The following is a 72,089-nucleotide window of genomic DNA, read 5'->3' on the forward strand; positions in this document are numbered from 1 at the left end:
CAGTCAGCATGGACAAGTTGACTCTATAACTCTAAATTTAAACTGTTGGCAAGTTGTCACTGCAGCCCTCTGATGATTAGGATTGACTCTATGACCAGTGGTGCTTTTGTGTCAATGTCATTTAGATCTTTTCCTGAGACCTTCTATGCCCTGCTGATGAACGGTGCATTGTAATGTATAATCGCCAGAAATCCTAGCACTGTGCAGGAGCTCTCTGACATTCCTCTTGTTTCCCTGTTTTGGGTGCACCATTTTAGGAATGGCATGATAAGTTGCAAGACAAGTCATATGCACAATTATGGTGAGGTACAACAAACAAAAGCTCGTAACAGCATCTCAGGAATATAGATTAAGACAACAAACAGAACATAAATTACATGCAGCAGTAAAGAAATTACTGCAAAACAAGATACCAGTGCACAATAAAAACACAATTAGAGATAAGTCCATGGTAGTGCAAGAGATGTTCTGTAGTGCTCCATTGCTAAAGTACAATTAGGGCTGTGCAGGTTGATTGAAGAGCCTGTAGGAATGTAGCTGTTCCAAGTGGGAGTACTATGGAGGTAGCTTTTGCCACAAATATCGGTGCTTTATGCTAACAGACTTGCTCTCTGTCTCCGTTCCGACTCCTGATGTTGTAGTATGTGTTATGGCCATGAAGCCATTGAATAAACTCAAAGTCAAAGTAAATTTTATTATCAAAGTACATATATCACCATTTACAACTGTGAGATTCATTTTCCTATGAGCATACACAGCAAATCTATGGAACAATCTATAGAATTTATCACAACAATGTCAATGTATATTTTAAGAAAACAATCTTGCCTGAAACTTGCTGGAGGTCCCAGTTGAGTAGTGGTTATTATATCATAGTTCCATGGTCAGGGACATTGAAAAAGTGTACACTGAACTGCAAAGCATCAGGTGAATATATAATGTGATCTAAGGTTGCATAACAACAACAATGTTGGAAATAATGTTGGCAGATAAGAAAAAACTAATCAGGGAAAATTGTAATTAAATGATTGCAACATGCTTATCAGTCTGTGCAGGATTGAGACATGACTTGTTGGTAATTAAGAGAGAGAGAGATCACATTTTAAATAATATACACACAAACCTTGAAATGGGATAGATTAATTTTCAACTTGAGCATAGGCATAAATGTAACCAGTAAGAAAGAAGCTAGATGAACCCTAGAGTGGTAAGGTAATACTTACTCAATGTAAAACTTTTATAAGGACCCAGTCTCCCACATTGCTGTTGATCCAAGCCAAGTGTACAACATGCTGCTGAGAAGATACTTAAAGTAAATTTCTGTTTTTGATTTGGTTTGGTATGGATTTGAACTGAGAAGTGAATGAACGGTGTTAGTCTCAACCAGTTCTACTGCCTACGGGTGTCGTGCTCAGCCATTTCAATCGTGGCGGGCTGCATTATTTTGGGAGTCTCCAGTTATTGTGGGGCTGATGCAGTGGGTGGCATCTTTCTCGGTGCAGGTGCATTAGGTAGGTACAATTAATTTCACTCTGGTTCTATTGTTCTTTCAAAAGCTTGGCACCAATGTTAATACTCTCTCCTACTGTTAGACCTTATGTTAAATAAACTTTGGTTTATGTTTAAATGGAGGAGATGTGCCGTGGCAATGTTCAATCTTCTCACGCTATTGACAGGATAGAGTAGCAGTCAGCACTGCACTCTACAGTGCCAGTGATCACCGGTTGGGGTTCACTTCCCACTGCAGACTGTAAGGAGTTTGCATGTTCTCCTTGTGATTGTGTGGGTTTCCTCCCACTTTCCAAAGCCGAATGGGTTAGGGTTAGGGTTTGTAAGTTGTGGGCATGTTTTGTTGGCACCAGAACGGTGGCAACACTTGCAGGCTGTCCCTAGCACATTCTCAGACTGTGCCAGTCATTGACACAAAACAACATATTACACAGCAAACACGGGGAAATCTGCAGGTGCTGGAAATTCAAACAACAACACACACAAGATGCTGGTGGAACATAGCAGGCCAGGCAGCATCTATAGGGAGAAGCGCTGTCGACGTTTCGGGCCGAGACCCTTCATCAGGACTAACCGAAAGGAAAGATAGTAAGAGATTTGAAAGTAGTGGGGGGAGGGGGAAATGCAAAATGATAGGAGAAGACCGGAGGGGGTGGGATGAAGCTAAGAGCTGGAAAGGTGATTGGCAAAAGTGATACAGAGCTGGAAAAGGGAAAGGATCATTGGATAGGAGACCTCAGGAGAAAGAAAGTGGGGGGGGGGGGGTGGAAGCACCAGAGGGAGATGGAGAACAGGCAAACAACTAAATATGTCAGGGATGAGGTAAGAAGGGGGAGGAGGGGCATTAACGGAAGTTAGAGAAGTCAATGTTCATACCATCAGGTTGGAGGCTACCCAGCCGGTACATAAGGTGTTGTTCCTCCAACCTGAGTTTGGATTCATTTTGACAGTAGAGGAGGCCATGGATAGACATATCAGAATGGGAATGGGACGTGGAATTAAAATGTGTGGCCACTGGGAGATCCTGCTTTCTCTGGCGGACCGAGCATAGGTGTTCAGCGAAACGGTCTCCCAGTCTGCGCCGGGTCTCACCAATATATAAAAGGCCACACCGGGAGCACCGGACGCAGTATACCACACCAGCCGACACACAGGTGAAGTGTCGCCTCACCTGGAAGGACTGTCTGGGGCCCTGAATGGTGGTGAGGGAGGAAGTGTAAGGGCAGGTGTAGCACTTGTTCCGTTTACAAGGATAAGTGCCAGGAGGGAGATCGGTGGGAAGGGATGGGGGTGGGGGGGAATGAGTGGACAAGGGAGTCGCGTAGGGAGCGATCCCTGTGAAAAGCAGAAAGGGGGGGAGGGAAAAATGTGTTTGGAAAAATATTACACTCTATGTTTCGATGTTTTGATGTTCATGTGACAAATAAAGCTAATCTTATAAACTAATCTTATCCTACCTTATAAATCATTTTGTGCTTGTCATTTTAACATATAAATAACTCCCAGCATCTAGACTTGACATGTTCTCGCTCATTTCTTGGTGAAGTTCAGCTCATCAGGAGACTGTTTCAGACACCATCTGCTGTGATTCACCTTACTGTTATTGTTATTGCGTGCACATAATTACATCAGCAATGAACAAAGCATATTTTAGGATAGAATCGTAAAATGATACATAATTTACAAGAGAGAAGGAATCATTTAGCCCAGCATCTCTGCAATGAAGCACAATGACCTGATCCAGCCTTTGGAGACCTGCCAGGCACAGCTTGTCAGGATACACCCAAGCACAGTTTTAATATGATGAGGGTTTCTGCCTCTACTTCCAGTCTACCACTCTACAAATGAAAATGTTTTTTCTCATCTTCCTCTGATCCCTCCAGCAATTCCTTTGCATGTAGAGATGCAAAACAAAAAAAAATCTGCAAGTCACTACCACCCTACGAGTGAAAATGTTTTGCCTGATCTTCCTCCAATCTTCCTCACAGTTACTGTGAATGCAGAGACACAAGAGAGAGCTGACGTTGTAATCTGAAGCAATCTGCAGGTCAAGCAGCATTGGCAGCAGGTGGGGGGTGGGGGGATAGTAATTGTCAATGTTTTGAATTGATACAGGATTTTAATCTAAAATCTTAGCAATTCCTTTGCCCCTACCCCACCACCCAGAGATGCTGCTCAGCCAGCTGAGTCATCCCAGCAGATTGCTTTTTGCTTCACATTCATGCTGCCTGGTTTTTGATGGCATTCCTGTTTTACTTAGTTTCAGCTCTCATACTTTATACACGTATATATATCAGTTTTAGTTTCACTTCCTTATTCCAAAGCAAATAGTTGGAAACTATCCGAACCTCCCTTATAGCTACAATATTTTTAGACTTGGCAAAAACAGGATCCAATGGTTATGATTTACATCCTGTGGAAATAAACCATTTTAGCAAGTATTTCAAAAGGTGTCTTCATTTCATTTTTATTTCTATAAACCACTTGCTGCCTCTGATTTTAATTATAATATAAACAGGGTACCATTTCAAGAGCCAGGTCTGCGTGGCCCAATTGCAAACCTAGCACTCAATGGCTGCTGGTTTACCCCTGACCTGATTCCAATTCTTGGTTCAACTCCAGCCAACTGCAGCTTCACACTTTCTCCCAGCCCAAACTCAGCACACCATCCTCAGGTTCACAGTCAGGGAACTTGGCTCATCTGTGCTTCAGTGTCATGTTCAGCTTGATTCTAGACCCAGACTCATGACTGGCTTTTCTCACAACACTGAGTTCATTACTAGCCCAGACCCATCCTCAGCCCTGGTCTCATCTCCAGCACAGAAGTGGTGTTGGTCTCAGTTCAGCTTTAGGCTCAACTCTGCCTTGATTCCAGCTCAATCCTCACTTGCTCGATGCATACTGTAAACATTGTTCGATCATCTACAAACATCCACACTTCTGAGTGGAAGGGAGATCATTAAATAAGTAGCTTCATTAATGGTTAGGCCTAGGATGTCAGTTTGAGGAATTCTTGCATTAATGCACTCGCTAGAAATGGGATGATTGATCTTAAACAACCACAACTATCTTAAGCTTCTCTTCTTCTTAACTGCCTATCACCTCTCTCTGTTGCCCCTCCTCCTTCCCTTTCTCCAATGGTCTACTCTCTTCTCCTATCAGGTTCCTTCTTTTACAGCCTTTTATCTTTTCCACCTATCACCTCCCAGTTTCTCTCTTCATTCCTCGTCCCGTATCCACCTACCATCTCCCTCACCTAGCTTCACATCATCTTCCAGCTTGCACCCCTCTCCCCCCCCTCCACCCTTTCTCACTCTGGCTTCTTCCCCCTTCCTTTCCAATCCTGGTGAAGGGTCTTGCCCAAAAAGTCGATCTTTTATTCCCCTCCATTGATGCTGCCTAACTTGCTGAGTGCTCTGGATTTCCTGTATCTGTAGAATCTTTGTGTTTACAACCAATTTCTTTGTGCAAGGTATGGCTCCAACCATTGGAGTTCTTTCTCCTTGATGCACTCTTTGATTCAATGCTCAGTCAACTGTTGCTTAGATATGAAGTGCAATGATTCTAACCTCATGTCCTTTCAGAATCACTGGGAAACACCTTAAATACTGCTAAGACATTTCTTACAGGATAGCATCGTATGCATAAATTTGCAGTTAGCTTTAACTGTCTTTTAGAGAAAGGTTTTACAATACTTTTTGTGCCTTCACAATTTGCACACAAAATTTGCAAACTAAAATGACACACCAATTTCTGGCATTAACTTTGCATTTTGAAGTAAAGTCAATTTGAACAGAGTTCTCGTTCAGCTACAACAACAGTAAAGTAGAATGGACGAATGAAATAGAATTATGTCTGAGCTTTTTGGCATTTTTTGTTATATAATGGGAAAATGTGGAGCTTCTGCTCAGTGATGGTCTTTAGTGAAAAACACTCATAAGTATTCGCCTGAGGAATTGTCACATTCACAAGGTTAAAGTTGTGGCAGTAAAGCAACTGAATATTAATTGTCATGTTAGGATTTATTTCAATATTTTCAGTGTTTATCTTTTTTTAAACCATAAACAATCTTGCCTGGAGTTCCCTGGAGCTCTTTGCAGTCTGAGAGTTAAGTCATAGCTATGTGGTCAGGCGTAATGAAAATTATTTGTGGTGTAATCTTGTCTTAAATGCTTCAAATGATTATACGCTTTGATCACAGGAGAAACAGTGATGGAAAAAATGTTGAAAAATGACAGGCAATTAATTAGGGAAAATGTTAATGAAATATTTGCAATTTCTCTTTATCAAGTGGCATCTGTCGTGACTTGTTGAAGGTTTATGTTATAATTCCTTTAGTACTTGCAACAATAAAATGGAATGAAATAGAATATAGTCTGGAATAAATCAAACAGGAATTTCAGTCTGAAGATTGCTAACTTCAAATGGTAACTCTGTTTCTGCTCTCACATTTTATAGGACCATAAGTCCATTAGACATAGGAACACATTAGGTGATTTGGCCCATTGAGTCTGCTGAGAGTCCTTTTCCACTTGGCCTACCAAGCATTTCAGTATTTTCTATTTATATTTAATTTGCTTTATAGTTTCAATTACTGAGACCACCATTAAAAAATGAGTTATTTCAATTCTTGACTTTAAATTTCCTATGGCCTGGTGGGATTTGATTGGAGTCTTAGACTATGAAGCCTGTGCTGTCTTTACGACAGTTATTTAGTTTATAATATTTTTGCTTAGTAATTCATTCGATAGTATTTTCTAGTTAGAATTAGAAGTGTTTAAAGTATATTCATTGCATGTAAAATATATCGGCATGCGATGACGTCACATCCGGTTTCGCCGCGTCTTGTGGGAAAGTACCGGTTTGAAATTAGCGCGAGGGTGGGGGCTCACCACGAGGCACACCTGTGCAGAAGTTGTTTTGCAGGCATTAGAAATCACAGTGAGAGCAACGCTGTAAGTTAATAGATAATCGATATATTGAACTAAGATGTTAATGCCGATCCTGTTAGAAGTAACGACGGTCGATAATGTTTATGCTTTCGTTAGTTAAAGAGTTGCGGATAGTTTGCATGGAAGTGTATTTAAAGTAGTCAATGGAGCAGGTAAACTCTCCCTGTATACTGCACCTTAGTGTAATGTAGTTATAGTCACCTTTGCAAGTATTTACAATTGAAATGTGATATTAAGGAAGGAACAAATACTGTATCAATCTTGTATTGTTTTATCAACAGTTTTCACCATATGTTAATGTGAAGAGTGAACAGTAAATGGTTAATCTTATTGCGATCTGGTTCTTATTGACTGTGGTTTATCTCGACGTTTAATTCGGCGTTTCGTTACACGCAAAGGAGAACGTTACAAAGCCAGTGACCTAACGGAATGCCACCAAATCATGAATTCACTCTCACATATACAGTATGTCTAATTACCTTCAGAGACTTCCTATGTTACTGGACTTCTCAATCCTTTATAACTTCAAGCAATTTGCTCCTTCCTAGATGTTGATTATGAATCATTCATGAAAGGAAAGATTGATGTGTGCAACGTATACCAATTCCCTGAATCAGAGGACTTACATTTTCTATCCAATCAGCTAAAATATGGAAACAATGCGGCTTTTGTTTGCATAAATAAATGTTTATTCAATTTCAAAGCTCCTCTGTGAATTGGGTTATCCTATTTACTCTGAAGCTATAAGCTGTGTAGCCTAGTTTGCTTTTCATTCTTCAGAATAACTTGCATAAAATTGTGATTCATTCATTAGTAATTTCACAGGTTCACATATAAAGTGATTTCACTTTGTTAAATGCTCCTCTGGGAGTGTTGCCTCAAAGATTGCCTCTAAGGTATTTTCTTTAATAATCACTTATACTTTAAATCATCTACATATGAACAGAATTCAAAACCAATTAATAGTTTACAGAATAAGTAGATGGGTAACTTTCCTCTGGCAAGAAGGTCAGTAACCTGGCCAAAGATTTAAAATAATTAAGAACTAGAACGAAATGAGGAAATCTTTTGCACAGAGAGCTGATAAAGACAGATATCTGAATGTGTGAATGATTCCAAATATGCAGGAAGTCTTAGAAGCTAATTGGAAATGTATTTAGAGTGAATTTATAGTTTGTTAATGTAGTGGTTTGCGTGGCAGAGTGGAGGTACATCTCTACCAAAGGAGGTGGGAGGGGCTCGTTTCCTCCACTAGCCTGCAGGTTACTCTTGGACAGGGTTTAGAACTTGCTTAGCTTCCCACCCCCACCTTTCCACCAATTAGGGTCTCGTGAAGCCATGGGAGCAGGTTGTGGATGGTCGTAATAGCAACTGGTGTATATCATGTTACGAATGAGGAGCAACTCTGATGGGCAGAAGGGTGCAAAGTTGCCCCCCCCCCCTTTGGAGAATCGCAAAATTGCTACTATTTCGGGTCTGATGCCCAGGAAATGAGAGAGAGACAATGCAGAGATACACAAAAGTGGAATGTCTCCTCCTAACAAAAGCAGAACGGAACCACTGATTACTGCTATTGTCTCTTGGAGAAGGATTGTGTATTGAGTACTGTTCTATTCATTGAAACCCCTCAGGGGGCAACCAGAGTGGTCTGGTTGATGGGTTGCATCATCCCAACCTGATTGACACCTGAGACCCCGTGAGTGGGGATAAAAGTAAGGTCTTGTGAACACACCTCAGACGCACCAGGAGAGACGCTACGAGACTGCTGGGAGCTTGTGTGTGTCCACCCTTGCCTGGGTGACGAGTCCGCCATGGAGAAACGGTCTAGCTAAAGGACGGAGGGGTCATACATGAATGGCCACAACAACAACGCATCGATGGATCAAAATCATAAAGTAAAGTCGGCAAGTCAATAGCTCTCTCTCTCTCTCTCTCTCTCTCTCTCTCTCTCTCTCTCTCTCTCCACAGCGACCAACAACTACCGCAGCCTGCATGAACAGAACTGAACTTTATATTTCCATCAGACAACTCATTATCCCTTAGACAATGATAGAGCTATTTCTTATTGATTATTATTATATTATATATATTATACCCACACTTTTAGGTTTAGTATTGATGGCGTGTATTATCAGTATATTTGCATTGACATTATTTTTGTGTATTTTTACTAATAAATACTGTTCAAAGTAGTATCATCAGACTTCAACGGATACTCCTATCTTTGCTGGTAAGATACCCAGTTACGGGGTTCGTAACAATCACAAGACCTGGTTATGTGACCACTGATGCCAGGCAGACAATCTCCGAAGAGTATTGATAATAGCTGGGGTCACCCATCTTGTACTGACACTACCCAGCAGTAGGCAATGGGAAACCATTTCCAAAGAAAAAATTGACAAGAACAATCATGGTTATGGAGACCATGATAGCCTATGTCATAAAACACATAATAATGATGAATGATCCCTGAACTGATAGTCTAAGACACCATTCAAAAGCCTATGGAATTTAAACTCAATTATTTAAATAAATCTAGCTTTAAAAAGTTGCCTCAGCAATGTGGTGAACACTTAACTAACTGATTCATTAATATAGGTATGTATAAATGTCAGCAAAGACAACATCCTTGGAACTAATAAATAAAATATAAATTGTCAGTTAAGGGAGAAGATGTTGTCACTTAAATTGGACTGTCTTTTGAAGATCTGTTAGTTTGAATGATTCCTTTCTAGGTTGTAAAGTTCTATCATAAGGATTACCATTTATTTATTTAGGGATTCTGCATGGCAACAGGGCCATGGAGGAGGCTGAGGACAACCGTGCAATGGGGAACTAGGAAGGTCTGAAGTGACACGTAACTGAAAGCTCAAGATGGCTGTTGCAGACAGAGTGTAGGTGCTCTGCACAATGGTTGCTATTGTCTGCTTGGTCCCAGAATTCCTGCTTTACAAGCGTGGGCTCTGTATCAGGCCTTATGCTAGAAATGCATTTGAAGATTCCTTCAGGAGGTATAAAGAAAAGATGAAAGGTATTTATCATCTTTCTTCGGTCTAAGACCCATCAAAGGCAGGCACGGATTTAGGATGACAACCTATAAAGTGCCTCCAATTACTACTCCCTGCATCTAACTTCTGTGATATTAATTTTATGACTATCATTAGATAGGTCAGGCTTTCAAATTACAACTCCCTTGAATTTGGCCGATCAAGGGTGCTGTTTTGAATGACAAGAGGACTGGAGCAACTAATTAGTGGAGGCTGGAGCTACATTTACTGATTAGTATAGATAAGCTCAAACACTAAATAATACATTATGGCCCTGGATTTGTAATTAGAATGGATGACTGAGTGTGGGAGCAGTGTGATGACTGATTAACATCATTAAGTCAGGGGCTCCATAAGTTAGAGTGGGTGGAAAGGCCTGAATTGTTGATTGGTTCAGTGGACTAGCCCTTTGGATAAAAAGTGGCTTGCATTATTTGTAAGGTACGGAATGACAAGTCTGCCATAAACAACTTAGACATTTTTTTGAATGTAATACGCATATGCCACTGCATTAGCCACACTTAACATGATTACAGTTCCAGAGGATCTGTATTTGCACCAAATTTACTATCTGTAAGAATATTGAAGTGATCAGTTAACAAGCTCTCCGATTTGTCCTAGTCGGTCAGTTTCCATTTGTTTCTTGGAGGAGGAAGTATTCTAATTAATTACTTAAAAAGGGAAAAGAAGATTATTTTACAGTTGATAGCACTTTTAACAACCGCGGGGGATCCAAAAGCATTTTACAGCTGTCCAGCCACTTTTTGAAGCAAAGTCACTGTCCTAAAGAAGGAAACGATGCAGCCAGTGTTGCCACGGCAAATCTCTATAAACAGTTATACCACAATGAGCAGATAAATTTTTAACTAGCAAGGTCTCTTGTGTTACCCACACCACACCCCCCACCCCCACCTACTTTTCTTAGGACATGCAGCTGCAGAAACTTTACTGCGTCTTGAAAAAGCAGGAGCGATTCCATTACCCACCTCATCCTTTGAAAAGAATGGTGAAAACGGCCAAAATACCATAAATTCAGCAGTGACGCTGTTTTTTTTAAACCTGTTTAAGCAGACACCTGGCGTGAACACCTATGGGTTATAGCTGACTGATGTAGCAAATAAGGGAACCACAGAGTTGGCAGGAGATGACTGATAGGGTGGCCAGGTGGGTAGTGTTGAGAGGTAGTATGCTTCTTCCATTCTGTGTAATCTGATGCATGGATTCAAGTTCAAGTTCAAGTTTTTTTGTCATTCAACCGTACGTGTGTATACAGCTAAATAAAAAGCATTGTTCCTCTGGGGCCAAGGTGCAAGAAAATGGTACATATAGTCACCATAGCACATATACTTACAATATAGCACATACAGTCACTAAGTAATATTAGACAAGTCCCTGAATGGCGTGGCTTGATAATTGATAGGTTGATATAAAGTGCTGGATGCACGTTTACGTGGGACAGTATAATGTCACAGCACTGTTATAATAAAACAAGCAGTCATATAAAGGTGTAGAACAGCAGAAAGAAAAGATGTAAAGAGACCAGTGCAGGATGAGAGTGTGTCCGTGAGTTTGGGGAGTATCAGGGGTGGGGAGGGGCACGGCAGGGTGTAAATGTGTGCTGGGTGGCAGCAGGGTGATAAGAAGTTTAACAGTCCAGGGGAAGATCAATTATTCAAAGTTTACCCTGAATGCTCCTTAACTACACTGAGAAGTGAGAGACCATCTATTTCTTGAGATCAGTGGAGAAGCTATATATTTTTTCAAGGAGCAAAGAGCTGTTTCTTGAATCTGTTCCTCTGTTCACTTGGCAATCTCTTCCCAGGTCTGATCTTGGTTGTCTCTCCCTCTCCCAGCGTAGAGTGCCCTCTTCCTTCAAAACATCCACCATTGTTCCAGTACCTAAAAAGACCAAGGTGGGCTATTCTATTACATCAAATAAATTCGTCAACTCCGCTCCTCTACTTGTATAGTTTAGTTTTAGTTGTGTTTAGTTTAGTATTTTGATTTTTTTCAATTTGGGTTTTTTTCCATCTTTTTTATTTTTTTGTGTATCTTATTTATATCAAGGGTTTGGGAGGTTAATTATATTGGTGTTATCTATAGTTTTTACTCATGTGTTAATTACCAACAATGTAATCCCTCTCCCTTTGTACTATTATGACCGTTATGTATCTGTTTTTGAAAAATTTAATAAAAAGATTGAGAGAGAAAGAAAGAAAGAAAAGACCAAGGTAACATGCCTGAACAACTGGCATCCTGTCGCACTCACCTCAATCACAAGCAAATGCTTTGAGAGGCTGGTCAAGGACTACATCTGCAGCTAGCTATCACCCACACTGGACCCCCTACAGTTCACATACTGACACAACCGATTGACAGACGATGCAATAGCCACAGCTCTACACACCGTCCTTACACATCTGGAGAAGGATGCTTATGTGAGAATGCTGTTCTTGGACTACAGTTCAGCATTCAACACCATAATTCCCTCCAGGCTTGACAAGAAGCCCAGAGGCCTTGGCCTTCACTCTGCCTTGTGCAGTTCATCCTGAACTTACTGTCAAAAGGCCGGCAGGAGTTAAGAGTGGGCTCCCTCACCTCTGCCCCTCTGACCCACAACACAGCTGCCCCTCAGGGCTGTGTCTTAAGCCTCCTCCTTTACTCTCTGTATACCCATGACTGTGTTGCCACCCACAGCTCCAATCTGCTAATTGCTGACAATATCACATTGATTGACATTATCTCAAATAACAATGAAACAGCTTACAGAGAAGAAATCATCTCTCTGACACAGTGGTGTCAAGAAAACAACCTCTCCCTCAATGTTGTATAAACAAAGGAGCTAGTTGTGGACTACAGAAGGAATGGAGACAGGCTAGCCCCTATTGACATCAATGGATCTGGGGTTGAGAGGATAAACAACTTTAAGTTCCTCAGCAAACACATCACCAAGGATCTCACATGGTCTGTACGTACCAGCTGTGTGGTGACAAAAGCACAAGTGCATCTCTTTCACCTCAGATGGTTGAAGTTTGGTATGGGTCCCCAAATCTGAAGGACTTCCTATAGGGGCACAATTGAGAGCATCCTGACTGGCTGCATCTCTGCCTGGTATGGGTACTGTACTTCCCTCAGTCACAAGACTCTGCAGAGAGTGGTGCGGACACCCCAGCACATCTGCAGATGTGAACTTCCCACTATTCAGGGCATCTACAAAGACAGGTGTGTAAAAAGGGCCCAAAGGATCATTGGGGACCTGAGTCACCCCGACGACAAACTGTTCCAGCTGCTACCATCTGGAAAACAGTACCGCAGCATAAAAGCCAGGACCAACAGGCTCCAGGACAGCTTCTTCCACCGGGCCATCTGATTGATTAATTCACGCTGATACAATTGTATTTCTATGCTATATTGACTCCCTTGTTGTACATACAATTTATTACAAATTACTATAAATTGCACATTGCACATTTAGATGGAAACGTAACATAAAAATTATTACTCCTCATGTATGTGGAGGGTGTAAGTAATAAAGTCAATTCAATTCAATTCATGTGAATGACCTGGTCTGCACAATAGCATTGACTGTATGTAACTAAGGTCTCAATACTGAAGCTGCTGTCATTGGTTGTTGTTCTTTGAAAACCTCGAAGAATGTATCTGAGACAGCATTCATGGTATCTTTCCACTTCCTTGAGGTGATTAGTGTAGATGGGCCAGGTCTGAGGAGGACAGGAAGCATTGTTCCCCTGAAGACCATGAGTTTTGGGCTGGCTATAATGTTTTAATCAAATATCTTTTATTCACAATAGCGACAAAGGCTGTGATAATGCATTGAGGGCAGTGTTGAATTTTACAGCCACATTTTGACGAAGACAGGCATTGAATTTGTTCTACAATTCCAGTAAGCTGCATGATTCAAATGGAGGGGAAAAAAGCACCTACTCCATGGCAAATAAAATTGCAGGAACGGTGTGGGCAAAAAGGTTGAGGGAACAAGAAAGGGAAAAAGAATCCTAATACATGTTCCTGCAGTTAACTAAAATTCTATTCATCAATATTGTTGCAAGTTAAGTAAAATTCAAAAATCCCCATGATACAGAGAACAAGTACAAGCAATGGGCAATGTTTCAGGAACACTGTGTGTTACATTGACAATGCTTGATCAAGCTAATTACAAGATCACACTTTTTAAATTAGCTAACTCAATCTGGCAATGTCTTCATTCTCCAGGTTTGACCATTTCCATATTTCCCTTTATCCGGACATGGATGGAATACAATCGTGTTCTACCGTTTCTTGGTAAGACTTGTAAAGCAGCTACAGCATCAAATTCTCATGTCTTCATTCATTGTCATTCCTAATTCTACTAACAGTATATGCACTGTGAAGGGAAATCTTGTTCGTTTTTGCCTAAGATTGTATTATTGATGCTACAGTATTTTGTGTGATGTATTAGGGTTCATGTCAAAGCAACACCCACAAAATGCTCATGTTTGTCACTCATGTCATCATTAATGCTCCAAAACATTCCATATAGTAATATTAGAATTGTGAAATAAACACTAGAGATCCTGCAGAGGATGGAAATCCAAGCAACACACACAAGATGGGGGCTGAACTCAGCAGATCAGGCGGCATCTATGGAAATGAATGAGTAGTTGACATTTTGGCCCAAGACCTTTCATCAGCATTCGAAAGGGAGGGGGAAGAAGCCAGAATAAGAAGGTGGTGGGAGGGGCAGGAGAGTTAGCTAGTAGGTGGATGGGGAGAGGGGATGAAGTAAGAGGCTAGGAGGTGATAAATGGAAAAGGCAAAGGGCTGGAGAAAAGGAATCTGATAGGAGAGGAGAGTGGATCATGGGAGAAAGGGAAGGAGGAGGGGAACCAGGGGAGGTGATAGACAAGTGAGGTGAAGAAGTAAGAGGCCAGAGTGGGGGAAAAATCTTGGAAATCAGAGAAACCAATGTTTGTGCCATTAGTTTGGTGGCTACCAAGACAGAATATAAGATGTTGCTCCTCCAACCTGGGAAAGGCCTCATCATGGCAGAAGAGGAGGCCATGAATTGCCCTGTCAGAATGGGAAAATGATAAGAATCGAAATGGTTAGCCACTGGGAAACTTTGCTTTTTGTGAAAGGAGTTAAGGAGCTCAACAAAGAGGTCCCCAAATTCATGTCTGGTCTCATCAATGTAGCGGACACATTTGAAGCACCAGATACAGTAGACAACCCCAACAGATACACATGTGAAGAGTTGCCTCACCTGGAAGGACTTTTGGGCCCTGAATGGAGGTCAGGGAGGAGGGGAATGGGCAGGTGTGTCACTTCTTTCACATGCAGGGAGAGGTGCCAGGAGGGAGATTAGCAGGGGGGGGATGTCTAGATGAAGGAATCTTAGAGGGATCAATCCTTGTGGAAGGTGGACAATGAAGGTGGGGGAGATAAAGATGTGTTTGGTGGTTAGGGTCTTGTTGAAGATGGCAGAAGTTGCAGAGAATGATGTTCTTGTTTTGGATGTTCATGGGGTGGTAGATGAGGACAAGAGAAAATCTATCCCTGTTAAGGCAGCAGGAAGGTGGGGTGAGCACAAATGTTCTGGAAATGGAGGAGATGCAGACGAGGGTAGTATCAATGATGGAGAAGGGAAATACCATTCTTTGAAGAAGGAGGACATCTCTGATGTCCTGGAAATGAAAGCCTCATCCTGGGAACAGATGCAGCGGAGACAAAACAACTGAGAAAAGAGAATGGCATTTTTACAGAAGAGTAGGTGGGAAGAGGTATGGTCAAGTAGCCAGGGGAATTGATGGATTTATAAAAGATATTGATAGACAGTTAGTCTCCAGTGATGGAGACAGGGAGATTGAGAAAGGGGTGTCAGAAATGGACCAAGTGAATTTACGAGCAGGGTGGAAGTTGAAGGCAATGTTGATGAAATTGACAAGCTCAGCATGGGTGCATGAAACAGCACCAAAGCAGTTGTCAATGTCACGCAGAAAAAGTTGCGGAGTATTACCAGAGAAAGCTTGGAATATGGACTGTTCCATATTCCCAACGAAAAGTCAGGCATAGCTAGGGCCCATGCAGGTGCCCATGGCTACACTGTGAGTTTGGAGAAAATGGGAAGAGCCAAAAGAAAAATAGTTAAATAAAACAAGTTTTATTTAATGATATGTTTGATTGTAAAGAATTAACTAAAAGTAAATGGCTGTGCCACCTTCGATATGAGATATCAGCTTGCACAAAATTGTAAATCTCTAAACAATACAAGAACTTTCATTATTAAATGAACTGCAGGAAATTGCTTTTTGTTGATGTTCATATCAAGAGTTTGGTTTATCTTTGAACTCTGCCTGCCTTGGATGAGATTTACAAGATGGAAGTAAGATCGGTTACCTTTGAAGGGAGTGTGGTTGTTGCACAGTACTCGGTGTTGCTGCCTCTCACCTCCAGGGTCTTGGATTCAATCCAGAGCTCAGGGGTTTGTTTGACTGAAGGTTGCATGTTCTCCCCATGAGTCCCCTTTTGGGCTTCTGCCAGGTTTCCTTCTACATCCCAAAACGATTGTAAGTAATTAGCAACTGTAAGTTATTCCTGAGTGCCAGTGAGAGGCAAAAGAATCAAACGAGAGTTTATGGACAGATGCAGGTCACGAGTGATTGATACTGAATAAAGTTGAGGTCAATGGGATTTAAAGGTAAGGACTGAGTTGCACCAGAATGTGGAAGCTATGATTATTGGAAACCAATCACAAATCTTCATGAATTTCTCAGGGGAGAGTTGCCCTTGTGAGCTGTTCTTTCAATGTCCTTCCCCCTGTGTAAATTGGAGGGATTGGGCTGAGGATATCCTTAAAAATTTCCATCACAATTAGCTCCAGTTCCTGTAGAAGCTTGATTTACATGTGGGGCGTGACATTAGCGGCATCTAGGTATCAGAAAAAGGCTATCTCCCCTTGATGTTTAAGAATATTTGTGGTCAGTTTTACATCATTAGCAAAATCATGAACAGAAATGCAACTGAAATAATCATATTATCGCAATGGCCAAATGTACATCAGCGGTGTTTTGCGTAAGTAACACATTCTTCAAAGCATTCCCATCAACAGGTCTTTTTAACAATATGTTTGGTTTGTGTATCAGGCAAGGGGTGATAAAGTGGTTACTTGTCAGCACAGACTCTGTAGGCCATTGGAACTATTTCTCTGCTGCAACCCTCTATAACTCTGTGCACCACTCTCTGTCCCAGAAACGAAATTAACAGGAGGCTTCTTGGACTAGAAAGTGTGCCTTATGAGGATATGATGAGTGAGCTAGGTCTTTTCTCTTTGTAGAATGAACTTGTGCAATCATTTTGTTCCAGATGTTGACCTACTAGTCAAAGTCAAAGTCCAGTTCATTGTCACATACGGAAATGCATGTAGGCAGAAGTGCAATGAAAAACTTACTTGCAGCAGTATCACCGATGCAGAGCATCATATAAGCAACATTCAAAAGAAAAGCATAAACTGTACATAACTTTTTACAGGAAAACATAATTGGAATAAAAGAAATTTGTTTTAGTGCGAAGTGGTCATAGTGTTTCTATGTTAAACTGTAGTGTATAGGATTTTGGTAGCTGGTTGAAGGGAGGTAGCTGTTCTTGAACCTGTTGGTATGGGTCTTTAGGTTTCTGTATCTCCTGCCTGATTGAAACTGCGAAAAGCTGGCATAGCCCACATGGTGGGGTTCTGTGATGTAGATAGAACATTGTCCAGACCCCGTGCCCATGATGTTGTGCTGACCTTTCAACCTCCTCCGAGATCAATCTAATACTTCTCTCCAATAGAGCTGTCCATTTCCTTTATTGTACATTTGCCTAAAAGCCTCTTAAATGTGTCTGATGCCTCTACCACCACACCTGGCAAGCATTCCACACACCCTCCACTCTTTGTGTAAACAGACTGCCTCTGATATCCCCCCCCCCCCCCCAAATGCTTTCCTGCAGCCATTTTATTATTCTGCCTTCCTGTATTAGTTATTTCTGTTTGGATAAAAAGGCATCAGCTGTTCACTCTGTCTGTGTCTCTTTTCAACCCATACAGCTCTATTGTCACCTCTCATCCTCCTCACTCTTTCCTCATAAGACATGCTCTCTAATCCAAGCAGCTTCCAGGCAAATTTTCTCTTTACCTTCTCTAGAGCTTCCACAACCTTCCTGCAATGAGATGACCAGATTTTTATAGATCTGCAAAATTACCTTGTGGCTCTTTAACTCAATCCCTCAACACACCATTCACCTTCTTAACCACTCTTTCAACTTTCATGGCACCTTCGAAGGATCTATGCATGTGGATCCCCACCTCTAAGAGGCCTGCCATGAACCCTGCATCAAGTTCAGCCTTCCAAAGTGTATTATTTCACACTTCTCTAGATTGAAGGCCATCTGCCACTTCTCACCCCAGCTCTGTGTCCTGTCAATGTCCCATTGTAACCAACAACAAACTTCTATACTATCCACAACACTACAAACCTTGGTGTCATCTGCAATCTTAGTAACCCACCCTACCACTTCCTCATCCAAATCAGGTATAAATTCACAAAGAGCAAGGGTCCCAGAACAGATCCTTGTGGAACACCTCTGGTCACCATCCTCCAGGCAGAATATGCTCCATCCAACTCAAATCTGAATCTATGCAGCCTAGTTTTCCTGGATCTCATGCCTCCTTAATTTCTTAATGAGCCTAACAAGGGTAAGCACCTTACTAAAACCCAGATAGACTACATTCTCTGCTCTACCTTCATCAGTTGATTCTATTACTTCCCTGAATAATTCAATCAGGCTTGTGAGGCACAACCTGCCCCTTTAAGATGTTGCCTTCCTGAGGAATGTTTCCTTTAGATGCCACCACTAATGGAGAAGGAAATGTCCATGAAATGTTGAGCATTACTCTCTGCAGCTTCTTATGTTCCTGCATATTCAATTTGCCATTTCAGACTATGATGCCACCAATTAGAATACTTTCAATGGTACATCTGTCGAAGTTCATTAGTGTTCTGTGGTGAACTACATATACCTGTCTGGACACGCCCCTTCCCCCCCCCCCCCCCCCGCTGACTGCTCCTGTGGCTCCTCCCACAGACTCCGGTATAAAGGCGATTGGAGCCACAGACCCTTCCTCAGTCTCCAGGATGTTGTATGATGGTCACTTGCTGCTTGTGCTTTCTTCCCGCCAATAAAAACCTACCTTAACCCACGTGTCAGAGTTATTGATGGTGCATCATGTTCAATATTAAACTGTATCTCCTTAAACACCCCAGAAAGCCAAGGCACACTTTTCATGTGGCTGCATCTATGTGCTGTGTCATCTGATATGTTAAAACACAGGAATTTTCAGCCACTGACACCCCTGTGTAGACTGGGACATGTTCACCCTCCTTCCCCTTCCTGAAGTCAACAATCAGCCCTTTCGCTTTGCTGATACTGAGTGAGCAATTATTTTTGCTTAACCAGGAGACCTATCTTGACCCAGTAAACTGACTCAATGCCACCTGTGATTCATCCAACAATGATAGTGTTGTTGGTGAATTTGAATTAGTGTAGTGTTTTCTTGGATTGATGAGGTACTTACTTGATTTAGTCAGTGTTCTTAGGAACTTATGGAAATCATACTTAAGCTATTGTAGAAGAACGCAGGATTTGTTTAGTTGAATCTACTGGACAAGGGAAGGACTAATGATTAGTGTCTACATTAATTATGTAAGACTACATCTTGGCAAATTAAGAGTATTTATTTTATAATCATTCAAATTAATTAAAAAAGATTATATTAAAACATTTAACTGACTAAAGCAAAGCTGAATTTAGTCACCTAATTAGAATGAATTGCACATCAGTTGCCATAGCAAAACTTCAAGGCTAAAAGTTTAGAAAATAAACACTTGCTGCTTTTCATCATTTCACAAGTGAGGGTTGGTTAAATCAAACCACTGTTACTTAAAAATGCAATTCAATCTTTTTCCTATTCCTAGGTGCACAATCTTAAATTGAAATGAACATTCTTAACAACCATTTCAGCTTAGAATGATTAATCCCTGCATTGATTTCAAAGTGCTGATATTTACTCATGAATCCAAAGGAAATTCATAGTTTAAGTCATATGAAAAACAAAAATTCAGCTCAAAACAACTCAGAAATAATGCAACTGGTATTTGTACAAACAAACATAAAACAACAAATGCTTGTAGATAAGACATTTGTTACAAAGTTTAAAATAGATTCAGCACAAAAGATATATGTATACGTTGAAATTCCTTGTAGGTTTGTGGACAAAACATTACAAATCAGAATTACAGAGCCATCTTGCTTTGAAACAAAGAAAGTCACATGAGATGTTAAATGGTTGTACATCAGACATAATTGAGTACTTTATACATGCTTTTAAACAAACTAAAATTAGCACCCTTGATCTGATTTCATTTTTCTCCAAGGCATTTAGCTATGGACCCATGTAGACATCATCTCATCTGATTTCCTATTTCTGCTTCATTTAACATCACAAATATTTAAGCAAGCCCAAATCATAGCAAATTAGTGTTAATAAACAATGTGAATTCTATTAGATTGTCACGAATTACCCCTCTATCCTTAAGGTTCTCTTTACTAACGAACTGAATGATTAACAGCTAAGGTCTAGTGATCTCACTTTCACCAACGTATATCAATACTACTTGTCAATAAGGGCAGAAAATGGTGGACAGGCACCATCCATGGAGAGAGAAACGGTGAGGACATTTCAAGTTAATTAGAATTTCTAATCTTCTAATTATCTTGAAATGTTAATCATCATTCAGTATCCCTAACTTCAAGATCACTAATTTTACCTGTCTTATTGCACAGGACCAGATCTAAAATAGCACGATGAAATATAATACCTTGTAGGTTCAGTACCATAGTTTTCAAGAAAGCCATCACGGATGCATTCTATGAAGTCCTCCTCAAGACTGCCTTGACCAAATTGATTTACCCAATCTATGTGCAAGTTAAAGTCCTCCACGATAATGGCTGTTCCATTCTTACATGCCTCGCATATTTCTCTATTGCCTGTATCACTGTCATGTTATTATACAGTGACCAATAGACAACTCTCACCTGCGATTTTTTCCCCCTTTACTATTCCTAATCTCTACCTAGACAGATTCAACATTCTGCTCCTTAGATCTTATATCGTCTTTCACTATCGCCCTGATCTCGTCCATAATTAGGAGTGCTACCCCACCTCCCTGTCTATCTTTCCATATAACCTGATATCCTTGGATATTTAATTCCCAATCCTCTCCACCCTGCAACCACACTTATGTAATGGCTGCTAAATCATACCCCTTTGTACTGATTTGTGCCACAAGTTTACTGATCTTATTTTGAATACTACGGCATTCAGATAAAGTGCCCTTCCACTCATTGTGCTTTTAAAATCTTGTAACCTTTTTCTCTTTTGCACTTGACTTTTCTTCACTCCACTCTTACATTTCTCTTTTTTATCTTTTGCTTTTTCTTTATCTCTTTTACTTTATCCATATTTCTCCAATCTGTTGAACCCACTTTCCTACTATTTAGTTTAAAGCCCTATTATGCGGTTCGCTAGGATCCAGGTCCCACCATGGTTCAGGAGGAGCCCGTCCCACTGGTACAGCTCCCTCCTTCCCCGATACTGGTACTAATTTCCCATGAATTCAAATCCACTTCTCCCACACCAATCCTTGAGCCATCCTTTAACTCTGTAATCTTTCTGACCCTATGTCAATTTGCACGTGGCTCAGCTAGTAATCCAGAGATTACCACCTTTTTGGTTCTGCTTTTTAATTTAATCCCTAGTTGCTCAAATTCCCTCAGCAGAACCTCTTTTCTCATTATACCTATGATTTTGGTACCCACATGGACTACGACAACTGGTATTTCCCCTCCCACTGCAAATTCTTCTGCAAGTCAGGTGAGATGTACCGAACCTGGGCACCAGGTAGGCAACACAGCTTTTGGGCTGCTCTATCCTTGTCACAGAGAACTCTGTCTATACCCCTGACTATACTATCCCCAATCTTTCTGAACCCATCCATCCTTCCAGTAGAATAAGTAACAAACACAACTGGCATTTTGCCTGAGGAAGACTGAGGAAACAATATTTAAAACTATAATTATGTAATTGCTGTGGATAAATGTTTTGTAATTAGAGTTCTCCAAAGTAAGTATAATGCATATCAAATGCTCTCAGAAGTAGAAGTTTGATTGCCTAACAGCTCCTAGGATAAATGTACTGCTGATTAGTGAACTACTCTGGATTCATCTAAATTTGTTCAATGGGCTTTTGGAAACATTGATAGCTGCAATGTGCAGGATTCTAAACTGTAAAGTTCTGAGGGTAATGGGTATAGCTACAAGAATGATTTCTGATTGTTTTTCAAAAGGCACATTCACTTTCAGAACTTAATCCCTGAGTTTTAAATTACATTCTGGAGTTTTATCTGTTTGGTTACATGATGCAAGAAGTTCAAAATACCTCTTCTGTAATGAAAGCAATGAGTGGAACTTGTAACATTGTAACATTGCTTTCTCATTGTAGGAAACATGAGAGTCCATCCGCAGCAAACCAACAATAATCCAGAGTTGGCGTCTGTCAGTTATGCAAGAGAAGGTGATTTTTTTATACCATAATGTAACCTTTTAACTCTGTGTTTCTGCTGTTAACAATGCTCTATAATTTACATTTCAGATGAATACCTCTTTTGTGTTGGTTTTTGCAGTGGTATCCTTCATCTATAAAGTGAAGATTTCTTATTTTCACTATTTTAATGACATTTTTGATCATATTTTGTTTTGCCATACAGTATGTAGACCTTGGGACACATTGACAAATTACGTACAAATTTGTCAATGAGTGGTATTTGCAATTAAGTGGTGCATGAATTATTGTAGAGTTTGGGATGATATTCTATTTGAAGAAGTGAAGACAGACACCTGATACAAATACCTCAGAACTACTAAGCAGAAACCTTCATCTTTATTGATATTAACAGACTATTTCCATATGATATTGAGATGTTCTTTAAATAAAACATGGCAAAGAATATAATTTGGAAGAGGTTAATAAATGAAGGACCTGGGTGCCCTGCACACAAATCCTGAGAGAGGTTAATAAAGTAAGTAATAATGCCATTTTTATTTGGTATCAATAAAGAAACAGAATTCAAAGTGAAGCAGGAATGCTAGACTATTATAAAGTACTAGGTTAACCCCAAATGAAATATTGTCTCTAACACTAACCAGCGCACTTTCAAAAAGACAAAGAAAACTGAGGGAGACTGATGAAGCATACAAGATTATGAGGTGCATACACAGAGTCGCTGTTTGGAAACTTCTCCCCTTGGCAGAATTATATAAAGCTTGACACATAGGTTCATGGTAAAGAATAAGAGGTTTAGAGTGAATCAGAGAAAAACTTTTATCCAAGAGAGTTGTTGAAAATTGGAAGGCATTACCAGAGACAAGGGAGGCAGGTATTTTCACAATATTAAAATAAGTGAGAATAGGTGACCCCTTGAATCACCAAAGCATAGAAGGTTAAAGGTCAAGTGTTGGTTAATGGGATTAGTACAGATGGTTATTCAAAATTCTTAGTAACTTTATTATCAAGGCACATATTTGCTACTATATACTATAACATATACATAACTGAGATTTATTTTCTTGCGGGCATTCTCAGCAGGACAAAATAATACAATAGAATCAATGAAAAACTAGGCAGACTAGGTGTTGACAAGGAAACATCGAGGAGTCCCTTGTAACTTTACGGGATCAGGCAGTTAACACAAAAAAGTGATCAAAAATACGTAATAAAAGACCGACATGTAGAAGATGATAAATGCGGAAAATGCCAAGAGAAACCAGAAACAATTACAGTATCCTGCAGTGGTTTAACTCAATCTGATTACTTGCATAGACATGTTCAATTAGAAAATATCATTCACCAAAATCTGGCTTTAAAGTACAAACTCATAGAAGACACCATAGCTTATTGTAAATACAGGCCTGATCCAGGTTTAGAATAAGAGTCCTATAATTTATATTATGACCAATCTATTATTACAGATTGGACATCACATAATTCCAGTCCAGATATAAAATTACAAAATAAACAACCGATAACAATTTACTTAATAGACATAGCCATTCCAAACGCACATTAACATACAGAAATCAATAAGTGGAAAAGAAACAGAAATATGCGGAATGAAAAGAGGAAATTGATAGATGACGGAACATGAACAAGGTATACATAGTCCCAATAGTAATATCTACAACTGGTATCATCCCAAAGGCACTACACAATAGCATTGAACAATTAGACCTACACAGCATTATCTATGTCAACCTTCACAAAGCCACAATACTAAACACCACTAGAATAGTCCCTAAAAGTTCCTAACTATTGAGAAATGAGTGTGATTGTTTATGCCCATACTGCATGTTTTACCAGCTTGAGTTGAGAAAACTAATAATAATAGTAATAACAACAACAAGTCACATGTGTACCCAGATTGGGCAGGGATCAAGTCATCATTTGATCTGCATGTTGGGGTGGCCAAAATCAAAACCTGGCCGTAGATATAAAAATCAGTACCATTTCACTTTAGAAATGGAGAGATGTCTATGGAATAGAATAATACATCCACTGCTTAGGATAGTAAGTGAGCCGCTAGTAATGCACCGAATAGGCGGGCAGGCACCGGGAAACCCCAAAAAGATATAGCTAGCATTCAAATTAGCCCAACAACACCACAGGCTGCAATTATTGTAGGTGTTCCTCAGGGAAGCAGTCCACTTATAAATGAGACTACTCATGCAGTTAAGAAAGATATGCATTAGAATTAACCATTTTTATAATGAGTGTATATTATTGAGTAACGGAACTTGAGACTGACATGATAGCACAGGGGTCAAACTTCATAACAGTTTATAGCACAATATCCCTTCATGCAAGTAAATGCACAATGAATAACAGATCAATGTAGTGTAATAATAAAAAAATAACTAAATCCCTATAGACATGTTAAACCAAATAAAACATGAAGTTGCACAAGAGCTAGAAAGAAACCAACCTGAAGACCACAACAAAGCTATACAAGCAAATAATCAAGAAGACATCCCCTGAAGTAGTGACGAAAATAGAATCACTTCAACAAGTGATCCACAACCTGATATTAATAGCAACAAGTTAAATGCAGAGCCTCTGCAGTATGCTGATAACAAATCTGAGTGTACAGACAAAATATCCTAAAATTTAGCACCATACTAACAGAATATATGGGCACTGAATCAACAAAATGACTATGTACCAAAGCAAAACATGTCAATGAAATCTGCAAAATTTGTTAATTTTCTCAACAATATTATATTACTACAATATTTAAGGAAAACTTGAAACATGTGAAGAACTACACACAGTAACATACTGTGCAGCATTAATGGCAGTGCAGTACAATGGTTTGGAGGCACCCAAAACCAAGTAATGAAAGAAGAAAACCAAAATATCAGAAGAGATTAAGAAACAAAATTGAAACCATAAGGGCTGAAATAGCCCAGCTAATGGAGTACAAAATAGATAACTCGAGCAAGAAAGTTAAGAGAAAAATAAGGAAGTATAAAATTCATACAAAAAATGATCAGCCTATAAAAGCATTGTAGAATTTATAGATACACGAAAACAAAAGCTTGGTGCATACAAAGCCAGATTAAATAGATACATGAAATGTGCCAGATGAAGAAAAGAGAATTATCAGTTCAGGAACAATGAAAAGGTTTATACAGGATATTGAAACTAAATTCAATGCACCAAAATATCACCAACTCTAGTACCGAATTATCAATAAATACTGAGATAATGAACTTTTGGTCTAATATCTGGTTAAACAGGGTGACGCACAATCAAGAAACAAGCTGGACTAGGGAGGAAAAGAATGCACCCACACAATTTCAGAAACGCAAACACCTGAAGTTACAATGGATATGCTACAAGAGGTTATAAACATACCTACAACTGGAAAAGTTCTGCTGTGATAATATTCATAAGTATTGGCATAAAACTATACTTTTCTTCATCAGTACCTATTACTACATATTAACAAACCTCTTAAAAATTCTGAAAAAGCTCCTGAAATTTTGATGGAAAGTAAAACGTATATCTTACCTAAAGGAGAAATCACAAATGACCCATCAAAAAATTGTCTTATTACTTGTTTATGTAACCACCTCACCAGTCTCATATGCAAACGTGGCTCATTAGACGGCCCTGCCAATAGCTATGGGACTTAGCAGTGAGAAGCTAAGTCTTCATAAACAATAGGCACCTAAAGTCGGTGTGACCTGGAGTTCAATCAAACAGGAACATTATGATGTTCTGATTAAAGAAACCTTAATTTGAGTGAATGCTGCATAAATACTGACCATACACAATTGACGAAGGGTCTTGGCCCAAAACGACGACAGCGCTTCTCCCTATAGATGCTGCCTGGCCTGCTGTGTTCTACCAGCATTTTGTGTGTGTTGTTGCATACACAGTTGTTGGTTGGCAAGAAATAACAAATCTTACACCACATAAAATTATATAGGAAGTAAATTACAGCTTTATCGGACAGCTAGTAGGAAAAAGAAAAGGAAAAATCTAAAAGTGCCCATTACAGTTAACCCAGTCCAAATTTGCACATAAAATTGGAGTTCATCTTGAAGTTCTCAGTTAACTCATGCACTGGATCCACGGTCTATGTGAAAGCACATACCACATTCCAAACATCACTTGAAATCCATCTCGAGCAATCAGTGCACTCATTGGGAGCATTGATTCTTACTCCTTGGAGATATTCATCTGCTCAAGGCACTTGGTGCAACAGGGATGCTCCTTCTCATGACATCTGCAGCATCTTCCCTCCTGTCCTCCCCGCAGCTCCTACAAAAAAGACCCATGAACCACACTGTCCGTCACAAATCTCATTCTTCCCAGCTCTCTCAAGAACCTTCTCCCAAATCCACCATCCTGATTTGCTGACACCACATTCCTAAGTTGAACATCATTGCCCCTTACCTTTTTAGCCAAAACCAAAACATTCTAAAAGCAGAACACACTGCTTGTACAAAACTGCTGAAAAGTAATACCTACAGCACAGCAGTAAAAATCTTAACTGTGGTCTTACATTTACAAATTATATATAAAATTATAACATAGTGTATCTCACAACAAATCACCATTTACTTAGGTAACCACAATATACTTGCAGAAGAGCAGAAAGGATGCAATAAGGGTATGAAAGAATGTAAAGAACAACTGATAATATATTCTATAATTCTAAAGCAAGCCCAGTGGAAAAGCTAAACTCTTTCATGCTGTTACATTGACTGTCAAATGGCATTTGATTCTGTCCCGCACTAATGTTTAATAGAAGCTCTTAATATATATAAATACACTCAATACTTGTGAAATTCCTACAACAACTGATGAAGCATTGGTGTACAATAATCACCCTGTCTATTAACAACTAAAAGAGAACAACTACTGTTAACAAAATAAACTGAGGCATTTTCCAGGGTGACTCTCTAAGCCCGCTATGGCTTTGTCTAGATTCAAACCTACTCTCTAATTTACTGAATCAAATGAAAATAGGGTATCAAATCAGAAGCAACCAAGCAAACTGTATCTTGATACATATTCCATACACGGTCGATTTGAAATTAATTATATACTCCTTCATCAGTTGTTATTGTTTCGCATGGCAGGTGTTCTTTCTCTTCACACTGCTGATTGGCTTTTGTCAAGCCACTTCATGATGAGGTGTAGCCCGGGACGGGCAGCCATGAGTAAAGCTGAAGCATCTAATTCAAATAGTAGAACAGTTTTCAAAAGTTAAACATGAGCATTGGACTAGATAAGTGCAGAACATTAAATATAAAGAAAGTCACGATAGAGCTTGAAGAATAAGAGTAGAAGGATGCAATATAACTGATTGAGGAATAGGAAACATATTAATATCTGGGTCATCAACAAGCAAAGAAAATATATCATAGTGTAATAAAGGGAAAACTTTCGACAGATTTTACTTCAAGGCATAAGAAAATCTCCCAAACAGAGCTCAACTGTAAAGATACAACAAAGCCAAATAAAAGCTTTTGCTATACATGTATTAGCACATTCTTTTGGCAAAATATTTTGGCCAAAATGGATCTGGAAAAATAAGAACTCAAATGACAAATTTTAGAGAACACCATATACACTGGAACACACGTTGCACTATCTAGGACAGATGGAGGAAGATGAATAACAGACATAAAAAATTTACACAAGTCGGAGAAAACTTCTAAGGATATATTTTCATCAAAGAAATCAGGATTCAGCACTCCACATGAGCATATGCATTCCTAATAAAAAGTTCACACCACTACACTTAAATGAAAGCACAAAATTAAAGGACTTATTGCTACAGAAGAAAAAAATAGATGATGGAAGAGCACGTCTCTCCATGGAAGATATCGCCATGATCTGAGTGGACTAGGTGCTGACAAGGAAGCATCAAATGGTTGGAGAGCTCTCCCAGAAACTGAAAGGTTCTTTGTGGCCAAACAAGACCAGGTAGTTAACACAATGAATGAACAAAAATACATAATAAAAGACCAACAAATTCAAGACAATAAATGCAGAAAATGCCAAGAGAAACCAGAGACAATGTAACACATTACAGAATCCTGCAGCAGTTTAACTCAATCCGATTACTTAGAACCATAGAACATTACAGCACAGAAACAGGCTTTTTGGCCCTTCTTGGCTGTGCTGAACCATTTTTCTGCCTAGTCCCACTGACCTGCACCTGGACCATATCCCTCCAAACCCCTCTCATCCATGTACCCGTCCACGTTTTTCTTAAATGTTACAAGTGAGCCTGCATTCACTTCAACTGGCAGCTCGTTCCACACTCCCACCACTCTCCGTGTGAAGATGCTTCCCCTAATATTCCCTTTAAACTTTAAATATTCCACCCTTAACCCATGTCCTCTGTTTTTTTTCTCCCCTAGCCTCAGTGGAAAAAGCCTGCTTGCATTCACTCTATCTATACCTATCATAATTTTATACATCTCTATCAAATCTCCCCTCATTCTTCTACACTCCAGGGAATAAAGTCCTAACCTATTCAACCTTTCTCTATAACTCAGTTTCTCAAGTCCTGGCAACATCCTTGTAAAGCTTCTCTGCACTCTTTCAACCTAATTAATATCTTTCCTGTAATTAGGTGACACAGACATATTCGATTAGCAAATATCATTCACCAAAATCTGGCCTTAAAATACATCCTCATAAAAGGCACCATAACTTATTGTAAGTACAAACCTGATCCAGGTTTAGAAGAGTCCTACAAATTATATTATGACCAATCTATTATTACAGATAGGACTTTCTATAATTACAGTTTGGATATAAAATTACAGGATAAGTGACCAAGAACAATTTACTTAATAGATATAGCCATTCCAAACACATATTAACATGCAGAAATCAATAACTAAAAAAAAAACAGAAATATGCTGAAGAAATTGTAAGGCTGTGGAACATGAACAGGGTATACATTGTCCCGATAGTAATATCTACAAATCGTATCATCCTAAAGTCACTGCACAGTAGTATTAAACAATTAGGCCTACACAGCAATATCTATGTCAAACTTCAGAAAGCCACAGTACTAAGAACCACTAGAATATTCCCCTAAGGTTCCTTGCAATTGAGAAATGAGTGTTCTTGTTTATGTCCTTGCCTCAGGTTTTATCAGCTTGATCTGATAAAATATAAAAAATACAACAATAATATTAATAATTATTATTTAAAACATGAGATGAAGAGACTTTGAAGTGAATCTTAGATTGTGGAATCAGTTCAGTACTATTTGGACAATATCACTGCTGCACTCAGTGAGGACATAATGGAAGGCTTGTCGACTGAGTCTATATAGTTAGAACTCAAAAGTGGCAGGAGTGCAATCACTCCGATAGAATTCTACTACAGACAGCCCTCCCCCTGCCCCAGTAGCCACCAGAATATTGAGGAACAGATATATAGGCAGATTAAGGAAAGGAGTAAAAACAGTAGGGTTGTTGTCATGGGGTCCCAACTTTGCAAATTTAAGCTGGGACCTTCTTAGAACAGGTAGGATAGATGGGGAAGGATTTGTTAGCTGCATCCAGGAAGGTTTTTTAAATCAATATGTAGGTACTCCAACAACTGAAGGAGTGTACTGGACCTCGTGTTAGGTAATAGCCTGGTCTCAGGGTGCTGACCTTTCAGTGTGTGAGTAGCTAGGGAACGGTGACTACAACTAGAGAGAAACATAGAACTTGATGCAGAATATTAAAGTGGAGTGAGGCAAATTACAGGAGGGTTAGGCAGGAATGCGGCAGAGTTAATTAGGAACAGCTGTATTTGGGCAAGTACACATCCAATTTGAGGAGGACACTTAAAGACCGACTGCACAGAGTATGGGACAAGTATGCTTCAGTCAGAAGTAAGGACAAGGATGGTAATACCTGTGATGTTGAGGGAGGTGACAGACTTAGTCAAGAAAAAAAAGGAAAAGCATATTAAGCTCAGGAAGCTAGAATCAAATAGTCCTGGAGGATTATAAAGAAGGCAGAAAAGAAAGCAAGAAGGAATTAGGAAAGCTAGGACAGGCCATGAAAAGCAGGATTAAAGAGAACCTCAAGGCATTCTATACATACATCAGGAACAAGATAATAACAAGGGAAAGGGTGGAACCACTCAAGGATAAATGGGGGAACATTTGCTTCATTGTGAAGGATTTGGGTGAGATCCTTAATGAGTACTTTACATCATACTTATCAAGGAGAAGGACATGGTGGATATGGGAGATTCACACTGAGTGCATTAATATGTGAGGGCTTTTTGAAGAGGTAGTGTTGGATCTCTTAAAGAGCAATAAGGTGGATAAGTCCCCAGGGCCTGATGCGATATATCCCAGGTTATTGAAGGAGGCAAGTGGAAAGGTTATTAGGGCCTTGACCAATATCTTTGTGTCCTCTCTAGCCACAAGCGAGGTCCCAGAGGACTGAGGAGTACTTAATGTTATTTCATTATTCAAGAAGTGAACCAGGGATAATCCTGGTAACTATAAACCAGTGAGTCTTACGTCACTGGTAGGGAAGTTACTGGAGTCAATTCATAAGGATTGGATTTATGAGCATTTGGAAAACCATGGCTCAATTAGGGAGAGTCAGCGTGACTTTGTGTGGGGCAAGTTGTGTCTTGTCAGCTTGATTGAGTTTTTTGATGATGGGATGAGGGTGATTGGTGAAGGATGTTGTCTACATGGATTTTAGTAAGATGTTTGACAAGGTCCCTTGTGGAAGGCTCATCCAGAAGAAGATTAAGATGCATGGGATCAATTGTGTTCTGGCCATTTGGATTTAGAATTTGCTTGTCCATAAAAGACAGAGGGTAATGGTCAAAGGACCTTATTCTAGCTGGAGTTCTGTGATTATTGCTGTTCTGCAAGGATCTGTACTGGGACCTCTGTTGTTTGTGATGAATATGAATGACCTGGATGAAAATGTAGTTGGGTGGGTTAGTAAGTTTGCAGATGATTTGAATATTGGATGTGTTGTGGATAGCATACATGATTTGCAAAAGATATAGATCAGTTGCAGATGTGGGCAGAAAAAATGGCAATTGGAGTTTACCCTGGAGAAAGGTGAAGTGTTGCACCTTGGTACATCAAATGTAAAGAGACAGTATATTTTTAAGGGCAAGACCCTTAACAGTGTTGATGAGCAGAGGAACATTGGGCTCTAAGCCGATAACTCCCTGAAAGTGGCTGCACGAGTTGATAGAATGGTTAAGAAGGCATTTGGCATCTTTGACTTTATTGATTGAAGCATTGAGTTCAAAAGTCAGGAAGTTATGTTGCAGCTTTATTGCATACTCTTCTGGACATCTCGTTATAGGAATGATGTTAAGGCTTTGGGGAAGGTGCAGAAGAGGTTTAAAGGGATGCTGCCTGTATTAGAGGATATTTGCTATAATGAGAGGTTCAACAAACTTGGGTTGTTTTCTCTGGAGCAGCGGAGGCTGAGGGAAGATCTGATAGATTATGAGAGGCATTGAGAGAGTAGATAGGCATTATCTTTTTCCCAGGGTTGAAATACGTAATATCAGAGGGCATGCATTTCAGGTGAGAGAGGGTAATTTTAAAGGAGACATAAGAGGCATAGTGTGGTGAGTGCCTGGAATGTGCTGGCTGGGGTGATGGTTGAGGCAGGTACATTAGGGAGTTTTAAAAGACATTTAGGTCGGCACATGAATGTGAGGAAAATGGAGGGATATGGACATTATGTAGATATAAAGGATTAATTTAGTTGGCCTTTTTATTACTAATTTATTTGGTAAAGCACAACATTGGAGGCGAAAGGGCCTGTGCTTGTGCGGTACTATGTTCTATGTTCCACTATTGAGGTGAGTAAAGTTATCCCCATTTGTTCAGGAGCCTGATGGTTGAAGGATAATAACTGTAATTGGTGGTGACTTTTCAGGTCAATAAATTGAACATGACGATGGTGGTGAGAAACATTAGGAACCCATCAAGAGTTAAAGGTAAAAAACAGAGAGGACAATGAAAGTAGGCACTTACTTTATCATCTTCCAAACATACAGATGGAACTTTATTAACCTTTAGAGTATAGACAGGAAAGCCCCCTGATTTGAAATTCTGTATTGATGATACACCCTGGATACCAGCAGCTTTATAAGGTCAATGGCAGGTGGGATTTCCTCAGCATTCTACTGACAACATATGTCTCCATGCAGAATTGTTTCATTGATATCCATGTATTATTTGTCCACAGAAACTTCTAAGCAAAATCTTCCGAAAAAAGTTAAACACCCAGAGAAGAAGATGGCAGATGAAGGGTAATCAAAAGATTAGTATTTTAATGAAGCCAAATAAGAATGTTTAATGTATCAGCATCACTTGCCCATTGAGCTTCCCCTTTCAGACTGCTCACCTGGTTCCGTATTGTGAATCAATACGAATAGAGAAGCAACATAAACAAAATGCTGGAGGAACTCAGCAGCTCAGGCAGCATCTATTGATGGGAATTAACAGTCAACGTTCTGGGCTGAGACCCTTCATCAGGATTGGAAAGCAGGGAGGAAGAAGTCAGAATGAAGGAGATTTTATTTTATTTCCGTGTGGCAAGTAGAAAGCTACGTGGCTGTAGAGCATCTGGAAAGCACAGCTGATTTTACTAGCAAGCCCTCATTAGCACGCCAATGTTGAAGTGTGGACAATGCTGGCTGAAGTTGAGATGATTTCAGAGGAGTGAGGGAGCACAGCAGTTCAAGGAGTTGGGAGAAGAGAGAAGGAGGACATGAGAATTTTGAGGCAGTTAAAGTTGGTGCTTTACATGTCAGAGTCAAAATCAGGTTGTAATATCACCAGCATACGTCATGAAATTTGTTCTGACAATCAGAGAGGTCATTCCTCCTCTGCCATCCCTCAGATCTAATTCTGGCCTGTTCCAGCTCTGTGCTGAGCCTCTTGCATTCGTTCAATGAGCAACACTTTGCTCTTCGCTCAGGTGCTTTACAGCTATTGGGGCTCACTGTCAAGGTCAATACTGCTCCAATTGTTTTTGAGAGCTGGTGTTGCTAATGGTGCTGTTGCTCTTTTGCATGTCCAAAGTCTTTTATCATTTAATATCTTTTGCCTTCTTCTAGATTATAATCCACCTTTCATTCTTTCCTCCATAAGACCATAAGACACAGGTGCAGAATTCGGCCATTCAGCCCATCAAGTCTGCTGATCCCAAATCCCACTCAACCCCATACATCTGCCTTCTCAACATATTCTTTGATGCCCTGACTGACCAGGAAATGATCAACTTCCACCATGGCCTCCACCGCAGTCTGTAGCAGAGCATTCCACAGATACACTACCCTCTGGCTAAAAAAAAATTCTCCTTACCTCTGTTCTAAAGGGTCACCCCTCAACTTTGAGGCTGTGCCCTCTAGTTCTGGATACCACCACCACAGGAGACATCCTCACCACATCCACCTTATCTAGTCCTTTCAATATTCAGTAGGTTTCAATGAGATCTCCCCACATTCTGCTAAATTCCAGTAAATACAGGCCCAAAACTGCCAAATGATATGTCATTCTTGGAATCATCCTCATGAACCTACTGTAGACTCTCTCAAATGACAGCACATTCTTTCTGAGATATGGGGCCCAAAACTGTTGACAATACTCCAAGTGTGGCCTGACAAGTATCTTAAGGCACAGCATTATCTCATTGCTTTTATATTTTCCCCTTGAAATAAATGCCTTCTTTACTACAGACTCAAGCTGTAAATTAACTTCCTGGAGGTCCTGCACAAGGACTCCTAAGTCCCTCTGCACCTCTGATGTTCGAACTTTCTTCCTATTTAGATAATAGTCCGCACTATTGTTTCTTTTACCAAAATGCATTGTCACACATTTCCCAACACTGTATTCCATGGGCCATTCTTTTGCCCATTCTTCCAATTTGTCTAAGTCCTGCTGAAATCGCATTGTTTCCTCAGCACTATCTACTCCTCCAGCTGTCTTCGTATCATCTGCAAACCTTGTCACAAAGCCATCAATTCCATTATCTAAGTCATTGACAAGCAATGTGAAAAGCACTGGTACTGACCCCTGAGGAACACCACTAGTCATTGGCAGCCAACCAGAAAAGACCCCTTTTACTTCCACTCACTGCTTCCTGCCTGTCAGCCATTCCGCTATCCATGCCAGTATCTTTCCTGAAACGCCATAGGATTTTACCTTGTCAGGCAGCCTCATGTGTGGCACCTTATCAAACACCTTCTGAAAATCCAAGTAAAATCATCCACATGCTCTTTCTTCCTCATCCTCATGCTCTGTAAGCCTGCCTGGTTGCTTGAAATGTATTACTTTAACCAAACTTCTGTTTGAGCCTTCAGACTTCACTTTAACCACAAATGCTTCATGGGGTGGTGTAAAAATCCATGTTTAAGTATACTTGCTTAAAGCAGTCTATGATTGTATGGACTGTATTGACTCATTGGGGTAAGTCCAGTGTTTTCACATCCAAGTCAATAGTAATTTGGCAATCTTTCCATCAGTGTCCTTGGCACCTGATATACATACTTAATGAAGGCCCAGTGACTTTGGTGGTGTCCTTGATGCCGGCCATTGAAACTGCAGTTGATGGACCTGCAGCAAGACAGAAGCTTTTGGCTTCACTTTATCAGCTATTTCATCTGCTTTGCTTCAAGTACTTACTGCCTGTTACGCCTCTGGTGGTTAGGGCAACAATGATGGTCCTCCATTTCTTTTGGCGTTCAGGCCTTCCTTGTCAGTAGTGTCAGTAGTTTTCTCCCAGTCTTTAGTTATGTCGGTCTTGCAAGTCCCGGGTGGAGTCTCAGATGAAGAATTCTTCATTGCTGTTTCCATAATAATTTTGTTCTACCAGTCAGGGTTGTTAGCTCTGAGCTGAACCCTCATGCCTGGAGCACCGATGGACCACACTTCGTCTGTCCTTATCCTTTGACCTTTTTGGCATGGGTGAACCTACGAAGAGCCCTGACTCCAGCCAACATAGCTCTCCAGGTCATTGAGGCACACAAGCCTCCAAACTACATCAAGGTTGTGGTCCTCTTGGAGGTTCTTTTAATTAGGGTGAATTACAATTCCATTGCAAATCCTGAATTTTGCCTGAACTTCAAAGTTATTTCTTTCTCTTTTTAAACAATTCTGTTACTTTCTATCCCTTCATCTGCTTGCTTTTCCAGTAATCCATTGTATAACTCTACAATTCTATTACTAATAAACTTACAACATATCTGTTTCACATCGCTGACTTCAGACCTAGTTTCTCTAAGTCCTATTTCCAACAGAGTAAATTTTGTGCAGCTACTTTAAACAATATTTCTTCATTGCTCGGATAGCTACGTTCAGCAAGATCTCTGGACTTTACCAAGACCAGGCACAACTTCAAGCGTCAATAGATCTTTACCCTTAGCTGTAACATCCTAACCTGTCATGTGCTTTTTCAATCTTGTTACTATAAAGTCAAGTTTTAAGACTGACTTGAAATTAATCCCATTTTCAGTAAGATGTTTTTTCCAAGTATTTGCCCCTTGTGATTAAATTAAGAAATATTTTTTGCAAAATGTCTAAATATACAGAAATGCTATTTGTTTAACAGATAGCTTTGATCCTTTAACATTGGGAATATAGTATAGCAACCCATTGTCTGTGAGGCTTCTTGTATTGATTTATTTAGTGTTGGGACTGATACTGCTTCTTGTTATTTTCCCCCTCTGAAAAAACTAGTACTAAGGTACAAATTCATAGTACAGAACAGGTCCAACTTGACAAGCCCATTCTGTGTGTGTTGGTAGCTTATCTTAGAGTGTGCCAACACAATTAAGTACAGATAGGTTTTCAGGTGATAAGGCTGAAGTACGGAGGAAGAATGCTACCTGGATCGTACTCTATTCAGTCCAGTTTACAAAGTTTTATTGTATTGTCCCTCTGTATGATATACAAGAAAGCAGTCAATACTATTTTGATTATTTAGGTCACTAACTATGATATTACAGTATCTGTCACTTTGTTTTAAATTCTGGATATCACCTAGACAATCAATTAAGTTCTTAGCAAATTTCTCTGGTGTTGCAAGACTTTCATATGCTTGGATGTAGTATGTTGTGTTCAAAGTAACATCTAAAACCAACAGAAACAGAATAAAATAGAACATTCTGAAAAACTGCAAAAGCAATCATTGGAGAATGAACTGTCCTTTCTTCATAGAACCTGCCAAATTTAAAGAAGTGATGGACATTCTGTGTCACTCGATCACCAGCTGGAATGAAGATAGAAACCTTCTTCAACAATGGCTGAGCAGTTTACTACTACTGTTAAGACCATAAATCATTATATTAGCACTAAATGACCTTAATCTTGCAGAGGAAGTGTCATTCACTCTAGAGTTAGCTCAGGCTTTCAGGGAGAATTTGCACCAATGAACGCCTATTATCTGAAGGAAAAGGATATTAGACAAATTGCAATTGGAAACAAAAAGAATCAAAAGGAAGTTATTAGCTCTGCATCAATGACCAATAAATCTGTCAGGGAACAATCAATGTACGAAAACATTAAGTGTAATGTGATTGTTAAATATATTCATCATACTTGACTTTACGTTGTCTATATATCTTCTTTGGTTTCTTGCAGCACTTCAGCTGAGGATCAACAACCAGATGTCATTCGAAAAGCAAAATTTACTCAGCCATCTGGAGAGTAGATTGAATCCCAATTAGAGGGAAAAATAAGTGCAAACTGTGTGTGTTTGTGTCTGTTTGTGTCTTTGTGTACATCTCTCTTGGTATGCATGCAAGTGTAAGGATGTGTAAATGTAGATGATATTCTATCAATGCTACTCGATTAACTTTTCAGAAATTCAGAAAAAACAAAAATCTCATTGAAATGGATGTGTTTCTTAAGAGGTTTTGGCAGGGTGGGGATTAGGAATACTTTTTTCCTAGCTTTAGAACTGAGGAGTGGAAGTCATAGACTCTGAATAAGGGGTTAACCATTTCGTTGAAGTGAAGAGAAGTTTCTTTTATTTAGTAGTTGCTAGCTATTGGAATTCTCAGTCCCCAGGTGACTATGGATCTAGAGTAAGTGGTATATTGCTTATGTGAGATGTGGGAACTTTGGGAAACATCTAGTCTCCCTGATTACTACATCTGCACAAAGCGCGCCAAGCTGCAGATCCTTAGAGATGGTGTGAAGGAACTAGAGCTGCAGCTTGATGACTTTTGACTCATACGGGAAAATGAGGTGATAGATGGGGCAATAGGGAGGCAAGTTTCTGTTCCCCTCAATAAGTATACAACTTTGGATTCCAGTGGGAGCAGGGAGAAACAACCTACTAGGGAGAAGTCACAGCAACCTGATCTTCAGCACTGAGTGTGTCTCTGTGGCTCAGAAGGGAAGAATAGGGTGAAGAGAAGTACATTAATGACAGGGTATTCCATATTAGAGGAGCATTCTGCAGATTCTGTGGATGTGAATGAGTCACCTGGATGGTATGTTTTTTACCAGGTGCCGGGGTCAGGGATGTCTCCGATTGGGTCCACAGTATTCTAAAGAGGGAGTGTGAACAGCCAGAAGACATAGTACATATTAGTACCAATGGCATAGGTAGGAAAGGAGGAGGTTCTGAAGAGAGAACACAGGGAGTTAGGTAGAAAGCTGAAAAGCAGGATCTCCAGGGCAATAATCTCTGGATTGCTGCCTGTGCCACGTGCCAGTGAGAGTAAGAATAACTTGATTTGCTAGGTGAATGTGTGGCTGAGGAAATGGTGCAGGGGACAGGGTTTCAGATTTCTGGGTCATTGGGATCTCCTCTGGGGAAGGTATGACCTGTACTAAAAGAAGGGGTTACACCTGAACCCAACGGGAACCAATATCCTTGCAGGCAGGTTTGTTGGATCTGTCGGAAAGGGTTTAATTTGGCAGGGGGGATGGGAACCAGGGTGAAAGAGCTGAGGATGGGGCCATTGGTATACAGTACAGCTAGATGCAGTGTGCAGTGAGACTATGAAGAAGGACAGGCAGGTGATAGGGCAAAATTGCAGCCAGTGGGATGTTAAAGTGTAACAAGGACTAAAATGAAAAAAGGTGATAAATACAGGCCTGAAGGTGTTATACCTGAATACACACAATATACAGAATAAGTTAAGTGATGTAGCGCAGTTAGAAATTGGCATGTGTGATGTTGTGGGCATTGCAGAGTTATGGCTGAAAGAAGATCATAGTTGGGAGCTTGACATCCAAAAGACAGGCAGGTAGGCAGTGGGGGTAGAGTGGTCCCGTTGGTAAAAAATAAAATCAACTCACTCAAGAGGTGTTTCATTTTAGCATGTCGCACCAGACAGTCAGCCATTCTTTTCTGGCATGTGGTGTCATGATTGGTCTCCTTTCGGATTAACCAGGTCACTATATGAACATTCCTGACTCGACCCTTGTTTTTTTACGAGGCCAAGTGGCTAGTTCGACCCTCAACCCGGCACAGATGGAAAGTGTGTCCGGGGGTGGGGGGGGGGGCGACTGGGTTCGAACTCGGGAACCTTCGCTCTGGAGTCCAGTGCTGATGTCATTGCGCCACCCGCCGGTGATGTAGGAATGGAAGATGTAGAATTCTTGTGGATAGAGTTAAGAAACTGCAGGGGTAGAAAGACCATTAGAATTTCATACAAGCCTCTGAACAGTAGCCAGGATATGGAGTACAATTACAATTAAATAAAAAAGCCTGTACATAGGGCCATGTTGCTGTCGTAATGGGGGAATTTCAATATGCAAATAGATGGAGAAAGACAGGTTGGTGATGGATCTCCAGAGAGTGAATTTGTAGAATGGCTATATGGTGGCTTTTTAGAGCAGCTTGTGGCTGAGTCCACTATAAGAAAGGCCGTTCACGACTGGGTTTTGTGTATTAAAGCAGATTTGATTAGGGAGCTTAAGGTAAAGGAACCCTTAGGAGACATTAACCATAATATGATAGAATTCAACCTGCAATTGAGAGGGGGAAGCTAAAGTCAGATGTATCAATATTACAGCGGAGTAAGGGGAATCACAGAGGTATGAGGGAGGAACTAACAAAAGTCGATTGGAAAGGGACACTAGCAGGAATGACGGTAAACCAGCAATGGTTGGAGTTTCTGGGAGCAGTTCAGAAGCTGCAGGAAAGATGAATCCAAAGGAAGAAGTATTCTATTCTAGCGGGAGGATGAGGCAACCATTGCTGACAAAGGAAGTCAAAAAAAGCATAGAAGCAAAAGAGAGGGCCAATAACAGAGCAAATATTAGAGGGAAGTCGAGGATTGGGAAGCTTTTAAAACTAACAGAAGGCAACTAAGAACAAACATAAAGAGAGAAAAGATGAAATATGAGGTAAGCTAGCCAATAATGTAACAGAGGGTACAAGAAGTTTTTTTTCAGATATATAAAGAGTAAAATAGAGACAAGAGAGGATATCAGACAGTTGAAAATGATGCTGGAGAGGTTGCAATGGCAGATGAACTCAGTAAGTATTTTCTGTTAGTCTTGATTTTGGGAGATACCAGCAGAATGCCAGGAATTCAAAAGCATCTGAGGGTGGAAGTGAGAGATGAGAAGGTACTTGGTAAGATTAAAAGGTCAGAAGGTAGATAACTGTAAATTACCTGGACCAGATGAACCTGGGCCAGGGTTCTGAAAGAAGTGGCTAAAAAGAATGTGGAGGTATTAGTAATAATCTTTCAAGAATGACTAGATCTGGGAATGGTTCCAGAGGACTGGAAAAGTGCAAATGTCACTTCACACTTTAAGAAGGAAGGGAGGTAGAAGAAATTAAATTATAGGCCAGTTAGCCTGATTTCAGTAGTTGAAAAAATGTTGGAGTCCATTACTAAGGATGAGGTTTTGGGATACTTAGAAGTACATGACAAAAAGGCCAAAGTCAGCATGGTTTACTTAATGTTGCCTGACAAATGTGTTGGAATTGTTTTAGGAAGTAACGGGCAGGATAGACCAGCAAAGGAGAGTCAATGGATGTTTACTTGGATTTTCAGAAAGCCTTTGTCAAGGTGCTGAACATAAGGCTGCTTAACAAGATAAGCACCTATCATATTACAGGAAAAAATGCTAGCATGGATCGAAGACTGGCTGACTGGCAGCTGGAAAAGAACGGGAATAAAAGGGTCTTTTCTGGTTGGTTGCTGGCAACTAGTGGCGTGCCGCAGAGGTCGGTGCTGCGACCGTTTCTCTTCATGTTAATTGTCAATGATTTGCATGAAAGAATTGATAGCTTTGTGGTCAAATTTGTGGATGATATGAAGATAGGTGGAGGGGCAGGTATTATTGAGGAAGTAGGGTGTCTGCAGAAGGACTTAGATAGATTATGAGAATGGGCAAAGAAGTGGCAGATGGAATATAGTGGAGGGAAGTACATGGTCATGCACTTTGGTAGAAGGGATAAAGACATAGACTCTTTTCTAAACGAGGAGAAAATTCAAAATTCAAAAACTGTTAGGGAATCCTGCACAATGACTTCCAAGGTCTCACCACATTTTAAATATTGAGCATAAGGGATTTTTTGGCCCCTTATTTAAGAAAAGATATGCTGGCATTGGAGAGGATCCAGCGGATGTTTACGAGGATGATCCCTGGAATGAAGGAGTTAAAATAGGAGGATCTTGTACTTGCTGAAGTTTGGAAGAATGAAAGGGATTTCATTGAAAGCTATTGAATATTGAAAGACTTAGATAGAGTGGATGTGGTGGGGGAGTCTAGGATCTGAGGGTACAGCCTCAGAGTACAGGGACATCCATTTAGAACAGAGATGAAGAAAACATTCTCTAGCCAGAGGGTGGTGAATCTGTGGCATTTCTTACCACAGATGGCTGTGTAGGTCAAGTCATTGGATATATTTAAAGTGGAGGTTGATAGGTTCTTGATTAATCAGATCATCAAAGGTTGTGGAGGGAAGGCGGGAGAATGGGATTGAGAGGGATAATAAATCAACTATGATGGCATGGTGACAAATACTTGATGGGCTGAATGGCCTAATCCTACTCCTATTGTCTTATGCTCTTATGGATTAATCACCTGGATAGCAGCTGACAGTAACTGAATGAGGATAAGACAGGAAAGTGGAGGTAACGTGAAAATCTAACCACGGTCTTATTAAACAGTGGAGCCTGTGATCACTTTTGTTTTCTATGTTCCTAAACCAACTATAAACACACTTATCTTCTTTATCGGCAGTTTCCCCTGAATATTTATGTCAAGCCTATTAGACCTTTGAGGACAAATTTAATGTAGTGATTTTATTTTGAATTGCAAAGTCTGAGATCCATGAATAAAATAGCTATTTTTCAATTATTGCTCTAAAGGCAAGCTTTCAATTTAATGTCTAGCCAGTGCCAGGAGTCAAGAAGCTTTGCTCATTTTTTTTTATTGCAGCAGCTTAGTCATGCATAGCTATGTCTTTTTGGATGACCTGATTCCTCGCTGGTGCCGCCGACTGAAGCATCGCCGGTGATTGAAACATTGAGACAGTAGTGTACACTGCTGTCAAAATAAACGGCGCTGCAGATCGTAACATCGAAACAGCAAGCTACTGGCGTTCCCTCTTGCTCTGGCAGAAGCAACACCACTGTCTCCCTCATTAGTACGAGACAGCCTGTGAGATGTCCAAGTGTTGGGCTGGACAGTAGTTTTTTGATGGACTCTAGGTCATGGATCTCTGGTGGATTTGCTATTGTTTGCGTGGTGTGTGACGGGGTGTTGATGCTTTTCCTGGAGCAAGTGGGGGGTGGGGGAGAGTGCGAACTGATGCGTTTGCTGCTGCTTGTGCATGAGAGGGGAAATGGGGGGACTTTGGGGTTCTAACATTTCCTGTCATTCATTCTTCGGGGTTTTTCTTCTGTTTCATGGATGTCTGCGAAGAGTAAGAATTTCAGGTTGCATACTGTATAGATCCTCTGATATTAAATTGAACCATTGAAATATTTGAAGTTGTTCGGAGATGCAAGTTTGTATATACTCATAATGGCTTTGTATTGTGGTGCAGTCTGACAGCAGGTCACAAGATGGCAAGACCACAAACACAACACAAGAGAAATTATTTCAGAAAATACATGTTGCAGGGGCTCCATCAACAATTTGTGGGTAGAGCAAAACACAAATATTCATTACAAATTCAGGTGGCACATAGTGGCATGCAAAAGTTTAGGCACCCTGATCAAAATTTCTGTTACTGTGAATAGCTAAGCAAGTAAATGATGACCTGGTTTCCAAAAGGCATAAAGTTAAAGATGACACATTTCTTTAATATTTCAAGCAAGATTACTTTTTTTATTTCTATCTTTTACAGTTTCAAAATAACAAAAGAGGAAAAGGGCCCAAAGCAAAAGTTTGGGCAGTCTGCATGCTCAGTACTTAGTAACACCCCCTTTGGCAAGTATCACAGCTTGTAAACGCTTTCTATAGCCAGCTAAGAGTCTTTCAATTCTTGTTTGGGGGATTTTAGCCCATTTTTCCCTGCAAAAGGCTTCTAGTTCTGTGAGATTCTTGGGCAGTCTTGCATGCACTGCTCTTTTGAGATCTATCCATAGATTTTTGATGATATTTAGGTTGGGGGACTGTGAGAGCCATGGCAAAACCTTCAGCTTGCGCCTCTTGTGGATTTTGAGTCCATTGTGGATTTTGAGGTGTGTTTGGGATCATTATCCTGTTGTAGAAGCCATCATCTTTTCATCTTCAGTTTTTTTTACAAATAGTGTGATGTTTGCTTCAAGAATTTGCTGGTATTTAATTGAATTCATTCTTCTCTCTACCAGTGAAATGTTCCCTGTACCACTGGCTACAACACAAGTCCAAGCGTGATTGATGCACCCCTGTGTTAAAAGTTGGAGAGGCTGTCAGGGTCCGGTCCAGTCTGGAATCCATGTTCTGGGTCTTGATCCGGTCTGAGGGCTCTGGACTCTGGGTCCTGCAGTTACCCCTCCCGTAACCATGAACTAGTTAGGACCCTCCTGGCTCAAGGAGGCACACCTGTGACTCATTGAGCTGTAGGTGTTTATAAGGGGCCTTGGGACTGGGACCAGGCGGGTGGTCATTTTGTTCTGTTCCCTCTTTCTCTGCCGGCTCCAAACTCTTCTCTGCATTCTGTTATCCTGCCCGGGCTCAGATCCAGTCCTCATCATGCTTCTCTGCCCTGTACCAGTACTGCCAGGTTGGTCCTCTCCCCCACCTTTCTTCCCATACGCTGGTCCCGCTTCTCCGCTCGTTTGTTTTGTCCGCGCGGTCACACTGTCTGCCGGCCATTCCCGATTTTCCTCTATCATGGCTTTTGTGTTGGTCACACTAGACCTCTGCCCGTTCCTACCCCTTGCCTCCGTCAGGCGGGTCTGGCCGACCTGCCGCTGCCCAGTGGGAATTCTGCCCTGTCTTCCTCTTCCGCCCGAACCCTGGGATTGTCACCTGCCTAGGGGTCCGCATTGTGCCCAGGCCTCCGTGTTGCCACCTGGAAGGCAGCCCTACCCGGGATATATGCGGCCAGCACAGGGAGGACTCTCCTCTGCCCAGTCCTCCTCTTCCACCTGAACCCTGGGATTGTGCCCCGCACCCGCCTAGGGGTCCGCGTTGTGCTCAGGCCTCCGGTGTTTCCGCCTGGGAGGCAGCCCTACCTGGGATATATGTGGCCCGCCCAGGGAGGGCTCTCCGCCAGCTTATCTAGCCACCTAGACCTGTCTGCCTGCCTGCCTGAATCCCGGGAGCCTGTCTACCTGAACTCGAACTCCGCTCTGCCTGCCCGACACTCTATCTACCTGAACCCCAGCTCTACCCTTAAATGCCATGGCATCACCTTCCTGTCCTCCCCCTAGTACTTCGGTGTCTGCGTCCTGCATTTGGGTCCATCTGGCTGCGTTCCTGACAGGGGTGTTCTTTTCATGAAATTCAGCACCCTTTTTTTCTCCAAAATTACCTTTGCACATTGTGGCCAGAAAGTTCTATTTTAACTTCATCAGTCCGCAGGACTTGTTCCCAAAATGCATCAGGCTTGTTTAGATGTTCCTTTGCAAACTTCTGAAATTGAATTTTGTGGTGAGGATGCAGGAAAGGTTTTCTTCTGATGACTCTTCCATGAAGGTCATATTTGTGTAGGTGTCGCTGCACAGTAGAACAGTGCACCACCACTCCAGAGTCTGCTAAATCTTCCTGAAGGTCTTTTGCAGTCAAACAGAGGTTTTGATTTACTTTTCTAGCAATTCTTCGAGCAGTTCTCTCAGAAAGTTTTCTTGGTCTTCCAGATCTCAACTTGACCTCCACCATTCCTGTTAATTGTCATTTCTTAATTACATTACGAACTGAGGAAACGGTTACCTGAAAACGCTTTGCTATCTTCTTATAGCCTTCTCCTGCTTTGTGGGCGGGCATCAATTAATTTAATTTTCAGAGTGCTGGGCAGCTGCTTAGAGGAGCCCATGGCTGCTAATTGTTGGGACACGGTTTGAGGAGTCAGAGTATTTGTAAAGCTTTGAAATTTGCATAACCTGGCCTTTTCTAACAATAATTGTGCACAAGCCATAGCCCTAACAAGCTAATTAAGGTCTGAGACCTTGGTAAAAGTTATCTGAGAGCTCAAATCTCTTGGGGTGCCCAAACTTTTGTATAGCGCTCCATTCCTTTTTTTCACTCTAAAATTAAACAAAACAAAATTAATACACTAATCTTGCTTAAAATGTTGAAAAGAATGTTTCATCTTTAACTTTATGACTTTTGGAGATCAGTTCATCTTCCACTGACTTAACTATTCACAGTAACAGAAATTTTGACCAGGGTGCACAAACTTTTGCATGCCACTGTATTTTAGAGTGTGTATTAGCTTGAATTATGTCAAACAATACAAGTGTCTCCTGGTTTACAAATGTTCGCTTAATGCCACCTTGTTTTTACAAAAGACCTACATTGTAATGTGAAAACTGGTTACTAAAGAGGATTTTTACTTTTCCGAAAATTTTTCCCATGTAAATTAATGGTTCTTCGCTTTACGCCATTTTGGCTTAAGAAAGGTTTCATAGGAATGCTCTACCTTTGTAAAGGCAGGGACACCTGTATTAGTTTAACCTAATTTTATAACTTGATACTTTTGTTCAGCTGCTGTTTAATTATAATGACTGCTGAAATTCACAAATGAAGAAATGAGACTGTTATGGTGATCTTTTCCTAAGTGACTGCCAGTGTGTAGCCAATCAAAACATAGCTTTAATCAGACCGGCATGCTTTATGCTGTCAAAGTATTGGAAAATTAACTATAAGTACCAAACATCTGTCCTTTCACTACCTTTTCATGCCCAGGCTGCCTGCAAGTGATGTTAAAAGACACTCTTGGCAACGTCTTCCTCTTCTTTTCTAGTCCTGATGAAGAGTCTTGGACTGAAACATCGACTGTTTATTCATTTTCATAGGCGCTGCCTGATCTGTTGAGTCCCTCCGGCGTTTTGTGTGTGTTTCCCATTTGTCCACATGGTAATCTCTTCCTTCTCCAGAATGTAAAATAAACTGTTTGTTTCAAGAATCTGGTATTGAGAATGTGAATGGTGTATTCTGCCTGATGATTGTAACTGGGGCTCCATTGCAGGGGATGTTGAACTGGAGCTTCATTGCTGCAGATGTTCAACTGGACGAGGACACTGACATGGGCTTGGTTATCCCACCAGTGGATTTGGGGGAGTTTGCAGAGACAGCATTGGTGTTGTTTTTCCAGGACCTGGAAGTTGTCTCCTGTAGGTAAACTAGGACTCAGAGTTCACTGCTGCCAGTGGACAATGAGTCTTATGCCAGGTTTGAGATCTTGAGTTTAAAGATTAAAGATTAGCTTTATTTGTTACAGTTGCTTGCATTGGGGTTGTGCTGGCACAGCCCGTGTGTGTTGCCAGACTTTTATACCAACGCAGCATGCACACGACTTACTAATCCTAACTCGTATGTCTGAGGAACATGGGAGGAAAACGACGTGGTCATGGGGAAATGTACAAACTACAGACAGTGGTGTTGAGCTAACTGCTGCTCTACTGTGCTGCCCCTTTCAATCATCCTTCCCCTCAATTAACAAAAGACTATGCTGGCACATAAAAGTTGGTGGTAAAATCAAGAGTAAGAGGAGGAGATTTCACTCAAGTCGAGTAGAAAAAGGCAGTAGCAAGCGGGTCACGGCAGAGTGATAAGGATTTGACCAGTGGCCAATCGGAGTTTGTGAAAGAGCAAATTAAAGGAAGGCAGGGATAAACGCAGTGGCCATCGTAGTCTGATTTAACAGAGACAGAGTGGTGATCTTGAGCTCTTTGAAGCTTCAGTCAGAGAAAGCAAATAGGCTTTTTTTTCCTTCCCTTCTTTATATCTGCTCAGATAAGACAGAAGAGATGCCAGGCTGGATAGTGGATAGTGGGTCTTCTTGCGGGATGTGGGAAGGCAGGGAGACCCCCGGCATCCCAGAGGACCATAGCTGCAAGAAGTGCATCTAGCTGCAGCTTCTAACGAACCACGTTAAGGAGTTGGACCTGAAACTGAATGGACTGGATCATTCAGGAGGCAGAAGAAGTGATAGGTATGACATATAGAGAGGTAGTTACACTGAAGGTGTAAGACACAGGGAACTGGGTGACAGTCAGAAGGGCAAAGGTGCTAAGGAGCGAGTGCAGGGTACCCCTGTGGCCATTGCCCTCAACAACGTTTATCACCTTGGATACTGTTGGGGAGGTGTTGACCTTACAGAAGAAAGTCACAGTGGTCAGGTCTCTGGTACTGAGTCCAGCTCTGTGACTCAGAAGGGAAGAGGAGGGGAAGTGGGGAGAAAAGGCACATTGTCGTGATTGGTGCTGTGTTAGTTAAAGGACCAGACAGGAAGTTTTGTGGGCAAGAATGAGATTCCCGATGGTATGTTGCCTCTCAGGTGCTAGGGCCTGGGACATTCAGGATTGATCCTCAGCATTCTTAAGTTGGAGGGTGAACAGCCAGAGGTTGTGGTCCATGTATGTACCAATGACATGGGTAGGACAAGTGACGAGGCTTTGCATTGGCAGTTCAGGGAGTTAGGTGCTAAGATAAAGGACAGGACCTCCAGGGTTATGATCTCAGGATTGCTACCCACACCACGTGCTAGTGAGGCCAGAAGTAGGAAGATTATATAGTTCAACATATGGCTAAGGAGTTGGTGTAGGAGGGAGGACATAAGATTTTTGGAATATTGGGCTTTCTTCCAGGGAAGATGGGACTCTTACACCTGAACTGGAGAGGAACCAATATCCTAGCAGGAACAAGGGAGGGCACAAGATTTTTGGAACATTGGGCTCTCTTCCAGGGAAGATGGGACCTGTACACCTGAACTGGAGGAGGACTAATATCCTAGCAGAACGTTTGTTAATGCTTCATGCTGAAGGATGGGAGCCAGAGTGACAGAATAGTTAGTGGAGAGGTTGTGGAGGTAGATGTTGGTAAGACCTCAGACAAAGCTAGGAGTAAAAGGGTTCAGCTTGGTGTGACAAGAGTCCGGAGCGACGTACAGTTTTTGCAAGAAGTATCGTAGGAAACGCAGGTGAGGTAGCTGGTTTACAAAAAAGAGGCAATGTGTAGTAAGGAGAGGTTGTTGATAGGGCAAAATTGCACTCAACAGGATGAGTTGCAACATTAAAGCAGACAAAATCAAAAAGGGTGAAGACAGGACTGAAGGTGTGGTGTCCAAATGCACACGGTATACGGAATAAGATAGATGAACTTGTAGCACAGTTGCAGATCGGCAACTACGATGTTATAGGCATCACTGAATTGTGGCTGAAAGAAGATTATAGCTGGGAGCTTAATGTAACTACCTCTCTATATGTCGTATCTATCAAAAGGACCGGCAGGAAAGCAGAGTGGGTGGCATTGCCCTGTTTGTTAAAAAGTGAAATCGAATCATTAGAAAGAGGTGATGTAGGGTCGGAAGCTGTTGAACCATTATGGATAGAGGTAAGGAACTACAAAGGTAAAAAGACCCTGATGGGATTTGTATACAGACCCTCAAACAGTAATAAGGAAGTGATCTACAAATTACAATGAGAGATAGAAAATGTATTCCAAAAGGGCAATGTTATAATTGTCATGGGGGATTTCAATATGCAGGTAGACAGGGAAAATCAGCTTGATTCTGGATTCCAGATGGGGGATTTTCTAAGGCTTTTTAGAGCAGCTTGTTGTTGAGCCTGCCAGAGGATCAGCTATTCTGGATTGGGTGTTGTGCAATGAACTAAAATTGATGAGAGAACTTAAGATAAAAGAACACTTGGGAGAAAGTGATCATATCATGATTGAATTCACTCTGAAATTTGTGAAGGAGAAGCTAAAGTCAGATGTTTCAATATTACAGTGGAGTAAAGGGAATTGCAGAGGCATGAGAGAGGAGCTGGCCAGAATTGATTGGAAAAGAACACTGGCAAGGATTGAAGTTCTATGTGTCAGGAATCATGAAGTGTGTGAAGTTATCATTTTTAGATAGAAGGTTCTTGGGAAACTGAAAGGTCTGAAGGTAGATAAGTCACTTGGACCAGATGGTGAACACCCCGGAGTTCTGAAAGAGGTGGATGAAGAGATTGTGAAGGAATTAGCAATAATCTTTCAAGAATCACTAGATTCTGAAATGGTTCCAGAAGACTGAAAAATTGCAAATGTCACTCCACTCCATTGGAATTATTTGAAGAAATAACAAGCAGGATAGATAATGGATAGATAATGGTTAATGTTGTGTACTTAGATTTTAAGAAGGCCTTTAACAAGGTGCCACTCATGAGGTTGCTTATCAAGCAATGAGCCCGTGGTATTACTGGAAAGATTCTATCATGAATAAAGCAGTGGCTGATTGGCAGAAAACAAAGTGTGGGAAAAAGGGAACCTTTTCTGGTTGGCGGCCAGTGACTAGTGGTGATTCACAGGGGTTGGGACTGATTCTTTTTACGTTATATGTCAATGATTTGGATGATGGAATTGATGGCTTTGTTGCAAATTTTGCAGACAATATGAAGATAAGTGAAGGGGCAGGTAACTTTGAGGAAGTAGGGAGACTTCAGAAGGACTTAGACAGATTAGGAGAATGAGCAAAGAAATGGCAGATTGAATACAGTGTTGGGAAGCGTATGGTCATGCACTTTGGTAGAAGAAATGAAAGGGTTGACTATGTTCTAAATGAAGAGAAAATACAAAAAGCTGAGGTGCAAAGGGATTTGGGAGACCTTGTGCAGGATTCCCTGAAAATTAATTTGCAGGTCAAGTCGGTGAAGAGGAAGGCAAATGCAATGTTAGCATTCATTTCAAGAGAACTAGAATACAAAAGCAAGGATGTAATGTTGAGACTTTATAAAGCATTGATGAGGCCTCACTTGGAGTATTGTGAGCAGTTTTGGGCCCCTTATCTTAGAAAGGATAGACTGAAACTGGAGAGGGTTCAAAGGAGGTTTATGAAAATGATTCCAAAATTGAATGGCTTGTCATATGAAGAGTGTTTGATGGCTTTGAGCCTGTATTCACTAGAAGTCAGAATGAGAGGTAACCTCATTGAAACCTATCAAATAGTGAAAGGCCTTGACAGAGTGGATGTGGAAAGGATGTGGGAGAGTCTAAGACCAGACAACACAGCCACAGCATAGAGGGGCACCCTTTTAGAATGGAGATGAGCAGGAATTTCTTTAGCCAGAGAGCGACGAATCTATGGAATTATTTGCGACTGGCAGCTGTGGAAGCCAAGTCTTTATATTTATTTAAGGCAGATGTAGACCGTTTCTTGATTGGTCAGGGCATGAAGGGATATGAGGAGTGGCAGGAGATTGGGGCTGAGAGGAAAATAGGATCAGCTGTGATGAAGTGGCAGAGCACACCCGATGGGCCTTATGGCCTGATTCTGTGCCTATATCTTACGGTCTAAAATTCATTCGTTGATGCTTGTCTTTTCTGAGAAATGGTTGTTGAGCATTGAAAGATGGCCCAGTTTTGTCCCAAGGTCTCATGTTAAACTTTAACTGTTGGAAGGCAGTGTTATGCAGCAGAAACAAGCTGGTATGTTATCGTTGTTTGCTGAATCTTGAACTTCTGGTGCATTCTCTCATTAGCTTGAATGTGTGAGTAGACAATGACTTGTAGCCAGCCTCTGAGTGCATGCAAACACCAACACTAACTGCCTGCTATGGGTCAACCACTATAGTGGGGGGAAATTCTGGAATATTTAAACCCTCTTAATATGTACTCAAAACATTGGCTGAACGAAGTTCAAAAAGATATCTTTTCAAATTATTACTTCATTGTCTTTCATGTATCTATTAGGGTACTTGAAATCTTAATGTGTATTTTTTATTATATATCTGTTGAAAATTTGAATGCCCTAATTAAGATTGGCATAAAAGAATGAAGTTGTCAGACTGTGCAGCATCTGTTAATTAAACCCTAGATGAGATAATGCTGTAATCTTCTACTGAATATATTCATAAAAATGTATTTAGAAATGTAGAAGATGCAATAAATTAGTGATACATGGTGTGCCCATGAACAAGCCCTTTGGTCTGCCATCCTGCATGGCAGTCTTATAAGCTGAAGTTTTGTGGAAGATAGATCAAGCCTTGTAACGTTGCACTTCCAAGGATCTTTCCAACCAGTGGTTCACCAATGGTGAGTGTGCAGAAGAAATCTAATGGGTAGGAGGAGTCAAGATTCAAGGATGTTTACTGTCATTCTTCAGTACACCAGTGGAAAGGAAATCAAAATGATTGTTACTCCAGATCCAATGCAGCATAAAAATTACTCAATAAGTATAAATACATGAACTAATTGCATGCACATAAAGTGATGCTATGTACAGGATCATCTGTACATAAGGTGACTGACAGGATATGATAAAGTAGTGGTGATGGGGGGCAGTATGGTGGAGCGGTTTAATGGGTGGATGTGTCGGTCAGCCTGATAGCCTGAGGGAAGTAACTATTTTTGTGTCTGATGGTCCTGATGTGAAAGCTACATGACCTCTTCCCTCGTGGTGGGGTGAACAGACCATGAACAGGATGGGTGGGTCATTCTTGATAATGTTCTTGATAATCATTCTTTTACAAGAGTCAATGAAAGCAAGCATGCAGGTACAGCAGGCAGTGAAGAAAGCTAATGACATGCTGGCCTTTATAACAAGAGGAACTGAGTATAAGAATAAAGAGATCCTTCTGCAGCTGTACAGGGCCCTGGTGAGACCCCACCTGGAGTACTGTGTGCAGTTTTGGTCTCCAAATTTGAGGAAGGACATTCTTGCTATTGAGGGAATGCAGCGTAGGTTCACAAGGTTAATTCCCAGAATGGCGGGACTGTCATATTTTGAAAGATTGGAGCGACTGGGCTTGTATACACTGGAATTTAGAAGGATGAGAGGGGATCTGATTGTAACATATAAGATTATTAAGGGATTGGACACACTGGAGGCAGGAAGCATGTTCCCGCTGATGGGTGAGACCAGAACTAGAGGCCACAATTTAAGAATAAGGGGTAGGCCATTTAGAACAGAGATGCGGAAAAACTTTTTCACCCAGAGAGCGGTGGATATGTGGAATGCTCTGCCCCAGAAGGCAGTGGAGGCCAAGTCTCTGGATGCATTCAAGAGAGAGTTAGATAGAGCTCTTATAGATAGCGGGGTCAAGGGATATGGGGAGAGGGCAGGAATAGGGTACTGATTGTGTATGATCAGCCATGATCACAGTGAATGGCAGTGCTGGCTAGAAGGGCCAAATGGCCTACTCCTGCACCTACTGTCTGTTGTCTATTGTCTAATGTTGGCCCTTTCCGATGCCTTTCTATGTCTATGTCCTTGATGGTAGGTAAGCTGGTTCTGGTGATGTGTTGGGCAGTTTTAACTACCTGTTGCAGCACCACAGTGCAGTTCCACAATTCCACACCACAATGCAGCACGTTAGGATGCTCTCAACTGTGCATCTGCAGAAGGTCATGAGTAATGATGTGTATAGTCCAACTCTCTTCAGCTTCCTCAGGCAGTAGAGGCATTAGTGAGCTTTTCCAACTATGGAGGATGTGTTTCTTGACCATGAGAGGTAATGCAAGAAGAGCAATCCCAGAAGTTTGAACTGCTCGTGGTTTCCACCTCTGTGCCGTCAATGTGTGAGTGCTAAGAGTTTTCCTGATGTCAATAATCATCTTATTTGTCTTTTTGGTATTGAGGAAGAGGTTATTTGCCCGTCACTAGGCCTCAAGCTGTAGACCACGTTATCTTTGTAGATGATGAGCCCAACCACTGTCATGTCATTGGTGAATTTGACAATGTGATTGCCTGGGTGTTTGGCCACGCAGTTGTGTATGAGCAAAGTGTATGGTAGTGGGCTCAGCACAGAGGCCTGGGGCATGGCACCCTTGATGAGGATGATGTGGAGGAAGGAGTGTTTGTGCATCCTGACTGTCAGGTCTATTAGGGCACAGGAGAGAGGCGTGGGTAAAGAAAATATACAAGGTAAAAGCTGAAGTAGGCCATTTGGCCCCCTCATGTCTATTCCTCCATTCAATAAAATGATGCCTGACATCTTCCTTCAGCCTCACCTTCCTGCTCTAACCTTCTATCCATTGATTCCTGAACTGGGAAGAAAAGCCTGGAAGAAGAAAGCAAAGAGAGAGCAGACACGAGTGAGATTGGACCAAGGGTCAGGTTGGATGATGGGCAATCATACTGTGGTGAATTCAGACTCAAGACTAGGTGATCCTTAAAGGTTTAGGCTTGAGATGAAGATGGAGGTTGTTGTGACCGTTGGGGGGGGGGTGCGGAGTGAAGGGGGCGTTGAGCGTAGGAGAGCCCAAGGGAGAACTGTGTAAAGTGCTTAGTTTGTAATGTAAAGAGGTGTTGGCCTGGAGACAGTTCCCTATGCCAGACTCCACTGTGTTTACTCTGCTTGACCAGACCTACTTTGACCACTGTGCTGTGAAGGCCTTTGAGTAAATGTGCTCATAGGGCACATTTGGATGTAAGAAAGTCTAAGAATTCAAATCCAGGCATGTAAACACCTTTGAACACTACTGTATATTGCACTCCCAAGCTTTAGAACATGATGGAGGATTCAAGGAAAATCTCTGCTTTCAACAGTACCTTGTACAGTTGCAGCGTAATCTCCCTGCTCTTAAATTCAATCCCTCTTGCAATGAAAGCCAATATCCAATTTTCCTTCATAGGCTGCTGCACCTGCAAACAAGCCTTCTGTGATTCATGTACAAGCACTCCCAAGTCCCTCTGCACAGCGGCATGCTGCAATTCTTTGCCATTTCAATAATAATCTGCTCTTCCAATTTTCCCTTCAAAGTTGGTAAATCTGAGGTCATCCACATTGTATTCCACCTGCCAGACCCTTGCCCACTCACTTAACCTATCTTTATTTCTCTGCAGACTCTCCATATCATCTGCACAATTTGCTTTTCCACTCAATTTAGTATCATCAGCAAACCTAGATACACTACACTCGGTTCCCTCTTCCAGATTGTTAATGTAAATCGTGAACAGTTGTGGGCCCAGCACTGACCCCTGTGGCACACCACTCACTACTGATTGCCAACCAGAGTAACACCCATGTATCCCAACTCTCTGCTTTCTATTAGTCAACCAATCCTCTATCCATGCTAATACATCACCCCCAAATCTATGCATCCTTATCTTGAGGTTAAGTCTTTTATGCGGCACCTTATAAGATGGAAATCTAAGTAAATGATTAAAGGACTCCAATAAATTTGTCAAACAGGACCTGCCTTTGCTGAATCCATGCTGTGTCTACCTGATGGATCCATTCTTTCCAGATGCCTTGCTATTTCTTCTTTCATGATAGCTTCAAGCATTTCCCCAACTAAAGATGCTAAACTAACCGGCCTATAGTTACCCACCTTTTGCCTACATCCTTTTTTGAACAGTGGCGTGACATTTGCCATCTTCCAATCTGCCAGGACCTGCCCACAGTCCAGAGAATTTTATGTAAATTATCACCAAAGCTTCTATTATAATTTCAGCCAATTATTTCGATACCCTGGGTTGCATTCCATCAGGATCAGGGGACTTGTCTAACTTCAGGCCCACGAGTTTTCTCAGCACTACCTCTTTAGTGATAGTTATTGTATCAAGGTCCTTGATATTATATATCATATTACTATTATTCTGGCATATTACATTATTCTGAATCTGTTTGTGAGTTCTAGATAGCCCAGCTAGGAGAAATATCTTCTCACCATCCACTTTGTCAATCCCCTCAGATCCTTGTATGTTTCCATAAGATTATTTCTCACTCTTCCGTGCTCCAAACGGAATAGGCTCAATCTCTCTTTACACCAGTGATCAACCTACTGAACTTTCTCTGTATATCCTCTAATGCAAGTATATCTTTCACTAAATGCAGAGGCCAAAACAGAATAGTTTTCCAGGCATAATGCACTTGTGTCCTGCGATAAAATCTTTGTACTTTATCAGTTTTCAGTAAAGGCCAGCCTACATCCCAGCCTTTATACCTCATGCATGAGGACCTCAGATTCCTTTACCCCACAACATTTTTGTCTCCTTCCATTTAAAAATGGTAGCACCACATTTCTCAACATAATACTGCATCCACTGATGTCTTGCTCAATCACATAAGCTATTCGCAATATATTTTGCAGCCTTTTTCATCTTCTCAACTTGCTAACCCAGATACTCTTGTAGCATTAGTAAATCATAGCTACAGTATACTTAGCCCCTTCATCTGTGTCCTTAATATATATTTATACATGGCTCTTTATTTTCTGTTAATTAGCCAACCCACTGTTGAAATACAGGGAATGTGGCAGACAATGTTTTCAAAACAAGTTTCTACAAACGGTCAAGAGGCTCTGTTTTATGGATATTTGTGGAGAGAAAAATATTGGTCAGGACAACAAGAGGAATGTCCCTGCTTTCCTCATATACTGCCATCAGATCTCTGTTTAATATTTCATTTATTAAAAGACATCTAAGCCAATGCAGCCCCTTTTCTTACCAGTCTTAATTCTGTGCTGAAGGATTTGACTCTATGACTGTATTGAATTGGAGTGGCAAGTACAATCATAAAGTCACAGAAGCACCATAAACAGGCCTTTCAGCATACCATGCCCACATCCACTCAGTGATCACTTTATTCGGTACTCCTCTACATTAGTGCAAATATCTAATCAGTCAGACATGTGGCAGCAATTAATGCATAAAATCATGCAGACATGCTCAAGAGGTTCAATTGTTGTTCACACCAAACATCAGAATGGTGATGAAATTTGATCTAAGTGACTTTGACCGAGGACCATGGCCAGACAGGGTAGTTTGAGTATCTCAGAAACTGCTGATCTCCAGGGATTTTCACGCACAACAATCTCCAGAGTTTTTAGAGAATGGTGCAAGAGACAAAAACCATCCAGTGAGTGGCAGTTCTGTGTGCAAAAGTGCCTTGTTAATGAGAGAAGTCAGAGGAGTGTGGCTGAACTGGTTCAAGCCGGAAGGATGGTGACAGTAACACAAATAACCATAAGACCATAAGATATAGGAGCAGAAGTAGGCCGTTCAGCCCATTGAATCTGCTCTGCCATTCAATCATGGGCTGATCCAATTCATCCAGTCATCCCCACTCCCCTGCTTTCACCCCATACTCTTTGATGCCTTGGCTAATCGAGAACCTATCTATCTCTGCTTTAAATACATGAAATGACTTGGCCTCCACAGCTGCTCATGGCATCAAATTCCACAGATTTACCACCCTCTGACTGAAGTAATTTCTCCGATCTCAGTTCTAAAAGGATGTCCTTCAATCCTGAAGTCATGCCCTCTTGTCCTAGAAACCCTTACCATTGGAAATAATTTTGCCATATCTAATCTGTTCATGCCTTTTAACATTTGGAGTGTTTCTATGAGATCCCCCCCCCCCCGCCTCATTCTCCTAAGCTCCAGGGAATACAGCCCAAGAGCTGCCAGATGTTCCTCATACAGTAACCTTTTCATTCCTTGAATCATTCTCGTGAATATTCTCTGAACACTCTCCAATGTCAGTATATCCTTTCTAAAATAAGGAGCCCAAAACTACACACAATAACAGTGGTATGCAGAAGAGCATCTCTGAATGCACAACATATTGAACCTTGAAGTAGATGGGCTACAATAGCAGAAGACCATAAACATACACAGTTATTCCTCTTGTACCTAATAAAGTGGCTACTGAGTGTAACTAGTGTTATCAGTACTACTATTGCTGGACATTGTTTATCAGTGATATCTATTGATAATTGTAGAAGCCATTATTTAATGTAAAATGAAATGATAAGGGTTATATTCCCAGGAGCCTGGAGAATGAAATATGGTATCACTTTATTCATTTGGTTGTAATACTTTGAAATAATTTTTAAGGATTTGTGGTCACTTGAGCTTTGTGCTGTTTTTTTCAAGTGGACTCGGTCACTTAATTGATATAGAAAATATCTTCATTTATTTTTTGTCCTTGAAATTTCTAGTTAAGCTTTGTGATCTCTACCCCATTCTCACCCTAAATTGGAATGTATCCATTTTCTACATCATTACAGTGACTCAACACTCCCTCTGCTGGCCTTGAGGAACAAACCTACAAGAGCCAAAGCCGCTATGGTAAAACCCTGGAGGAACCAGGCAGCATGCATGGGGGGTGGGGGAATAAACAGTCAGTACTTTGCCTGAGACCCTTCATCCAGTCCTGATGAAGGATCTTGGCACAGGACAATGACTGTTTATTCCCTCCACGGCTGCTGCTGACTGCTGAGTTCCTCCAGCATTTTGTGCGTGTTACACAAGATTTACAGCATCTGAAGAAACTGTGGTGTTTTTGTCAGCCAAAACATATTCCTATTACTCCTTGCTGCCCCTGGATCTCAAAGAAATTCCATTTTTACAGACTGACATAAATCAATTTCATCCATAAGTAGAGGAATACATAAAAATGGTAAAGGCGCAGAACGTCCACAGTGAATGTCATTGAACACACATTAGGTTAAGAAGAAAGGCAATTACTGAAAGTAAGGAGAGAGTGAGAAAACTAATTCTCTCTCTCTCTCTCTCTCTCTCTCACACACACACACACACACACACACACACACACACACACACACACACACACACACACACACACACACACACACACACACACACACACACACTAGAACACATAGTCAGAAACACCAGCATCTGGAACTTCACGTGACCCAGAATCTTCCATCCTGACTATAGGCACATCTGAGACGTTCTGATTGCTATTGCTATTACTAAGGAGAAGGTGCTTGGGAACCTGAGAGCTCACTTGGATGAGTTGGACTACACCCTAGATTTCTGACGAATGTAGCTGAAGAGACTGTGGAGGCATTAGTACAGTAATGATCTTTCAAGAAACACCAGGTTCTGGAATGGTTCCAGAGAACTGGAATATTGCAAATGTCACTCCACTCTTTAAGAAGAGAGGGAGGCAAAAGTCAGGAAATAACAGGCCAGTTAGACTAAATTCAGTGGTTGGGAAGATGTTAGAGCCTTGAGAGAAATGATTAAATTAAAGACGGTACTTAAGGAGTCCATTTAGAATGTGCTGACACAGAAAGAGCGTGCAAAGCAACTTGCAGGGCAACGTATAAACCAATTTGCAAAATCAGGATGAAAGAATAGCTTGCTGATTAAAGAAGCGATACGGGTAACGGGAAGACATGCTTAACGGTTGAACAATAACGGTGTTAATGCGCTGAGGCTGATAAGTGGGCCAAAGGGTAATCACATTTGTAATTTTGTAATGAGATTAAGGAAGAATGTCTGCACCTCACATGGGTGCAACTCACAAAGTCGTAAACAAGTAGGGTATAAAAAACTGTGCAAAGTGTAATTCGGCACTCAATCTAGCAGGAGCTGGTTGGGTCCGACTCTGCAGACTTAAAGTTTACCGTTCTGCAAATTGCTGAGACTCAGTGTGTTTCTGACAAGCCTGTTATTAAAGGTGGTGCTTTGGGGTAATTGGAGGCACATGATGAAATAGGTCAAAGTCAGTTTGGCTTCCTTCTGAGGAAATTTTCCCTGACAAATCTGCTAGAACTCTTTGAGAAAATAACAGGTAAGATAGAAAAAAGAGAATCCATGAATGTTGTTTACTTGGAATTTCAAAGTGCCTTTGACAAGATGCTAAACAAGTTAATAGCCTATGGTATTACAGGAAAGATATTAGTAAGGATAGAAGATCAGCTGACTGGCAGGGAGCAAAGAGTGGGAATTAAGGGGGCCTTTTCTGGTTGGCTGCTGGTAACTAGCGGTGTTCTGATGGGGTCCGCTTCTTTTCATGCTATATGTCAATGATTTGGATGATGAAATTGATGGTTTTCTGGGTGATACAAGGACAGGTGGACTGGCAGGTAGCTTGGGGTATCTTGCAGAAGGCTTAGACAGGTTTGGAGAATGGACAAAGTGGTGAATGGAATACAATGTTAGGAGGTGTACGGTCATGCATTTTGGTGGAAGGAATAAAGTTATAGACTATTTTCTAAATGGGGAGAAAATTCAGAAATCACTTTGAGAGGACTAGAATATAAAAGCAAGGATTGTAATGCTGAGGTTTCATAAGACATCGGTTAGGCCGCTCTTGGAGTATTGTGAGCAATTTTCGGTCCTATATCTTAGAAAGGATGCACTGGCATTAGAGAAAGCCCAAAGGAAGTTCATGAGATTGACCCTAGGAATAATAGAGTTAATTTATGAGGACTGTTTAGTGGCTCTGGGCCTATACTCACTGGAGTTGAGAAGAATGAGTGAAGATCTCATTGAAACCTGTGAGTCATGAGTGGACATGGAAAGAATGTTTCCTATAGTGGGGAAGTCTGGGACCAGCAAACATAGCCTTGAATACAGGGACACCCATTTAGAACAAAGATGATCAGGAATTTCTCTGGCCAAAGCAAGGTTAATCTGTGGAATTTAATGCCACAGATGGCTGTGGATGTCAAGTCATTGGGTATATTTAAAATAAATATTATATATATTAAAGCATACAATAATAAGACATGAAAGGTTGTGGGAAGAAGGCAGGAGAATGCGGTAGAGGTGGATAATAAATCAGCCATGAAGGAATTGGGGAGCAAACTCGATGGTCTGAGTGGCCTAATTTAGTTTTTGTGTCTTAAGGCCCAATGAATGTTTCAAAGCAATGAAGTGCAAGAGATACTACTATAAAGGACAAATTCAAAGTTCAAACTACATTTATTATCAATGTATGTATAAATTATACAACCTTGAGATTTGTCTGCTTACAAAAAATCCGAAAGAACCCAATTTAAAAAAAAGACCTACACCCAACGTGCAGCGAGAGGGAGAAACAAATCAAATCGCGCAAAAAATAAAAGCAAGCAACAGTATTCAGAATGAAAGTGAGTCCATAGAACTGAAGCAGGAGCAGGCCCATAGTCTCAGCAACAGTTCATCGCACAGTGGATCAAATCGTCGCGAAGCTCGCAGACACAAAGCCCAGAGCAGCCGCAGCGGGACACAACCTCAGTCGCAATGCTGAAGGCAGAGTCAATGTCCCGTAGCCGCAAGCAGAACCGGCCCGACCCTTGGCCCCGGTTCAAACACCCGGCCTTTTCAGTCCATCTGGCCCTGCGTTTAAATTGTCCAAACCCTGGGTCTTACCCCGCACTAGGACCTGGTCCCTTCTGCATTGATAGCTTTGGCCATGGACCCCACTGCCACATTCCAGCCCGTACCCGGCCTTCCCAAATCTACCTGGCACTTAGATTGATCGAACTTTGCTCTCGGTTTGGGTGGACAGGCTCCGAAACTCCTCCGCTCTGACTTTTCTCTGCTCTGCTTGTTCCAATTCCAGCTCCGTCTCCAACTCCATCTCAAACATGCCTCAACCTTGCTCTGACCACCTCCCCTTGACCATGCTTTGACCTCGTCCCGACTTTGCATTGCACTCACATGGCTTGACCCTCGAGTCAGCCAAGCCTTTGCTTCCTTCTTCATTAGTTGTGGTGATAGTTTACCATAATCTTCCACAGAAAAAAAGCCTTCATAATGGAACAAACACATGTACACATGTTGGATTTTTGAATTACAGGAGATAGTTTGCATGAATGGGTATCCATAAACTGGGTTGCTCATAACCTAGTTCAACCTGTATATTGTATCTTTTCATAACACTGGCAATAGGATTCTAATTGTAAAAATATTAGTGGCTTATAGCTGCCTGGTAGCAACTGCTTGCCTGTTATGAAGGAATTTGTCTTTATTAGTGTTTATCTTGCATTTCGTTGCATTAAGTAATAAGATACTCTTCATGAAATTTTCATTGGGCCAATTTTATTGTTTATAATTACTAGCTGGAGCTTTAACTTGTTTTTAATAAACTGCATATTTTCCAGAGGCTCATTACGGGACTGGATTGTTAGAGAGATGTGTTTCACAAGGGCAGGAGTGCAGCTTGGTAGACCTTTCTTTTGTGGATGTTGAGTGTATGGCTTATCTTGTCATTTACTTGAGTGAATGAGTCAATAGTGACTTAAAGATAAGCCTGGAAGCACATGCCTGTGCAAACATCATCCACCCACTGCAGCTCAGTGTTCAGGTTGGGGAAACCTTGAATCTGCAATGGAAACAGATTATGTCAAAGAATTTCCCATTGGTCCTGTGGTTTAGTTTCACTCCAGCCGAAAACTTGCTGGAGATGAGGTTGAGCATTACTGCAAGACAGGTTAAAGAGTTGCTGGAGTAATAACACGGCCATCCTTGACACCACTCTGCACTGAGACTAAACCTATTGAGAGCCCATTGGTTAGGATCACAAATTGTGAAATAGAGGTCAAATTCAGTAAGGAGATAAAATTGTTGGAAGTGCCTTTCAATTGTCCATCCCATATGAAGGAACTAATGGCTTAAATAAAGTTGAAAAATCACATCTATAGTGGTTGTTTATGTTTCCGGCATTTCTCATGGAAGCATTGACCTCTGTATTTTTTGTCTATTGTGTCTGAAAACACACAGTGATTTAGGAACAGCTCTCTAGCCATTGGGTGAGGTAATGGAGAAGACCCTTGCAGCAGACAGAATGATGACCCTTTGTAGCTTATTGCAGTTAAATTTATCTTCTTTCTCAAATGTGGTCATAATTATAATCCCTCTATGACTCCTTGATATATCCTCCTCTTTCAAGAAATGGGTGGTGTGGCTGTGGATTTGTGACTTAAATTCTTCTCTGTCATGTTTTAGAACTTTATTACAGAGAGAAGTTTATTTTAATGTCTTGTTTTTTTGTTAGCATTTACTTACATTTATTTTCTGTCCATTACACCAATGGTGTTTAGTGCAGCAATGAAGGTCCTCCATTTCTGAGGGTGTTCATGACTTCCTTCATCATATCAATAGCTTCTTCTCGGTTTTCACTACTGTCAGTCATGCAAGTCCCTGGTGGAGATTCAGGAATACTGTCATGCAGAGATGCAGAAGAATTCTTCAATGCTGTTTCCATAACAATTTTGTTTTAGGAGTTACGGTTGTTAGCCCTGAGCTAAACCCCAGACCATGGAGGACTGGTGACCACTCTTTGTCTGGCTTTTACCCTTTGACCTGTTTGGCGTGGGTGACTCTACCAAAAGCCAAAGCATAAAGCCCTGACTCCAGCTAACATAGCTCTCCAGGCCATTGAGGCACACAAGCCTCCAAACCTCGACAAGGTAAGGTTGTGGTCTTCTTGGAGGTTGTTAGCATTTGGTCATATTCAGAGACCAGCAGAGGAGGACAAAGGGTTTAATTAGGAATGGGAAAAAAGATTATGAGAGAAAGCTGGCAGGGAACATAAAAACTGACTGTAAAAGCTTTTATAGATATGTGAAAAGAAAAAGATTGGTCAAGACAAATGTAGGTCCTTTACAGTCAGAAACAGGTGAATTAATCATAGGGAACAAAAACATGGCAGACCAATTGAATAACTACTTTGGTTCTGTCTTCACTAAGGAGGACATAAATAATCTTCCGGAAATAGTAAGGGACCGAGGGTCTAGTGAGATGGAGGAACTGAGGGAAATACATGTTAGTAGGGAAGTGGTGTTAGGTAAATTGAAGGGATTAAAGGCAGATAAATCCCCAGGGCCAGATGGTCTGCATCCCAGAGTGCTTAAGAAAGTAGCCCAAGAAATAATGGATGCATTAGTGATAATTTTTCAAAACTCCTTAGATTCTGGATGAGTTCCTGAGGATTGGAGGGTGGCTAATGTAACCCAACTTTTTAAAAAAGGAGGGAGAGAGAAACCAAGAAATTATAGATTGGTTAGTCTGACATTGATGGTGGGGAAAATGCTAGAGTCGGTTATCAAAGATGTGCTAACAGCTCATTTGGAAAGAGGTGAAATCATCTGACAAAGTCAGCATGAATTTGTGAAAGGAAAATCATGTCTGACGAATCTTATAGATTTTTTTGAAGATGTAACTAGTAGAGTGGATAGGGGAGAGCCAGTGGATGTGGTATATTTAGATTTTCAAAATGCTTTTGACAAGGTCCCACACAGGAGATTAGTGTGCAAACTTAAAGCACACCGTATTGGGGTATGGTATTGATGTGGATAGAGAATTGGTTGGCAGACAGGAAGCAAAGAGTGGCAGTAAATGGGACCTTTTCAGAATGGCAGGCAGTGACTAGTGGAATACCGCAAGGCTCAGTGTTGGGACCCCAGTTGTTTACAATATATATTAATGATTTAGACAAGGGAATTAAATGCAGCATCTCCAAGTTTGCGGATGACATGAAGCTGGGCAGCGGTGTTGGCTGTGAGGAGGATGCTAAAAGGATGCAGGGTGACTTGGATAGGTTAGGTGAGTGGGCAAATTCATGGCAGATGCAATTTAATGTGGATAAATGTGAGGTTATCCACTTTGGTTGCAAGAACAGGAAAACAGATTATTATCTGAACGGTGGCCGATTAGGAAAAGGGGAGATGCAATGAGACCTGAGTGTCATTGTACAGCAGTCATTAAAGGTGGGCATGCAGGTACAGCAGGCGGTGAAAAAGGCAAATGGTATGTTGGCAGTCATAGCAAAAGGATTTGAGTACAGGAGCAGGGAGGTTCTACTGCAGTTGTACAAGGCCTTGGTGAGACCGCACCTAGAATATTGTGTGCAGTTTTGGTCCCCTAATCTAGGAAAGACATTCTTACCATAGAGGGAGTACAGAGAAGGTTCACCAGATTGGTTCCTGGGATGGCAGGACCTTCATATGAAGAAAGACTGGATTGACTAGGCTTATACTCACTGGAATTCAGAAGATTGAGGGGGGATCTTATTGAAACGTATAAAGTTCTAAAGGGATTGTTCAGGCTAGATGCAGGAAGATTGTTTCCGATGTTGGGAAAGTCCAGAAAGAGGGGTCACAGTTTAAGGATAAAGGGGAAGCCTTTTAGGACCGAGATGAGGAAAAACTTCTTCACACAGAGAGTGGTGAATCTGTGGAATTCTCTGCCACAGGAACCAGTTGAGGCCGGTTCATTGGCTATATTTAAGAGGAAGTTAGATATGGTCCTTGTGGCTAAAGGGATCGAGGGTATGGAGAGAAAGGAGGTACAGGGTTCTGAGTTGGATGACCAGCCATGATCATACTGAATGGTGGTGCAGGCTCGAAGGGCCAAATAGCCTACTCCTGCACCTATTTTCTATGTTTCTATATTGATTTCAAGTTGATAGTGGCAAAAAGACTAGACTAAATAATTTGCTGTGGGAAGCAATAATGAACACTCATATTGAGGACAGTCAAGTGTTGAGGCCTTTGAAGTTTTGCTGGGCACCAGCTTGCCTCTTTGTTCTTGATAAACTCTCCTTCATTTGGTTCCCGCAAAGTAGGCTCTTGGGTGTGTGGGGTGTAAGTGTTGCTGACAATGCATGGAATGTGCTTCAGCATTGGGCATGATGTAATCTGTGGACTTGATGACTTCCTTGTGCAAAATGAAAAAAGCCCCATGTCCCTCTGGCTCACTCTAATGTGGAACCAACACATTTTAATCACCTATTCCTACGCCATAGCCAAAGGGTGGTAGTGGGGATGAGCTCCCACTGCTAAACAAATGCTCTTCATGGCGTGCTTCTCAAACCAAGTCCAACTCCTGCCCTTCACGTGTGGCATAGTTCTTATGCCTGGCGGAGCTGTTCTCACTGACAGGAGAAGGGGCAAAGATGGACCACTGGCGCCTTGAAAGCAGTTGCTCTGGGCAGATGGGACTCGTTAACCACGGATGGTAGCTCATCTAGAAGAGGGAGAACTCCGATTTCAAACATCCGCTGCCTTGTGGCTATACCCACTCACCGGAAAGGCTTTGGGAGTAAACCCCGAGGGAAAACCCAGAGCCGGGAGTCCGGAAGGCGGCTGACCGCTGTACCCAGCACTGGCACGGCAACTCCTGCCATGCTGCTGGCGCCAAACGGTATCGGCTTCCGTTGTTCCTTTGGACCTGTCACCAGCATGGAGAGGGGGGTCCCAGTGCATGGGCAATAGGCGGATCTCCAGATCAACTCTGCCCTGGAGAAGCCACTCCCGGTGACTACCAGAGGCGCAGTACCCATGGTCGACCACAATCGAAGGAGCCTACACACACACCTTTGCCCTAACTTTTGATGCCATACATGAGGTTGAGGAAGACTTCAACCCTGACCTTGAAAAACCATAGCCTATGTCCAAAGTTGACAAGTTAATTCTGCTGGGTACTTGTCAATGACTGCAGACCACAATGCCAACATCCCACCTCCCATCCCTCATCATGGACTGCTTCCCTAAATATATATTGAGAGCCTCTTCCCCAAGCATATCTTAAGGAGAGTATAAATTATGAAATATACACTAAGTCATTCATTTCAGAACCAGGATTCAAAGTCTCTAGGTAAGGAATCAGCACTGAGGACTCATTTATTTCTCAGCAGGTAATGAATCTTTGAAATTTGTACCCCAGAGAGATGTGAATTGCAAGATATTAAATATACTGTCTGAGGGTGATAGACTTTTGGCTACAGGGCACTGAGAATTATTGAGTTCGGGCAGGGAAGTAGATTTGAAGCTAAATATCAGATGAGCCGTGAATTTAGTGAATGGCAAAGCAGACTCCCATGCCTGATGACTTCCTCTTAAAATCTTCCTCATTCAGAGCCTCAAAAAAATTATTACATGGCAAAAAACAAGTGAGACTTCCTTGTGTTTACAAAGTTGTTTAATTACCATAGAACTGTGTCTTCAGTACAGCTTCTTCATGGAAAACATTTTAGTAAAAACTATGACAATAAAAACTATTCAGCCTTTCAAACTTGTCTAATGGCTCATCAGTGCACTATTTAACCATCCCTGAATTGTACCTGTCATCTAATAAATTTTTAAAGACTTCTGTCTTAATTGGCCCTATATCCACAGTTTTACAGGGTACAGAGATTTCATCATTTCAATTTTTTATGTGGAGAACATTTTGATTTTGCTCTTTAACAATTTGATATAAGAATAAGATCTGATCCCTTATTCTGAAATCTTTCATCAAAGGAAGCAATTTTATAAGTTTTCCTCCCACTTTTCCAAGAATGCAGAAAGAAAACAACCCTATAACTGGAGAAAATGCAGTTTTTTTCCACATCTCATGACATCTGACAAATCATCTGACTGTTGTGCATGATGTTCAGAATATGTCACATGTAATTCAGTGTAAAATAGAAATTCCAGGAGCACTTTATGGAGCATTTTAATCAACACCATTGACACAAAACAAAATAACTAATAGAAGACAGTAGTTATATTCAGCAGAGTTTCCGTGCTCAGGTATGATATGAAATGAGATTTCCAGCTTTAATGGGCTTTGTTACACCATCTTATAATTCATATTCACTGAACTGTGTGATTCATAATATTACTTCTTATATTGAATGTGATGTTTGACTGGATGCGCTAGTAACTTAACTGGATTGCAAACTGAAAAATTGTTGTTCAGTGATTCAGTGGTGAATACAAATAATGGCTGCATGGTTCCATGCAAACTACTCCCAATTAAATCAAGGGAGGAAAACCTGCTCCTGTTGTTAAATGAAAGACTTCATTGTTCTGCAGTGTTTCCATCTCTTAGAACATAAAACAATAGGGCACAGTACAGGCTTTTAGACCATAAGACATAGGAGCAGAATTAGGCCATTCAGCCCTTCGAGTCTGTTCCGCCATTCCATGAGGCTGATCCCAAATCCTACTCAACCCCACATACCTGCCTTCTCACCATATCCTTCGATGCCTTGACATATCGGGAAATGCTCACCTTCCATCTTAAATGTACACACAGACTTTGCCTTCACCACAGTCTGTGGTAGAGCATTCCATAGATTTACTACTCTCTGGCTGAAAGAATTCCTCCTTACCTCTGTTCTAAAGGATCACCCCTCAATTTTGAGGCTGTGCCCTCTAATTCTGGATTCCCCACCATAGGAAACATCCTCTTCACATCCACCCTAACTAGTCTTTCAACAGCCGGTAGTTCTCAATGAGATCCCCACACAGCCTTCCAAATTCCAGTGAGTAGAGGACCAAAGCTGCCGAATGCACTTCATATGTTAATCACTTCATTCCAGAAATCATCCTTGTGAATCATCCTCAGGACTCTCTCCAATGACAACACACCCTTTCTGAGATATGGGGCCCAAAACTGTTAACCATACTCCAAGTGTGGCCTGATTTGTATCTTATAAAGGCTCAGCATTATGTTCTATTCCCTTTCGGCCCACAATATTGCTCCAATTCTTTAACCTACTTCAAGCTCAATCCAATGTTTCCCACCCACATAGCCCTCTGCTTTTTGTTCATCCATGTGCCTATAAGAGTGTTTTAAATGTCCCTAATATAACTTCCTCTACCACCACCTCAGGCAGCATGCACCACTCTATAAAAACACCTAGCTCTGACTTCCCCCTATACTTTCCTCCAATCACCTTAAAATAATACTATCTCATACTAGCTTGGGAAAAGGTGCTGGCTGTCCACACTATCAATGTCTCTTATCATCTAATACACCTCTATCAGGTCATCTCTCATCCTCCTTTGCTCCAGAAAGAAATTCCCTAGCTCACTCAATCTTTTCTCATAAGACACGCTCTCTAATCCAGGCAGCATCCTGGAAAATTCCCACTGCAACCTCTCTAAAGCTTCCAAAACCTTCCTATAATGAGGTAACGAGAAATGAACACAACACTCCAAGTGTGATCTAACCAGAGTTTTATAGAGCTGCAACATTACCTCATGGCTCTTGAACTCCGTCCCTCAACTTGCAAAAGACAATGACACACTATACATATTTTAGCCGCCCTATCAACTTGCATGGCAACGTTGAAGGATCTATGGACGTGGATCCACACGGCTAGGAATTCAGCCATTACCCTTGGACTCTGCCTTCAAGTTCAAACTTCTGAAGTGTATGATTTCACACTTTTCTAGATTGAACTCCACCTGCCACTTCTCAACCAAGCTTTGCATCCTATCAATGTCCCATTGTAACCTTCGACACTGTTCTATACGATCCACAACACCAGCATCCTTTGTGTCATCTGCAACTTACTAACACACTAGAACATCATGGATCTCCAACGTCCAGGTAGAAAATGCTCTATGTACTACTATCCTCTGCCTTCTGAGGGCAAGCCAATTATAAACCCATGAAGCTAAGTTTCCCTAGATCCCATGCCTCCTGATTTCTGATTTTCTGAATGGTTGCGCACCTTACTAAAATCCACATCTGCTGGTCTATCTCCATCAAATTGTTTTAGAACATAGAACAGTACAGCACAGTACAGGCCCTTTGGCCCACAATGTTGTGCTGACCCTCAAACCCTGCCTCCCATATAACCCCCTACCTTAAATTCTTCCATATACCTGTCTAGTAGTCTCTTAAACTTCACTAGTGTATCTGCCTCCACCACTGACTCAGACAGTGCATTCCACACACCAACTACTCTCTGAATGAAAAACCTTCCTCTAATATCCCCCTTGAACTTCCCTCCCCGCTTCCTTAAAGATGTTAATCAGGTTCATTAAGTACAGCCTGCCGCTCACAAGGCTATGCAGGCGATCCCTAATAAGGCTGTTTCTCCAATGCTCATAAAGTCTGTCCAGAAGAATCCACTGCAGATGTTTTGCCCGCCATTGTTACAAGACTCACTGGTCTATAACTCCCAAAATTATTCAATTTTTCTTTCTTGAGCAAAGGAATAACATTTGTCACCCTTCAGTCTTTCGGTACTACCCCTGTGGCTAGTGAATATGCAAAATATCATCACTGAAGGTACCACAACATCTTTATTTGCTTCCAGTAGTAGCTTGGTGTACTGTTATATCTGGCCCCGGGGACCTATTCTCTTTATTAACCTTGACATCTTTCAGCAGATTAGCCTTCTTGACGCTGACCTCTCGTTTGTCAAAGTCCTGCTCACTGCTGAATATTGAAGCAAAGTATTCATTAAGGGACTCCCCTACTGCCTCCAACTCCAGGCACATATTTCCTCTTTTTTTCTCTAACTGGTCCTACCTTCACTCTAGTCATCCGTTTGTTTTTCAGATACATGTTGAATGCTTGGGGTTTCTTTAATTCTAATAGCCAGGGCTTTCTCATGTCCCATTCTGGGTCTCCTAAGTCCATTCTTAAGCCCTTTCCTGGCTGCCTTATAACTTACAAGAGCCCTGTTTGGTACTTGCTTCCTAAACCTATGCTTCCTTCTTCCTCTTGACTAGATCTTCTACTTCTCTTGCCAGCTATTCTCTTCCCCCTACCATTTTCTCCCTCGATGGGATAAACGCATCCAGATCCCCATGCAAGAGCTCCCTAAGCAACCTCCATATTTGCATTGTACATTTCTATGAGTTCCCAATGGATGCTCCCAAATTCCTGCCTAATAATATCCTAAATTGGCATCCCTCAAATAAATATTTGTCCATACCATCTACTGCTATCCCTGTCCAAGGCTATGTTAAAAGTCAGGGAATTGGAGAAGCTGTCTAAGAAATACTCACGCACTGAGAGATCTGTCATCTGAACAGATTCATTGCCTGGTACAAGATCCACTATGCCTTCTCCTCTAGTTGGCCTGTCGACAGTTTGCGTCAGGAATCCTTTCTGGAAACACCTAACAAATTCTGCCTCATCTAAAACTTTTGCACTCAGGAACTGCTAATCAATATTAGGGAAGATGAATTCATCCATGACAACAGTCCTGCTATTTTTGCACTTTTCCAAAATGAGCTTCCTAATCAGCTCCTCAGTAGCTGGGGGTTTATAGAATACTCCCAATTACTCCCTTCAATATAATATCATTAAATATTTTATTAAATTGATGTTTAATGCTGGTTAAAATATTTGTAGTAAAGCAGCGCAGGAAGGATAATAAACTAAATTAAACCAATATATATTCAAGTATCAATATTTGATTTTATTTGCAACACCACAGGTACTATGTGATTTATGTTGGTTGAAATTCATCCAGTGGCTTGAAGCATTGGAAATATATTGTCCAATTGCAGAAAAATTGAGTGTTTTCTATAAAAGGATAGCAAGATGCAGTAATTACCTGCATATTTGTCACACCTAAACCCAAGACATTGCCTTATTTTGGGAGGAGGGGTATTTCTAAATGTGGAAATGCATTTGGACTCTATTTGTTAGAAATCCCACAACATTGGAAAATGTTGCTTTTTGCTTGCAGTGGTTTTCCTGTCTGAAATTTATGATATGCAGTCATCAGCAAACTGGGAGAAACTCACATATGCACAGCAGCCTGCCTGAGGGAATGTTTGACAACTGACATAAATTCTAAAACAGAGCAGGGGTTATTTACAGTGAATGGAAAAATGTATTTACTTTTATTAAACTTTTCCCATTTTCATGCATCTACCAGTGATAAGAAAATTCTAAAATATTTGATCCAAAGTATCTGCAGGGTGAACGTTGCAAACGTAGTCAAAGTTGCGATCCCACACAGACAGAAAATGCACATGATCCCACACTTCCCTCTGCTAATCAACACTCTCAATTTTTTTTCCCTATAGAAGGGGAATCAAGCACTAAAGTGACAAACAAGGGAAAGTCTGCAGGTGCTGGAAATCCGATCAACACACACACACACACAATGCTGGAGGAACCCAGCAGGCCAGGCAGCATCTATGGAAAAGAGTAAACACTCGATATTTTGAGCCTAAACCATTCGGCAGGACTGGAGAGGAAAAAAGATGAGGAGTATATTTAAAAGGTTGGGACTGAGGATAGTGAAACACCAGGTGATAGGCGAAGCCTGTAGGAGGAGGAATGAAGTTAAGAGCTGGGAAGCTGATTGGTGAAGAAGGCCATGGAAGAAAGAAAAGGGGAGAGGAGCACCAGGTAGAGGCAATGGGCAGGAGAGGAGACAAGGTGAGAGAGGGAAACGGTGAAAGACAGGAGAGTGGGGGGCAAACTTCTGTTACTGCACCCAACCCCCTCTCATTTCATGACCCCATCCCCTTTTCCCTCTCTCACCTTAAATATCGAGAACATGAGATGAAGAGTCTTAGGAAGTGTTATGCCTGTGCCCCAACTTGTAGGGTACAAAGAAGCCTCCTCCTTTTTGAGAATCACAAGATCGCTATTAATTCAGGTCAGGAGTCCCAGAAAATGAGAGAAAGACATGCAGAACCCACAAGGGGTTTGGAATGTCCTGGCCCCTCAGCCACGGGAAACGGCTATTGTCTCTTGGAATCGGAATTGTGTATCGAGTACTGTACTTCATGGAAGCCCTCAGGGAATGATCAGAGGGGGTTGGTGGAGGGATTGTATCATCCCGACCTGATTGACATCTGAGACCCTGTGAGTCAGGATAAAAGAGGGTTTAGGGAACAGCCCCTTTAGACGCACCAGAAGAAACGCTAGAAATCCTGTAACAGCATAATAGAGACAGCCGGTGGAAAGCTCACGTGCGTCCTTTTCCATTTGCCTCGGAATTGGTGAGCCTTACCATGGAAGAATGGCTTTAGCTAAAACAAAGGAGAAATCAGCCCCAACGACTCTCGAAGGATTGACATCATAAAAGGAATGGGCAAGTTTTAAACTCTCTCTCTTGACTCAAACCAAAGGCTGCAACCTGCATGAACTTGAGTGACTTTTATATTTCCATCGGACAATACATTATCCCCTAGACAACGACAGAGCTATTTCTTAGTGATTATTATTATACCCACGCTTTTAGACTTAGTAGTGACGACGTATATTATCTGTATGTTTGCATTGATATTCTTTTTGTGTATTTTTATCAATAAATACTGTTAAAAATAGTACCATCAGACTTCAACGGACCTCTCTATCTTTGCTGGTAAGTGACCCAGTTATAGGGTATGTAACAGGTAGTGAATTGGTACTGTGGCAAGACTGCAGACTACTGTTATTCCGGTGAGTTAAAATGCATCTACATACCAACTGCTGCTACTTTAATCAAGCTCAGGAAACTTTGCTTTTCCACCACCCACACACTATATGGACTGCAGACTTGGCATTGGTTCCCCATATATCTTCAAGAAGTTCTCAGAATAATTACAAGGCCAAAGGCAAATAACCAAAATGTGCAACACAAAATGTAAGAAGCTGCATGAGTGAAGACGGTGTAAGTGAGTTACATCCTCTTTCACTTGCTGTTTCACACATACACATGCAGCAGACTTACACAGACAAAACATCCACAGCCACACACTCTTTTGGAGAATTATGCATTTAGCCAGAGAGTGGTGAATCTGTGGAATGCTCTGCCACAGAATGCAGTGGAGACCAAGTCTGTGGGTATATTTAAAGCGGAAGTTGATTGCTTCCTGATCAAAGGCATCAAAGGATATGGCAAGAAGGCAGGTGTATGGGGTTG

At 41.2% G+C, this 72,089-nt stretch overlaps 1 protein-coding gene across 1 annotated transcript; it reads left to right on the forward strand.

Annotated features, from left to right (window-relative positions):
- Positions 1 to 1,363: 1,363 nt before the first annotated feature.
- On the forward strand, positions 1,364 to 25,566 carry kncn (kinocilin). Its single transcript, XM_059985234.1, has 4 exons — positions 1,364 to 1,511; positions 13,742 to 13,810; positions 22,104 to 22,175; positions 25,454 to 25,566. Exons 1-4 carry the CDS (start codon positions 1,364 to 1,366, stop codon positions 25,456 to 25,458), a joined length of 294 nt encoding a protein of 97 aa, XP_059841217.1. The 3' UTR covers positions 25,459 to 25,566.
- Positions 25,567 to 72,089: the final 46,523 nt, after the last annotated feature.

Source organism: Hypanus sabinus, chromosome 11, assembly GCF_030144855.1.
Source record: "Hypanus sabinus isolate sHypSab1 chromosome 11, sHypSab1.hap1, whole genome shotgun sequence".
In the NCBI taxonomy this organism is placed as follows: domain Eukaryota; kingdom Metazoa; phylum Chordata; class Chondrichthyes; order Myliobatiformes; family Dasyatidae; genus Hypanus; species Hypanus sabinus.

Excerpts from the sequence above, each read along its gene's own strand:
- kncn (XM_059985234.1), top strand. The coding sequence starts at position 1,364 with ATGAACGGTGTTAGTCTCAACCAGTTCTACTGCCTACGGGTGTCGTGC. Across the intron at positions 1,512-13,741 it reads TCTCGGTGCAGGTGCATTAG|GTTTGACCATTTCCATATTT; the intron begins GTAGGTACAATT and ends TTCATTCTCCAG. Across the intron at positions 13,811-22,103 it reads TCGTGTTCTACCGTTTCTTG|GAAACATGAGAGTCCATCCG; the intron begins GTAAGACTTGTA and ends TTCTCATTGTAG.